This window comes from Emys orbicularis, chromosome 13 (assembly GCF_028017835.1).
Source record: "Emys orbicularis isolate rEmyOrb1 chromosome 13, rEmyOrb1.hap1, whole genome shotgun sequence".
In the NCBI taxonomy this organism is placed as follows: domain Eukaryota; kingdom Metazoa; phylum Chordata; order Testudines; family Emydidae; genus Emys; species Emys orbicularis.
The window spans coordinates 22547685-22618939 of record NC_088695.1 but is presented as its reverse complement, the minus strand read 5'-3'; the positions used below and the strand labels follow the sequence as shown (position 1 = coordinate 22618939).

The 71255-nt window shown below is 50.7% G+C and overlaps 1 protein-coding gene and 1 pseudogene across 1 annotated transcript; one reads left to right on the top strand and one right to left on the bottom strand.

Moving 5' to 3' along the window:
* Positions 1–23965: 23965 nt before the first annotated feature.
* On the top strand, positions 23966–26366 carry LOC135887587 (zinc finger protein 501-like; annotated as a pseudogene).
* Positions 26367–44195: 17829 nt separating this feature from the next.
* LOC135887691 (E3 ubiquitin-protein ligase TRIM39-like) lies at positions 44196–61933 on the bottom strand. Its single transcript, XM_065415417.1, has 6 exons — positions 61508–61933; positions 59106–59201; positions 56195–56425; positions 54988–55010; positions 54799–54902; positions 44196–44737 (listed from the first exon to the last, which is right to left on the bottom strand). The coding sequence occupies exons 1-6, from the start codon at positions 61931–61933 to the stop codon at positions 44196–44198; spliced, it is 1422 nt and encodes a 473-aa protein (XP_065271489.1).
* Between the last annotated feature and the right edge of the window lie 9322 nt (positions 61934–71255).

Here is a 71255-nt window from a genome sequence, read left to right as displayed (position 1 = left end):
GTAGAGGGCGGGCCCGGGTCCCTCCCTCTCCACTCCCCTTTTCTGGGACACTAGTGGGACAGTTGATACCCCAGTTCAGGGGTGAGAAATGGCACCCTGAACCCCCTCAAGAGGAGAAAGCGTGGGACTCCTCATAATAGTGCCGGCAATTTGCCACAGGCTGTACATTTAAAGCAGGTTTTCAACTTCCGATACGTGTGTGGAAAAAAGAAACTAGATTTTTTCTTCCCCCAAATTACAGCACTTACACTTAGAGTACAGAATACATAGCCACCGGGAATGAAAAAAATGGGCTTCCCTAACTTAAGTTATCTGTGTATCAGAGAGCTTGGAGGACTCCCCTCTACACAGTCTCTTGTTTCATCTCTATGATCCTGGAGGGCACACATCTACAGACTCCTGCAGAGACGACTAGTACCTGCTGATGGGGGGGAGGCACAATGTTAAGGTGGGACACATGACCACCCCACATGTTGCCTCTGGGAGAAACATTCCAGCCCCACATCCCAGGGCTGGGACAGCCAATCCCGCTGGCTCCTGGGTGCTGGGAACCACGTGCCTGTGGGCTGGTAGCTCACAACAACACAGTTTTTCCCTGGAGCTCCTAGACCCTCATGGACACCTCAGAAGACTTGAAAGATTTCTAATGTGGGAAACTTTTACATGAGAAGCTGAATCCTTTTCAAACCCAGTCCCCTCTGGTGAATTAAGGGAACAATCTATGGAACAGAGGCTGTTAAATGATCAGTGAGGCTTAAATCACAGTGCCTGCAGGCCGGTCAATGTCAGAGTGTCATCTTCAGGCTGGAGAATGTCAAGTTAAAAAGCTGGTGTTGTCTAGGGTTACCATATTTTAAAATAACAAAAGGAGGACACTCCAAGGGTCCCCACCCCCGCCCCAACTCCAACTCCGCCCCTTTCCCAAAGTCCCCGCCCCAACTCCGCCCCCTCCCCTGAACACTTCGCCCCCTGCTCCTCCCCCTCCCCTGCTTCCCACGAATCAAATGTTCGCAGGAAGCCTGAAACAGGCAGGCAGCAGGTAAGCTGGGGCTGGTGCGGGCGCGAGGACGCGCGGCCCAGTCCGGCCCCCGGCCAAGCGGCTCCGGCCCCAGCGGCTCGGGCTCTGGGGCGCCGGCCCCGGCCCCGGGGCACCGGCCCTGGTTCCGGCTGAGCGCGCTGGCCCCGGCCGAGCGGCTCTTGCCCGCCCCGGCGGCTCCAGCTTGGCTCGGGCCCCGGGGCATGGGCACCAGCCCCAGCCGAACGGTTCCGGACCCGGGGCACCGGCCGAGCGGCTCCGGCCCCGGCGACTCCAGCTTGGATCGGGCCCCAGGCCCCCGGCCCGTCCGGCCCCGTCCAAGCACCGCCGGCCCCAGCGGCTCCGGCGCAGGCCCCAGCGGCTCCAGCCCGGATCTAAGCCCCACAACCCCTCCCTATTTTCCCGGACATGTCCGGCTTTTTGGGGATTTTCCCCCGGATGGGGATTTGAGGACCAAAAAGCCTGACATGTCCAGGAAAATCCAGACGTATGGTAACCCTAGTGCTGTCATTGCTGATTTGTATCTGAGCATTTATCATCATTGTTATTTGCATCCCAGTAGCCGCTACAGACCCAGGATGAGATCTGACCTTGATTCTGCTGGAACTTGCACGAAACAGTGTGAGGGACAATCCCTGTTTTGAACAGATTACAGGCTAATCTGAGAAGAAAAATGCGGAGTGGGAGGGGAAACTGAGGCCCAGAGTGGGGAAGTTAATTGCCTAAGGTCACCCAGCAGGACAGCAGCAGGGTGGGAAATAGTACCCAAGTTTCTCAAGGCCCACACCAGTGCCCAGACCATGAGACCATGCTGTTGTGGCTCTAGCAGCACCTAGCAGCGATGCAGTCTGTTAGAAGGGAAAGACTCCTTGAGAAAGGCTCCAAGACCAGCAAGGAGATGAAATTTTTCCTTGGGATTCTGAATTCCCATGTTGCGCCATGAGGGGTTAAACTGAGGTGCTGGTCTGCACTAGAGGAGCTCACTGTGTTAAACACGGTGTGGCCCCTGAGCATCTTGAGCTCAGGCACAAGAGGGCTCCAGGCTGCACAGGCCCATGTCAGATCTCATTGGGATTGAGCTTGATTTCAGCAAAACTAACCCCCGGGTGGTGCTGCCCTGTGTCTGTCTGAAGGACCAGCTACAACGGTTCCATTAGCCCTTACGCTGCTCTCCCACAGTGTGGCATTTTGAAATCTCCAGAATCCGCTGCTTAGGGTTACCATATTTCCACAAGCAAAAAAGAGGACACTGGGGGGGCGGGGGGGAGGAGCCCCGCTCTAGCCCCGCCCCTGCCCCACCCCCATCCACTCCCTCCCACTTCCCACCCCCTGATTGCCCCCCTCAGAACCCCCAACCCCCCCCCCCGCTCCTTGTCCCCTGACTGCCCCCTCCTGGGACCCCTGCCACTAACTGCCCCCTAGGACCCCACCGCTTATCTAAGCCGCCCTGCTTCTTGTCCCCTGACTGCCCCCTCCTGAGAACGCCCTACGACCCTACCTGTCCCCTGACTGCCCCGACCCTTATCCACACCCCCACCCCATATTCACACCCCTGCCCCCAGACAGACCCCTGGGGACTCCCATGCCCTATCCAACTGCTCCCCGCCCCCGACAGGACCCCCAGAACTCCTGATCCATCCAACCCCCTCTGCTACCTGCCTGCCTCGACCCCTCTCCACACCCCTGCCCCCTGACAGCCCCCTCAGAACCCCAGACCCATCTAACCCCCCCTGCTCCCTGTCCCTGACTGTCCCAACCCCTCTCCACACCCTTGCCCCCTGACAGCCCCCCCCCAAACTCCCGACCCATCCAACCCCCCCTCCCTGTCCCCTGACCAGGGCTGGCTTTAAAGAGCCCAGGAATCGGGCTGCGCTCCGGCCGGGGTTGCGGGGCTTGGGGCCGGGCCGGAGGTGCTCAGCCGGCGCTGCTGGGGCCCGGGCCGGGCCGGGTCCGGGCCGGCGCTGCTGGGGTCCGGGTTGGCGCTGCTGGGGCCCGAGCCGGGCCGGGGGTGCTGGGGCCCGAGCCAGGCCGGCGCTGCTGGGGCCCGAGCCGGGCCGGGTCCGGGCTGGGGGTGCTGGGGCCCGAGCTGGGCCGGAGCCGCTGGGGCAGCCGGGCGCCGCTCGGCCCGGGCCGGAGGGAACCACTCGGCCAGGGTGGAGACCTCCCCGGAGCTCTCCTCATCGCGCCCCCCCGCCCCAGCTTACCTGCTGCTGCCTCCCCGCTTGCCCCTGCTTCTTTTCAGACTTCCCGCGAAGATCTGATTCGCGGGAAGCAGGGGAGGGGGCGGAGCAGGGGGGCGGAGCATTCAGGGGAGGGGAGGAGGGGGAAGACAGCTGCGGGGCCGGACAGCATGGTAAGGCTGCAGGGGATGGGGGGAGCCGGGAAGGGGCTTTGGGTGCCCAGTGGCGCTTGGCCGCCGCTTTTCTATCTATAAATAGCCGACCGGGGGAAAATCCCGGACATTTTTAGATTTTTAAAAATCCCCCCCGGACGGCTATTTATAGACCGAAAAAGCCGGACATGTCCGGGGAAATCCGGACATATGGTAGCCCTACCGCTGCTACTGGGAGCTTTGCTAGGAGCTGTGAAATAGCTGCCCAGGCGGCATTGCCACTGGAAGAGTTCAGGACAGCACTAGAGCAAACCTCAACCATTCTAAACAAAAATCACATGTTTAATGGGGGTGTCCTAGTGCTAAGACCAGTTCTGTCCAGACAGTACCATCCCCAGGGCTTCAGGGCTGAAATTCAATGGGAATTGGGCTCCACTGAGACTCTCCCTAACCCTGGGGGCTTCTGGGATTTGTCACTTTCTTAGTTAAACCTTCTCAAAAATAGGTTGTTTCACACAGTGAAAGAAAATCCAAGGCTGTGACCCCAGTTTCATGTTGGTGTAAATCAATGGAGACATGAGGTCAAATAATTTCAGAGTCTGAATATAAAACTCTCCCAATCTCCATTAATATGACTCCACTTCCTTAGGATCTCTGATATCATAAACCTTCTCCAGTCAGCAGTGGAGTCTGATTTTTGTTGGGGTTTGTTTGTTTTTTTTGGTTCACCAATAAAAATAAAATTAAAGTCAGCCAAATCATGTCTGTTGATTCAGGAAAAATCCAGATCTATTTGATGATTCTGAGGTGTAAGGGTCTGGACTCACCCCTGCGGTGCCTCCTGCTGGTTATCCTGGGAATTAGCTCAGTCCAGCCCAGAGCACCCTCTGCAGGCCGGTGATCCGCCTTACTTCTACTGGCCCCCATGTCCCTCCCGGTACCCCAGTGCCCCTTTAACTGGGTCTCTCCCTCCCAGGGGAACTCCCACCTTGCCTCAGTATCAGGCTACTGCCAGTCTCCAACTAGCCCCACGCCCAGGGGCAGACTGCAGTATCAGCCTACTCATCACTGGCAAGGTTGGGTTTGGACCTGCTGCCTTGGCCTACCCCTGGGTTGCCCTCTGCAACCCCCAGTACCCCTTAGCCTTTTACTAGGCTGCAGCCTGGGGCTTTCCAGGCTGGAGCTCCCCAGCTCCTCTGCCTTTCCCCAGCCCTGCTCCACTCAGGTACTCTGTCTCAGCTCCCTACAGCCAGACCCTTCTCTCTCTGAGTGTAGAGAGAAACTCCTTGCACCTGGCTCAAGTCTTTATAGGGCCAGCTGGGCTCTGATTGGGGCATGGCCCAGCTGCAGCTGCTTCCCCCAATCAGCCCAGGTCTTTCCTTCTACAGCCCCAGCCCTCTGCAGGGCTGGCTTTAACCCTTCCCAGGCAGGAGCGGGTGACTACCCCGCTACATGAGGGAAGAGAGAGAAAAGCTCCTGGGATTTAAATTGAGTAGAGAGAAGAGAAACCAGGAGTATTTGGTAGGTTTGTGTTATTAACCTGCATTGACACGGGGTGTGAGGTCTGTTTGTAGGCAGACTCCTTTGGGTCTTCGGGAATGTTGGCTTTTGTCTGTTACTCCATGATCATGGATACTTTGTGTGTACATGTGCATGCACCTCCATAGGTGGCGACTCCATGGGTTCTCCAGCCCTGGAGCACCTATCGAAAAAAAATAGTGGGTGCTTTGCACCCACTGGCAGCCAGGTTTCCTCCATCCCCCGAGCGTCTCCTGTTCGCCAGCGGCCCTACTGATCAACTCCTCCCCCTCCCTCCCAGCCATGGCAATCAGCTGTTCTGCAGTGTACAGCAGGCTCAGCCAGGGGGAGGAGTGGGAATGGGGTGTGCTCCAGTGAGGGGGCAGGAAGAGGCGGAGCAGGCGTGGGGATTTGGGGGAAGGGGTTGGGTGGGGGCGGACTGGGGGGTTGAGCACTGCCGGCACCCAGAAGAAGCTGGTGCCTGTGCACACCTCCACACAGATGGCCTAAAAAATCCTCTTCTTCTCCATCTTTAGATTCTAAGTTTTTATTCTGGTTAATGAAATAATGTCCAGCTTTTGTCATGGGCAGTGGGTATAATTGTCCAGGGGATGCTAAGCCTCCCCAAAGCCAAGGCCTGGCCCTGCCCATGCTGCACCATCTTCTCCAAGCCAGTGGCAGCTCAGCTCCCATTGGAGGCCAGCAGGTGGCTGAGGCCAGCCTGTGACTCGGGGCTGGTGCTGGGGCTGGCTGGCGACCTAGCGCTGGGGTCAGTGGGCAGTCCGGTGCTGGGGCCGGCGGGTGACCTGATGCTGGGGATGGCGGGCAGGCTCTGAGGCTGGTCGGTGGCCCAGGGCTGTTCAGCTGGGGCTTCTCCAGCCATGGGGGGGAGGGCTCGGGGCTCCAGCATCCGGCAGAGGCTAGTGGGGGCAGGGGGGGGAGGGCATTGGGAGGGCTTGGGGCTCCGGCAGGTGTAGGGGGGCTCAAGCGGAATGGGTAGGGCTGCATGGCTAGCCTCCCCAAAGGGGAGGCTCACACACCAACCCATTGGAAGGTCTAAACTGAGGTGGGGTTGGGTAGGGACAGAACTGATGAGGGACTGGTGGACAGGCTTAATTGCTGGGTAGGAGGTGGGCAGATGTGGGGCTGAGAGCTCCTGTAGCAGGGGCCAAAATCACCCGACCCAGTACGCAGGAGAGTGAGCAACACCAGTGATGGGTAGGGGAAGTTCAAAAAACAAAAGACTGACCTAAAAACACAATATAATCTTTTATTAAAATGTCATGATTTTGGGGCCAATCTCATGATTTTTTGGGATTGGACTCATGATATTTGCTCTCCTGAAGTTGACAATACTGTATTGATGGGCAAAGGTAGAGGTAGCAAATTGTGACAGGCATACCTTGTAACCATCACAACTTTCTGCCCCTGGACTAGGAGATACGGAAAGGTAGAGAGGATGGGAAAGATGAGAGGCAGCAAATTTGTGATGAGAATGTCCCATCAATCAGAATTTACCAGCCCGGGACCAAAGGATGGAGAAAGGTGGTAAAACTATGATAGATGAACCCCATCCATCACAGTTTGTTACCCCGGACCAGAAAGTGGGGAAAGGTGAGAGGTACCAAATTGTGGTGGGAATGCCTCCATCCATCACAACTTACTGCCCTTGGACTGTAGGATGGGGAAAGGCAAAAGCAGCAAATTGTGACATGGCAGCAAAGGAGAGGATACACAGATGTTAATAACTGGTACTAGAGGCAAGTTGTGCAGGGAAAGTTACACTGGCAGGGTGAGGAGCAGCAGGTAGCCATGCGGGGAATGGGGGGTGGGGGTTGAACCAGAGGGTTTTTTCCTACAGCCCAGTGGTGGGTTAATTTGACCTGGTGGCATAGGACTGACAACTACATGATCTGAACAAGGACAGCAGACCTTGCAGCTCAGCCCTGCGCTAGCAGACAGTGAACAGGCTGTGGAGAAAAGACACCACATCTTAAAAACTGCTCCCTGGATCAGTCTCTTACCAGAGTGAATCCCACCACAGTCAGTGTCACCGGGAAACACGTCCCCCGCAGCCTCTGTGGACCAGGACCCGTCTCCCCCATGTCTTGGTTAATACTGGAAACTCTCGGGAAAACCCCCAAGTCTCTATAGATGTGCAATCTGGATGTCTCCCATTGACAGGATGCCTTCTATGCCTGATGCCTCCTTAATGCCGAGAGGAGCTGCCTGGTCCTAGGGAATGTGGATCCTTGGAGATGGAGGGTCTGGGGCAGGGCAGCTGCTGTGAAATCCTTTTTATTTGATTTTCATAAAGAAAGAAACAATAAACACACAAAAAGAGAAATGTCTGAGAGCTTGACGGTGTTACCCAACACTGCACCTATCCAGAGGCGTAGCGAGCGCCCTCCGTACCCTCCGACCGGAGGGGGCCCCGCAAGGAAGGGGGCCCCTAAAAGTGGCAAAATAAATACCGCATTCCAGTTTCTGCATTGTAAGGGGCCCCGCGCAAGGAAGGGGGCCCCTAAAAGTGGCAAAATAAATACCGCATTCCAGTTTCTGCATTGTAAGGGGCCCCGCCCAGACATATGTTCGGAGGGGGCCACGTTCTTTGTTGCTACGGCCCTGCACCTATCACAGAATAGCCAGTAACATTATTCACCCACACAACTTTGCAAAGCTGCCAAACGAAAGCATGCAAATTCAGACACTATCACGCAGACAGAACAGTGTGTGTGTGTGTGTGACGATACAATAAATAATAACAATAATAACGGACAGACACACAGATGTCAGATCAGTGCATCCGGTCTCGCTAGGACCCAGGAGGCGCCGGGCGGAGCGATTCCCGGGGTCACTCAGCCTGGCAGCAGGAAGTGAATTGCAGGCGCTGCAGTGACTGTGTTGCAAGACCCCCGGGCCTCGGCTGCTGCCGCTGGGGACCCCAGAGCCCTGGCTGCAGGCGGGGGGGAACATTCCAGCTGCTCCCCGAGAGACTCTCCCACTGCAGAGACCCCAGCCTGTCTCGCTCCCCCTTACTGGGACCCAGAGCCCTGCTCCCAGGCAGTGCCCCACGTGGAGAGAAGGTGAGACCTGCCCACCATCCCCGTCCCCACGGAGCGCTGCTCCCGGTTGCAGCCTGTCTGCAGGGGCAGGGGGATGCCCCAGGCTGCTCCCAGCTGGGCGGGCTGCGATTCCCTGCATTGGGCAGAGGAAAGCTGGCTGCCAGCTCCCACGATCTGCAGTGAGTGTGAGGGGATTGGGGGTGGGGCAGCGATTTGTGGGGAGCCAGAGGGGTGTGGGAGCCGGTGTAGTGTATTAAATTGCTCTCCATAGGAATGTGTATGGTGTACTGAGCATGCTCAGTACATCTGCTGACGCCACTGCCCTTCACCTTGCCCTTATTAGCCGTAAGATTCTGCAGACTGCTTTTGACAGGGGTTAAAAAGGGGCAAAGAGGGCGAATCGGAGCAGGGGGGTGGCCAGGGTCTGAGCAGGGGGCGGAAATTGAGTGGTCAGGGGGGTCAAGCAGCTGGAGGCAGGATTAGGAGAGGGGCTAAAGGGCAAAATCAGGGCTGGGGGGGAGTAGGCGGAGTTAAAACCAGGAGTGAAGCGCTGGCAGAGGGTGACAGAGGGCCAAACCCAGCACAGGCAGGGCACAGGGGGTAACAGTTACCCCACTGGGACTGAGACCCCAGTGTTTGCAAAAGTGGTGGGGGACAAAGGGGCTTTTTTATTTCCCCTCTCACAGACAGCACCTCTCAGCATCCTCTTCTCAGGGCTGGGTTCTTAAAGGCACAGGCACAGGGCTGGGTTCTTAAAGGCACAGGCATCCCAATGCCTAGTCAATGCAGCTCCTCTTTGTCTGATCTAACCTACTGAGGCTATGTCTACACTACAAAGTTCAAAGTGCTGTCGTGGGTGCCAGTGCTCCTGGTAATCCACCTCGATGAGGGGATTAGCTGCGAGCACTGGGAGCCGAGCCTGTCCAAACTAGCGCTTTGCTGCGCTCTGGGGTGTGTGTGTGATTTTTCACATCCCCGAGCCAGCAAATTAGAGCGCTTTAACTTGCCAGTGTAGATAATCCCTGAGATTTAATTCAGTGAAACATTTTACACATATCCCCTCAGAAACAAAGAATCCCTTATCACTGTATCTGATTGCATAGAGTCTCCAAGCAGTTTCCCAAGTTGTCTTATCTGCTCCTGGGATTCCCTGAATTCCCTGAATTTTTAAATTTAATTTTTTCTTTTCATTTTAGAGCTGACTGAATTTCTGGCCTAGTGTCAAAACTTTGTTTTGAGCCAATCCACCAATGGGGATTGCATTTTTGCAACTGTTATTTTGCCTCTTAGTCTAGCCCTTAGTGTTTTTCTGCGTGCCGTTGTGTACAGCTTGATTCTGAAATATTCAGTAAAGGCAGTATACTATCTCCTATAATGTTGAGGATGGATTCAGGCAAAGAGATCATAGAATATCAGGGTTGGAAGGGACCTCAGGAGATCATCTAGTCCAGCCCCCTAAATATATGGAGATATACCTATCTCATAGAACTGGAAGGAACCCTGAAAGGTCATCAAGTCCAGCCCCCTGCCTTCACTAGCAGGACCAAGTACTGATTTTGCCCCAGATCTATAAGTGGCCCCCTCAAGGACTGAACTCACAACCCTGGGTTTAGCAGGCCAATGCTCAAACCACTGAGCTATTCCTCCCCCTTACTGAGCTTAATGTCTTTCTCCCTGGAAAAAAATCTATTGTAATTTTTGCAGAAAATTAGAACTGCCATCATGGGTCAGACCAATAGTCTGCCTAATCTAGTATCCTGTTTTGTGAAAGTGGCCAATGTCAGGTGCTTCTAAGGGAATGATCAAACCAGGCAATGACTCAGTGAACCATCCCATTGTCCACTCCCAGCATCTGGCAGTTAAGGGACAGTTTAGGGACATGCAGAGCATGGGCCTGCATCCCTGATTATCTTGGCTAATAGCCAATGTACTTATCCTGAGGGACTGGTCTAATTCTTTGTTCAACCCATTCATAGTTTTGCCTTTCAAAATATAATGAACACACACCTACAACCACAAGATACCTTTACAACCACAAGAATTCTAAAATCATGAGTTAAACACCCTCGAGTCAAGAAATTTTAATAAATAAATTATATCTTTTTTTTATGTGCCTCTTTGTTCGTGAGCCTGTAGGGTGCAGTAAGGCCAGTTCCAATGCCTTGAGCCTAAACACCTGAATGAATCTTAGTCTACCCTCATACTGTTCCTGTTACCCCTCCCAAACACTTAATAGACCTAAGGCCATATCTACACTTTAAGTGTGGGTTAACTCAAGTTATGTCAGCATAGAGTCACTACAGTTACTATGTCAAGTATCGGGGGTAGCCGTGTTAGTCTGTATCCACAAAAACAACAAGGAGTCCGGTGGCACCTTATCTGTTAGTCTTTAAGGTGCCACCGGACTCCTTGTTGTTTTTACGATTATTATGTCACTTGTGTGCATGCCTCCTGGACTCCTTGTCTCAGCAGTCAGGGTACTCACCAGAAGCACTTGTATAGATTCAGAGTGAGGTGCACCATGAATAGATATCCCACTGTATTTTGGGAAGCTTTGTTTTGGCAGTGTATGCTGGGTACCAAACAGGTCAGACGGGGTGGTTGTGACCATGGGATCCAACTTCTTACAATGCATTGTTAACTGTCCACTAATTTCATATGTATCCCATACATAAACGTATACATAATGTTTACACTTTTTTTTCTAAACCCACTAACCTGCCTGGCCCTCCTCACTGTCTGCCATCTCACACAGACTCATGGAGCTTGCATGGCTCTGCACTATTGTCATGAGCGTTTGCACCCAAAGGTGCATGCTCCTTTACTATTTGCAGAGCAGCAAACATACATGTGGGGTGTGACATTATACTCTACATTATTTATGAAAATATGCTTATGATATGGATATGACATAGCTAATATATACTTTATGCAAGATGGCTGATGTGGGGTATCACTGCAAAACTTAAGATCTATTGACTGTGTTTATCCAACCTGTATGCATGTAACATTTGTATCTGAGGCTAGAAATATTGACCATGTCTCTGTATTTCAAATGTGCTCTGTGGGATGAGGCCAGACAATGTTAGTGGCTTATTGAAGGAATGCACAAACACATAAAGACTACCCCAGGAACTGTGTGCAATAGGAACCTCTGAACGATAGTGCTATACAATGGGGACTACTTGACCAAGATCAAATACCTGTACACAGTGGGTGCTGTTTGACACAGGTCACAGCACAAGAGCTTTCCAGAAATTGGGGGGAAGAAAGAAAAGGTGGACAATGACAGTCTACAAGAACAACCGGAAACACCTGAGGTACAAAGACTGAACAGTGAGAAGTGCTTGTCCCAGCAATCTGGATGATGGGAAGACAGACACTTCAGCTCAGCTCAGTATACTGAGAACGAGAAGGATCTGACATTACACTGGTCTACAATTTTTGAGAAGTCGTCTGCTTCAGAGATAAAATGTGCTATTTATTATGTATTTTGATGTGCTGAATTCAAATATGACAATTAAAACAACTGACTGGCTACTGTTTCTAAGATATTTAAGTTTTTACATTTTATGTCTATGTATATTGTGTAGATAGTAGAGTTTTAATCATAAATTGTAAACCTAGGTCTTTTCATGTGTTTATGGTTGCTTTACATGACAATATTTCACCTGTCCTGTTTATGTAACACTTTAAAAATCAGCAAAAGGGTTATATAACTAAAATTTATTATGAAACAAAAGGCAAAAAACTATTCTGTACATAGTTTAGTCCTATTCAGTGTCTACTCGGCGCTTCTTGGCTTGTCTCTTGTATTCATTAAATGGAGCATCTCTTGTCACTGTCCAGCAATAGTCTGCAAACATTGATGGGCTCCATTTGCCCTGATAGCGTTTCTCTATTGTTGCAATGTCCTGGTGAAATCGCTCGCCGTGCTCGTCGCTCACTGCTCCGCAGTTCGGTGGGAAAAAAATCTAGATGAGTGCGCAAAAAATGTATCTTTAGTGACATGTTGCAACCAAGGCTTTTGTATGCCTTGAGGAGGTTTTCCACCAACAACCTGTAGTTGTCTGCCTTGTTGTTTCCGAGAAAATTTATTGCCACTAACTGGAAGGCTTTCCATGCCGTCTTTTCCTTGCCACGCAGTGCATGGTCAAATGCATCATCTCGAAGAAGTTCACGAATCTGAGGACCAACAAAGACACCTTCCTTTATCTTAGCTTCACTTAACCTTGGAAATTTTCCACGGAGGTACTTGAAAGCTGCTTGTGTTTTGTCAATGGCCTTGACAAAGTTCTTCATCAGACCCAGCTTGATGTGTAAGGGTGGTAACAAAATCTTCCTTGATTCAACAAGTGGTGGATGCTGAACACTTTTCCTCCCAGGCTCCAATGACTGTCGGAGTGGCCAATCTTTCTTGATGTAGTGTGAATCTCTTGCACGGCTATCCCATTCGCAGAGAAAACAGCAGTACTTTGTGTATCCAGTCTGCAGACCAAGCAAGAGAGCAACAACCTTCAAATCGCCACAAAGCTGCCACTGATGTTGGTCATAGTTTATGCACCTCAAAAGTTGTTTCATGTTGTCATAGGTTTCCTTCAGATGGACTGCATGACCAACTGGAATTGATGGTAAAACATTGCCATTATGCAGTAAAACAGCTTTAAGACTCGTCTTCGATGAATCAATGAACAGTCTCCACTCATCTGGATCGTGAACGATGTTGAGGGCTGCCATCACACCATCGATGTTGTTGCAGGCTACAAGATCACCTTCCATGAAGAAGAATGGGACAAGATCGTTTTGACGGTCACGGAACATGGAAACCCTAACATCACCTGCCAGGAGATTCCACTGCTGTAGTCTGGAGCCCAACAGCTCTGCCTTCCTCTTGGGTAGTTCCAAATCCCTGACAAGGTCATTCAGTTCACCTTGTGTTATGAGGTGTGGTTCAGAGGAGGAGGATGGGAGAAAATGTGGGTCCTGTGACATTGATGGTTCAGGACCAGAAGTTTCATCCTCTTCCTCTTCCTCGTCTGACTCAAGTGAGAATGATTCTGGTGCATCAGGAACTGGCAGTCCTTCTCCGTGGGGTACTGGGCGTATAGCTGATGGAATGTTTGGATAATGCACAGTCCACTTTTTCTTCTTTGACACACCTTTCCCAACTGGAGGCACCATGCAGAAGTAACAATTGCTGGTATGATCTGTTGGCTCTCTCCAAATCATTGGCACTGCAAAAGGCACAGATTTCCTTTTCCTGTTCAACCACTGGCGAAGATTTGTTGCACAAGTGTTGCAGCATATGTGTGGGGCCCACCTCTTGTCCTGATCTCCAATTTTGCAGCCAAAATAAAGGTGATAGGCTTTCTTAACCATAGTGGTTATACTGCGCTTTTGTGATGCAAAAGTCACTTCACCACAAACATAGCAGAAGTTATCTGCACTGTTCACACAAGTACGAGGCATCTCTGCTCACTTTGGCTAAACAGAAATGTGTCCCTTTGCAAAATCAAACACTGACAAATAAGAGAGCATGACACTGTATGATTTCTAGAGCTGATATAGGGCAATTTGTTCAGCAGAGTGATGTAAGCTTCGTTATGATTGCATCATCCACGACTTCTAAGACCTGGTCCACACTACCCCCCTACTTCGGACTAAGGTACGCAAATTCAGCTACGTTAATAACGTAGCTGAATTCGAAGTACCTTAGTCCGAACTTACCGTGGGTCCAGACGCTGCAGGCAGGCTCCCCCGTCGATGCCGCGTACTCCTCTCGCCGAGCTGGAGTACCGGCGTCGACGGCGAGCACTTCCGGGATCGATCCGGGATCGATTTATCGCGTCTAGACAAGATGCGATAAATCGATCCCAGAACATCGATTGCCTGCCGTCGGACCCGGAGGTAAGTGTAGACGTACCCTAGGAATAACATGATGCAATTCATATCATGTATGACGCAATACCAGCTTCAGATTGCATCATTCATTGTTTTGCCTAAAAAGCAAGTACTGTCCAAACCCAGTCATAGATTTATTCATAGATCCAGTCAAAGATGTATTTTAGTCATTTCTGGTTTAAATTGAGATCCCTTCCCTTTATAACTCACTTATCCTCCGTCATTCCCAAGTCAAGGGTTGTATATACTGACCCAATAGCATATCTTGAAAACTAGAGCCAATCAACAATTTTAAGCATCATTTTCATTCTCAGTGACCCAGAATTAGTAAAGTTTGACTACATTTATTTCAGAAGCATTTTGGCTGTAGAGCAGTGTTATCAACCACTGAAGAATAATCCAGGTGTGTATAATATATCTTGTGTCCCCATTATACAGGCATAGACCTTTTTCTCACTGCTAATAACACTAATGAAAACAACACAAGACAAGTTAAGTTTTAACAGTGAAGACAAAGGCTAAAGAAAATGTCTCAAAAATTAAATGAGCGCGCAATGAGGTGACGTGAGTACCACAGTTCTGAGTGTAATTTTTGTGGTGATACCTCTTTGCTCCTTATGTGTGTGAAACAGTGACAGAAGTGGAAGTCTGTATAAAGCACAATGGTAGATTTTCTGCCTATGAGCTTGCTTTCCAAAGGAATTAAGTATTTCATATACTATTTATAATGTTTTTCACTATTCTCAATGTTTTGTGTGCGTTCAATATTTTTTTTTATTAATAGACTGTATGACCTACTATGCAGTGGAAAGGGACTAATAAAGATTTCTTTTTAAATGTTCAGACTTTCATTAAGGTTTTTCATGCAATAGCCATGAAATTCCACTTGCAAAATCTTTTTTAAACAGTCCTGAAAATATAGGAATGTGGGGTTGGGTCTCTCTTCTCCAAAAATGTGTTTGGTATCAAGTGTTTGTCTAATGGGTATTTTGAGGATGGCGACTAAGCATCTTGTCATACAGCAAAAGTGTCGCTTAAGATTTCTTGAGTAATAAACATGTACATAAGGCTTTGACACTGGCCCTAAACCATGGTGGATTTGATTTAAAGTTAAATAATAATTTTAATCATTAGTCAGGAAGACTCAATTTAATCATGGTTTTCTAGATAAAAGTGCATTCTTGTTGGTTGTTATAGCCTTAATACATATTAACAGGAGTACTTGTGGCACCTTAGAGACTAACAAATTTATTAGAGCATAAGCTTTCGTGGGCTACAACCCACTTCTTCGGATGCATATAGAGTGAACCATATATTGAGGAGATATATATACACACACATACAGAGAGCATGAACAGGTGGGAGTTGTCTTACCAACTCTGAGAGGCCAATTAAGTAAGAGGAAAAAAACTTTTGAAGTGATAATCAAGATGGCTCAGTACAGACAGTTTGATAAGAAGCAAGTGTGAAAATACTTACAAGGGGAGATAGATTCAATGTTTGTAATGGCTCAGCCATTCCCAATCCCTATTTAGCCCTGAGTTGATTGTGTCTAGTTTGCATATCAATTCCAGCTCAGCAGTCTCTCCTTGGAGTTTTCTTTGAGAACAAAACCAAACACGACAACCAAATTGTCACCCTATCGACTACTTTGAGGCAAGATTCCCAGACCAAATCTCAGACAACTACACGGTAAGTGTCCTTCAGCTTTCAGGTGCATATGTTATTCTGTGATTGTTCTTTTTACAAACACAACTCCTTCTCCATTTGTTTCCAAAGCCAACAGATTTTGAGGAACTTGATGAAGAATACTACAAAGAGTACATCATGAAAATTGAAGCTAGACGTGATGCTGAAACTAAACTGGCTATTAGTAATATTTCAAAAGCACAAGAAAAGCAACAAATACAGTATGCCAAAACGAAGACTCGTAAATATGGGGAAATAACATTCAAGATTGGTGACAATGTCATGTTATTGAATGCGAGAAGGAAAACAAGAAAGGGAGGGCAGCTACAACCGACCTACGTGGGACCATACAAAACTGCTGCTGTAGAGGGCAAAAGAGTTAAATTAGGAAACAAGTTAGGGAAAGGTTTAGCAAAGTTGTACAGGTTTCAGAGTAGCAGCCGTGTTAGTCTGTATCCGCAAAAAGAACAGGAGTACTTGTGACACCTTAGAGACTAACAAATTTATTAGAGCATAAGCTTTTGTGGGCTACAACCCACTTCTTCGGATGCATATAGCTTGTACAGCATAAAGTTGTACAGTATCTCCCAACTAAAAGTATTTAAAGAGCCTTCAAAATTAGGTGAGGAAAACATATCACAGAGAAACATGGAAAAGGAAACTGCTGTGGATGACACTGTGAAAACCTCAGAGGTAGGAGAAATGGGAGGCAATGTATCTAACAAGCCTCACAACAGCCAAGTGGCGGTCACACACACGGAAAAGGAGGAGTGTGTAGTGTCAAGAGTTTCAAGCAGTCATCCAGGTGATTTTGATGACATGGTTATGGAGGATGATGAAGATAGAGAATGGTTTCTCAAAGGTGTTGCTTACCACACAGTTGTTTTTAAAGAATTCATTGACACACTTCCATTTATCAAGCATGTCAATAGTTTCCATGTAGGAATGGAATGTTTGTTTGCAAAAATCATTTCTCTATCTCTTTTGTACACTACACCACACAAGAGAGGTGGGAGGCACACCAACTTCTATCTAACACCTGGTGATAGATCCAGAGGGGTGAAAAGATCTGCTGCCGAAATCAGAATTGTAGCTGGCCTATTTACTCTTGAGTTAACAGGGCAGGGGAAAGTTGAGAGGACAAACTGGAGGCACACAAGGTGATGTAACTTGCCAAAGCTTACACAGCAAGTCAGTGGAAATCCTGGCTCTCATTTCCCTGTACTTTTCTTCAGAATCCCGAGTTATAAAAATTCTGGATTTTCCCTGGTAAATTCTCAAAAGGCCTGATCAGTGTAATCTCTCTGGTATATTCCCCCCGCTATATTTCCAGCAGCAGCAGCTATTATCTGGCAGGTTAATTAGCTGAAACTCTCATCTTTCCAAATGTCATCTTGTGTGTATTTCATTTTGTGCAGAGTGAGAGAAGCCAGATGAAGGTAGGGAGTGTGCTTGGGCTGGGCATGTGCAGAGTTTAGCAGAAAGCTCTTCTAACAAGAGAGAGATCTGTGTGATACTTGTTTACATAGCATTCTGTCAGCTGCAGTATTCAGCATTAGTTTCTTTTGTTCTTAATGAAAATAGCAGGGTAGGTTTGATTATTGTGCTAGGCCAGGGGTTTTCAAACTATGCGTTGCGGCTTGTAAGGGAAAGCCACTAGCTGGTCACAAGACACTGTTTACCTGAGCGTCCACAGGTACGGCCCTTCACAGCTCTCAGGAACTGCTAATGGTAAGAATTCACTATCTCTCTGCTACAGGTTGCAAATTGCTACAGATAGCAGTCTCACATACCTATGGTGTGCGAAACTGCTATCTGTAGGAATTAGCTTCATCACATATATAGATAGCAGTGTTACAGGTAGCACATCCCTACAGATTGCAGTTTCTAACCATGTGTGTGTCAGAAACTGCAACCTGTAGGACCGCGCTACCCGCAGCAGCAACAGGTCCTACTTTGCCAAAAAAGGCCATCTGATGTAGCTAATTCAAGCAGATAGCAGTCTCACATATCTACGGTGTGAGAAACTGCTATCTGTAGGGATTAGCTTCATCAGATTGCAGTGTTACAGGTAGCACATCCCTACAGATTGCAATTTCGTGTGTGTGTGTGTGTGTGTGTGTGTGTGTGTGTGTGTGTGTGTGTGTGTGTGTGTGTGTGTGTGTGTGTGTGTGAAAATGCTATCTGTAGGACCGGTCTATCTTGCATTTAGGAAGGCTTTTAGGCTTTTGATACTGTCTCCCATGACCTTCTCATAAACAAACTATGGAAATGCAACCTAGATGGAGCTAAAATAAGATGGGTGCAAAACTAGTTGGAAAACAGTACCGACAGTAGTTAGCAGTGATTCACAGGCTGAAAGGGCTGAGTCAGGCTGAAAGGGCATAACGAGTGGGGTTCTCCAGGGATCAGTTCTGCATAAGTTTCTATTCCAAATCTTAATCAATGACTGAGATATTGGCATACAGAGTATAATTATAAAGTTTGTGAATGATAACAAGCTGCACGCATACAAAATGGGAAACGACTTCCTAGGAAGGAGTACTGCGGAAAGGGATCTGGACCACAAGCTGAATACGAATACTCTGGAAAGGGATCTATGCAAATAAACAGAACATCACCTTGGGATATCTGCTCTACTCTGCGCTGATTAGGCCTCAACTTGAGTATTGTGTCCAGTTCTGGGCACCACATTTCAGGAAAGATGTGAACAAATTGGAGAGAGTCCAGGAAAGAGAAAAAAAAAATTAAGGTCTAGAAAACATGACCTATAAGGGAAGTAGCATCTTTTTACAAAAGCTGTTTCTTACAATCTATACCTATAAATAACTGCTACAGATAGCAAATTTCTACACGTAGCAATTTTACATATATTATAGTGCAAGAAACTGCTACCTGTAGGCATTTGCTACATCAGGTAACAGTTTACTACAATAGCAGTTTCTTACAATCCATTATGTATCGGTAACTGCTACCAGTAGCACATTCTTATGCAGAGCAGTTTAATACACTACACCAGCAGGGGGCTGAAGAGGGACAGTGGGCTCTGAGGGGCAGGGGGCATTGAGGGGTGAATGGGTATGTGCGAGCGGGGAGAACTGGGATGTGTGAGGTGACAGGAGAGGAAGGTGAACAGGGATGCAGGGGGCGGGATGGGGATGTGGGGCCAGTCGGGCCACTGAAGGGAAGCTGAGGGAATACCCAGGAATCAGGGGGAGAATTCAGGGGCTCAGGGGAGCAGAGCTGGAATAGAGGGAAACTGAGTGGGGGGGATAAAGGGAAGATGTGGAGAGAGGGGTTGTGGGGAGGCTGGAGGGAGAATATGAGAGCAAGCGGAGATTGGCTGGGGAAGGGAGAGGGATGGTGAAGATACAATGGCAGCTCCCCCAGCCCGTGGGGTAGGAGAGGGGGATGCCCCACCCCACAGCCAGTGGGGAATCTTTTTCCCTAGACGAGGTCAAACAAGTGGGGGGGAAATGGGCAGGGGGCTCAGAATTTACAAGGCAAATATTCCCCCCCACACACCTCCTCCCAATTTAATCTTTGGTTTTTTGAGACAGTCTCATTATTTTGGGGGTCTGACTACTGCATGTTAAATGTTTGGGGCTGACAGGACTGAACAGAGTCCTGCTCTGATTTCTGTGCAGAATTCTGTGTGAAACCAGAGTCACTGTTAGGAACAGCAGGCAAGGAGTCCAACTGGCATTTGTTTTGTTTTGATTCAGGTTCAGTTAAATTCAGTTTCATTTCTGGTTCAAGCCACCCAAAGAAACAACAATAAAAGTCAGTTGCTGGTTTAAATCCTATTTCAATCTTAGTGGAGGTAAATCCAAGAAAGAGAGCTGGAATTTAAAATGCAAACAGTTTTGATTTTTGATTATTTATTTTGTAACTTTAACTTTACATGAGTTTTCCTAGTGTTTTTCTGTTGTCAAATATACACAATTATTTTTTTCCTAAACAGTCTGTTTGAAGAACCTAAAATAACATACTTAAACATTTGCTTTGTCATATTGGACCTATACATTTGAGGCCTGGAAATTTTCTTTTGACGCTCACTTGTTTTGCTTGGAACTGCCAGTAGAATTTTCACTAGTTTATTTAGCTTGGGCATGGCATTTTTCAGATGTTTCCAGTAGTTTGGTATGTTTTCTTTCTTGTTGAGATATGGCTCATCTGCAAATGAATCAGAAATTGGTCCAATCCATTTTTGTGGTTTCCTTCATCCAGATATTGCTTCCTTTTTAGAGATTTCACAAGCGTTCAGAAGAAGTTCCAATTCATCTTTCAATTTCAGACGCATCTGACATTGATTCTATGACATCATTATTTCTGACTCAAGCATATCCAACTTCATCCACGTGTTGGTGTAATGAAATTTTGCCTTGACTTTGTCCTCTGCTGACATTGGGGGTTGATATCTAGGATCAAGGTATATGTGTGACATTCTATACCTTGGGGGAACAGCCTGTGGCCCCCATATTCCTCATCTGTATATAATTGTGATATTACATATAAAACATGCCATGTGAGGTATCGGGGGAAAGTGATGATCGACTGAAAGTCACTGTTCTATCTAAATATGTGTATCTTTAGTGCGTATGAAGTTATGAGCTTGTGTTATATGGTTGTCACTAAAATATGCTGTGGGTTCGGGAGGCGTCCAGATACTGGCTCTACAGAGACAATGACAATGGAGGTAACCAACACCTGGGTGGGTGCTGTCTAATAGAAATCACCAGCCATTGTCCAGCAAGGGAGTTACAATTCAATGACTCACCTGCATGAGGCACACTAGGGGAATTGCTCAACCTTGCTTAGGGACTCAGCATGCCTGGACTTGTATTCTCCAAGCACATGGACTGAGGGTATAAAACAGACACAGTGGCCACATGCTGGGCCTTCACCCACCTATGCTGCAAGCAACAAGGACACTCTGAAAACTCCAACAGTGGGGACTGGCCCAGATTTCAAGGGTGAAATCTGTATATTAAGGACTGCAATATCCAGTGGGAGTGAGGAAAAACTGCTTAGTCTAGTTGTTGCCCAGTCTAATAGGGTTGAGAGTTTAGACTGTGTGCTAATATTTTATTTCTTTTGGTAACTAACTGACTTTGCCTATCACTTAATATCACTTAAAATCTATCTTTTATAGTCAATACATTTGTTTTACTGTTTATCTTTACCAGTGAATTTGTCTGAAGTGTATGGGAAATCTGCTCAGGTTTTGCATAGGCTGGTGTATATCCACTTTCCACTGATGAAGTGGTGAACCAATTAATAAATCTGCATTGCTCATCATGAGCAGTGCAAGACAGTATATGCCTGAGGTACAGTGCTGGGAGCTGGGGGGATTTGGCTCTGATGCCTTTCTCTGTGTGATTCATGAGTGGCTCTGCAATCTAGCTGGGTGTTGTGTCTCCACATGCGGTTGTGCTGAGTGATAACAGCACCTGGAGGAGTTTGCTGCTGGTCACTAGCATGGCATTGTGAGAGACAGCGCAGGCTGGAGAGAGTTCAGGCTGCACCCTGTGGATCCCGTCACAATATGTATGAGATAAACATATCTATCTGGGGTAGGGGTGGGGGGTTGGAGGTGAGTATCCGACAGTCGGAGGGGGCTGGGAGCTGGCCCTGCAGGTGGCTTCAGTGGGGAAGGGAGTTTGGAGCATGAACCCTGCCTCAAGTGGGGCAACAGGAGGGAGGAGCTGCCCCAAGGGTTGGGAGGGTGGGAGGAGGCCTGTCTAAGGGGAGAAGGTTGGGGAGCCATTACCTTTGCCCTTGGACTTGAAGAGTTATGAACTTCAGGGCCCAGGGAGCCTCACACCTCTTCTCTCCCCAGGGGGGCATCTCAGAGGTGGCTCATCTACTTCTGGCCCCTCTTCTGCCTCCCATGGTGTGCAGGCAGCTGCCAAGTTTTCCCCTCTCCCTCCCTGCTCCTGTGGACTGTCCCCCTTCTATTCTCACTCTCTTCTCATTATCCTGGGGCAGGCTGTTCTGGGACAAGCACCAGCCTGCTGGCTAGTGTGATGTCTTCTCTTAAATGAAAATAAGATCTCTGTAGTGTTTTTTTTTTTTTAAATCATGAGCTTAAAAATGCTGAATCTTTATTTTAACTGGTAACAGCACCCTTCCCCCCCTTTTTTGTTCAGTTCCATTGAGGTTCAGTCAGTAAAACAAATTTATGGTTGAGATTTGGTTCCAGTTCAGGTATGAAATACCAGTTTGATGATTCCAGTGTGAGTCCAGATGGGCAAATGGGAACAGCATGAGCCTGACTGTGCCTGGGGGCTACAGGAGCAGCACAGGGGGGCTCGGTCATTAGTTCCCCCCACCAGAGGGAGCTGGTAATTGCTAAGGCCAAGGAGGTTGGTATAAGTCTCTGTGCTCAGGATACTAGAGCCCTAGAGCTAGCTGGGCTTTGTTGGGCAGATGCTGCTGCCTCCATTGTGATCTGGGAGCCCAGGCTGTGCAGCTGCTGCTGCCCAGTGGGGTCTGTGCTGGGACAGATCTTCATTAAAATCCCCTCTGTGCCCAGCCGAGGGGGGGGGGGCTTCCTCCTGTAGCTGGAACCAGCCCCTGGGGCAGCCCAGGGCTTTGCTGGCATCAGCTCCTGAGCCAGAGAGTGTAGGTGATAAGACTCCTGGGGGTAAGTAGGAACGTGACCCTGCACAAACGGTCCCTCCACACCCCATCTCTGCTCTTGGGTGTCTGCGAGTCCCAGAGTTGCTGCCCCTGACACACCCAGGCTCACACTCCTGTTAGCAGTGTCAGTAGCTGTTGGAGAGGAAACACCCACAGGAATGGCAGGACAGTAACAAGTTCTTCCATGCAGAAGGGGGAGTGGAAAGACTGAAGGGGGCTGCAGGAGCAATAAGTTGGGAGGGAGGTTTCAAGTTTCCAACCCTGCCCAGCCCCATTCCCCTGCAGTGTCCCAGGGGCAGATTGAATTTTCTGGGGAGAAGGTGAGGAGCAGAGAGGGGAAAATCCAGTTCCTGCCTCTGCCTGGTCCCTGCGCTGCTGGAGGGAATGTGCTGCCTTGGGGACAGTGTCAGGGGGGATCCCCCAAAGCAGCTCCTTTGATTCTGCTCTTTTCTAGTGTTTGTCTCAGAGACTCTGTTCCTGGGAGGGTTTAAAAGTGTCTTGTGGGTTTAGTCCCACTGGGAGGGGTCAGGTCTGTGTTGTAATAACATAACTGATGAAGCTTTTCCCAGCATGGCAGAGTCTAGAGCAGGGGTCTGCAACGTTTGGCACGTGGCTCGCCGGGGTAAGCACCCTGGCGGGCCCGGCCAGTTTATTTACCTGCTGACGCGGCAGGTTCGGCTGATCGCGGCCCCCACTGGCCGCGGTTCCCCATCCCGGGCCAATGGGGGCGGCGGGAAGCGGCGCAGGCGAGGGATGTGCTGGCTGCAGCTTCCCGCCACCCCCATTGGCCCAGGACGGCGAACCGCGGCCAGTGGGGGCCGCGATCGGCCGAACCTGCCGCGTCAGCAGGTAAATAAACTGGCCCAGCCCGCCAGGGTGCTTACTCTGGCGAGCCGCGTGCCAAACGTTGCCGACCCCTGGTCTAGAGTATCTGTCTGCAGGGAAAGGCCTGGGGGGAATCGGGGTGTGAAACGGACTAACGCTAATTCACAAACCTCCCCAATTGCCCTTCTCACCCTGACAGGCTGCAGAATATTCACCAAGTTTTGCTGCAGATCATCCCATCGTCCTAGGGCACAGGGAAGGGAAATGGCTGTGGTGGATCCAGCTCAGATAGGGGATTTTTGGGGACAGCTGCTGGGGAGGGTTGTTGTGGAGGGGGAGGGGCAGGAAAGGGTGAGGCAGGGAGGTGACGGTGTGATAAACCTGCTGGGACATGCTTAGCGTAGGGCTTGATTTATGAATAGGCCCATGGGCAGGGGTGTGTGTGTGTGAACATTCTCCCATTTCTGAAAAAGGAAACAAACCCCTGGACGGGGGTGGGAAAAGAGACCAGAGTGCTGGAGCCTGAACCCACTAGGCACAGACGGGATGAAATAGAAAGGGAAGGTGCTGGGATTCCTGTCCCTGTTCCCTGCACTGATCTCTGCTTCGCACATCAGCCTGTGCCTAGTAGGTGGGTGGTAAATGGGAAGACCCTGCCCTCCTCCATCTGCTGGGAGGGACAAGGGACTCTCCCCTTCTCTCTATTCCCTGGAACCTCCTGGCCACTCTGAGCAGGGTCGGGGTGGGATTCTGCTCCTCTGGCCCTCCCAGAGCTGTCCTATTTTTGTGCTTCTTCCCCCATGAATAGTGGGGTTGTGGCTGGGGCAGCAGGAACTGAGTGGGGAGCACCTGTTGTTTCAGATGCCGGTGACCTTCGAGGAGGTGGCTGTGTATTTCACCGAGGGGCAGGGGGCTCTGCTGGACCCCAGTCAGAGAGCCCTCTACAGAGACGTCATGCAGGAGAATTATGAAACTGTGATCTCGCTGGGTAAGGATTTGTATCTCCTCAGACCCTCAGCTATTTGAAGCCACGGGACCTGCATTTCTGAATCTGGTCAGGTTCTTCCCTGGTCAGTTAGATTAGAGGGAAATGGGTCATATAGTCCACAGCTCCAGTGTGTGAGAGCAGTTCACGTCCATACTGCCTCCAATGGGATAGGGGAGTCATGAACCTAATGGACATGCTAATTCATCTCCAGCTCTCATGGAGGCAGAAGCAGTGTATCATCCTCTCTGCATTAATTCTCACTCACACTCAGAATCTCTGTGCACCTCCCTTCCTGGGACTAGCTCTTACTGCGGGGAGGGATCTGGACTCTGGAGGTTTAGACACAGGCAGGGGTTTAACACCAGAACTGTGTGTGCCTCAGGAAGTCTCCCAGAGCGCACACATCCTGAAAACTTCTGGTGATGGTGTGACAACTCCCCCCTCCCCAGACATCTGCCTCTCCCAAGGGGACTCAGTGATCACGTGCCCATCTGTTCACATCCCACTACGCCCCAGCAAATCATGGGGTCAGTTTAAGCTCAAGATGTGTCCATTGCAACAAATACTGCCCCAATCCTCATTGCACTCTGACCATGTCTGATTTCACTCCCTCAGCAGGACTCTCCGTTCCCAAACCTGCCCTGATTGCCCGGCTCGAAAGAGGGGAAGAGCCGTGGGTCCTGGATCTCCAGGACTCCAAGGAAAGTAAGAACCCAAGAGGCACATGCACAGGTGAGAAGTCAGTGACACTGACACAGGAGGTATATGGCAAATGAAGGAAAAAGCAGAAAAGCCCCCAAATGTGGTCTGAGCCTCCTCAGTTCTGCCTCATCTCACCCTGGTCTGCTGTGGTCAGCAGGTGTCATATCATCGTGGCAGATATCGCTCATGGCTTCCCACCCACCCCTGTTAGCTGCCAGGAGTTTTCTCCCTGTCTTCACACCCCTGTCAGTGTTTGGATGGGATGTGGAGGCAGAATCCAATTTCTCAGTCTTCCAACAGTTACTGCATTGTGTTTTCTCTCTTTGCTTTTCACTTTGTCCTTTCTGCTAGCCCAGGCAATGAATCCTGTCTTGATTCTTTCTCTCCCCCAGCAGATGATGGGAGAATGAGTGAGAACGAGGAGGGGAATCCACAGCAGGAAGGTCCTGAGCAAGTGGAACTGCAGGGGAACTTTTTGAGAAGAGTTGAAGAGAACTTTTCCCAGTGCTTGGAACAGAGAAAAGCCTGGAGTAATTGGCACAGGTCAGAGAGGAAGCTGGGAAACCACCCAAGAAAGAAAGTGCATGAATCCTTTGAATGTGGGGGAGGAGACAAGGATTCCAAAGAAACCACAACCCAGCAGACAAATCCCAAAGAAAAGGAACCCTATAAATGCTTGGAATGTGGAAAAAGCTTCAATTGGAGCTCAAATCTTACTGCCCATCGGAGACTGCACACGGGAGAGAAACCGTATAAATGCCTTGAGTGTGGGAAAAGCTTCAGTCAGTGCTCAGGCCTTACTAGCCATAGGAGAATCCACACAGGAGACAAACCCTATCAATGCCTTGATTGTGGGAAATGTTTCAATGTATCATCAGCCCTTATTGTACATCAGAGAACCCACACAGGAGAGAAACCCTATAACTGCTTGGACTGTGGGAAAAGCTTCAGTCTGCACTCAAGACTTATAAACCATAGGAGAGTCCACACAGGAGAGAGACCCTATAAATGCCTGGATTGTGGGAAAAGATTCAGTCAGCGCTCACATCTTAATAGCCATGGGAGAATCCACACTGGAGAGGGACCATATAAATGCCTTGAGTGTGGGAAAAGTTTCATTAGACCATCAGCCCTTATTACACATCAGAGAACCCACACGGGAGAGAGACCATATAAATGCCTTGAGTGTGGGAAAAGTTGCAGTGCACCATCAGCCCTTATTGTACATCAGAGAACCTACACAAGAGAAAAACCTTATAAATGCTTGGACTGTGATAAAAGCTTCAGTCAGAGCTCAAATCTTACTGCCCATCGGAGACTGCACATGGGAGAGAAACCCTGTAAATGCTTGGACTGTGGGGGAAAAATTCAGTGGACCATGAGCCCTTATTGTATATCAGAGAACCCACACGGGAGAGAAAACGTATAAATGCCCCCACTGTGAGGAAAGTTTCAGTCAGTGCTCACACCTTATTAGACATCAGACAATCCACACAGGAGAGAAACCCCATAAATGCTTGGATAATTGGAAAAGTTTCAGTCCCAGCTCATACCGTCATAAAAATTGGAGAATTCCCATGGGACAGAATCTATAAATGCCTCAACTGTGGGAAAAGTTTTATTTGAAGATCAAACCTTGCTTCACATCAGATAATGCACACATGAGAGAGAACCCATAAATATTTGGATTGTGGGAAAAGCTTCAATAACTGCAGGAAAAGATTCCTTCTGAGCTCACACATTATTTCTCATCACATAATTCACAGAAGAAAGAGCTTGAATATGGAGGAAGCTTTATTTGGTGCTCACATGGCATCAAGCATCAGCAATTCCACACAGAGAAGATGTTTTTAGCATGGAAAATGCTTCAGTTGGCGCTAACACCACATTGGACATCAGAGGCTCCTCCACACAGGAGAGAAATTCCCTAAGTGCCCGGATGAGGGCTGGCCATAGTAAAAACTCCATTTCCTTATTCCCACACACAGGTATCTAGCTGCCCATCTCTGCGGGCAGGTTCCAGCAGCTGCTGACCCTTAGCTGATCAGTGACCCTCTGGCTTTGCCTGGTCTAAGCTAACCGTAGGCAGAGGAGGAGAAGTCCCAATCAACCCCGTGACAGGTTGTGCGCCGTCCTCCCACCCGATCCAGGGATACCACATGACGTACTGGGGTTCCACTGAACCGGCCCGTTCCACCAGCCAGGGCTCCCTCACCCTGTCTTGCCAAGCCAGGCTCTCCAGCTTATTCTGGCAAACACACAGGTAGGGCCACATCCTGCTGCAGAAAGACACAGACACTGAGATTAGGCCTGCACAGGAAGACCCAGCTCGGGAAGTACCCAGCACTCGTGTGCACACTATCATAGGAGTACAAACCCAAGGAGTGAATTGCCTTGTGCTGCACAGAGAACTGTGCAATGTAAGCTCGTTGGTTGCCCCCTCCCTCAATGTGGAGGAAGATATGCACAGATTCTTGCCCCCCCAAGTTATGGATTCCACAAACTGGGTTTAAGGTAAACAAAATGAGTTTATTAACTGTAAAGATAGATTTTAAGTGATAATCAGGGATAGCAAACAGATCAAAGCAGATTACTTAGCAAATAAAACAAACACGCAAACTAAGCTTAATACACTACAGAAACTGGCTACAGATAATAATTTCCTCAACCTAATGTTGCTTCAAGCATTTTATTTGCAGGCCAGACCCCTTTCCAGCCTGGGCTCAATCCTTTCACTTGAGCCTAGTTTCAGGTGTTCACAGCAGTCATCTCGGGTGGGGATCTCCTCCTGAGAAGCAGGTATGGACTGACTTTGATTACTTCACTCCCCAGCCATAAATAGGATTTAAATAAGGTGGGAAAGCTTTGTTTCCCAGTCTTATCCCCACTCCCTTTTTGTGGAAAAATACAAGCAGTCCAAGATGGGGTTTAGTACCAGGTGACATGACCACATGACCCTGCAGTGTTAAAGCAGACTTGAACCAAAGTTATCCCAGGAAACTTCTCAGGAAGGTAAGAGATTAGCACTTTCAAAGTTCTGTTGTTCCCCCTAATGGCCCATTGATTAGTCAGCCAGGCTGGTTGCATTTTGTTTGATAGGCATTTCCCAGGGGCAAACACTTCTGTAATTGATACATAGTCAATATTCCTAACTTCACATACAGAAACGATACATACATACAAATCGGATAATCCTAGCCAGTACATCATAACATTTCTAATGATACCTTACATAATCCATCTTGCATAAAACATATTTTAGTTATGCCATATTCATATCATAACTATCTTTATAAAGATTATTGGGCCTACTGCCACAAGCCCTTACTCCGTGCTGCAGCCCTGGCTGCTGAACTGATGTGCCTTCCTGCCGCCTGCTAACCTGCTGGAAGAAGAAAGAGAAACTTCTCTAGAAGTTTCCTCTGCCTGGATGAATTCCCACCCTCTCCCTTCCATTCTCAGATGTGATGCCCCTTCCATGGAGACTAGGAGAGGGATACTTGGGCCAGGCCCCACAGTCGCTCTGGACACCTGTTCCCATCTTCCAGCAGCCATTGGGCTGGGCTCCCCCACTTAACTGGAGTTGGTCCCTGCAGGGAAGTGTCCCTGGGACTGACAAGTCTTCCCTTCCCTAAATCACCTGAGGTGGTTGTGACTTTCTGTACCTCGGGGGGACACCCAACGCCCCCATGTTCATCGTTATAATATGATTGTGTGGTATCCAATGCAAAGTTTGTCATGTCGGGTGTCTTCGGAAGGCTCATGATGCACTGAGCATTATTGTTATAGTAATGTTATAGGTTGTAATTTCATGTATATAGTTATGAGGCTGAAAATGTGTCCTCATGGCTTAAAACAAGCCCAGGCAAAACTCTCCAGGAACAGAGGGGCAGTTCACACCTCATCAGGGCATGTATGGGACAAACCCAGCCCAGTCTCACAGGAACAAAGGACACTGGCCTAGGCAACAACAAGGGATCTGTTGGACTCTCGAGTGAGTCACCCTCGTTCCCTTGGTCAGTCAGGGACTACAATGAGGTGATGCTCACCTGACCCTGAAGGGGTAGGGTGGGGCAAAACCATGAGGGAAGAAAGAATATCATAAAAGGGAGAGACGTTTGCCATGCTCTTCCTCTCTCTTCCACCTCCATCTACAGACATCACCACCAAGCGACTGAAGCGCTGATCGAAGGGGAGAGCCTGGCTGAAGGGCAACCAGCCAGCCTCTGGTGAGATGCATCTAAGTTTTTAAGGGCACTGAAAGTATTAAGATATTCTTAGAATGCATTTTGCTTTTATTTCATTTGACCAAATCTGACTTGTTATGCTTTGATTTATAATCACTTAAAATTTATCTTTGTAGTTAATAAATCTGTTTTGTTTATTCTACTTGAAGCAGTGCATTTGGTTTGAAGCATGTCAGAGACTCCCCTTGGAATAACAAGCCTGGTATATATCAATTTCTTTGTTAAATTGACAAATTCATATAAGCTTGCAGCGTCCAGCGGGCATAACTGGACACTGCAAGACGTAGGTTCCTAGGATTGTGTCTGGGACCGGAGATGTTGGCTAGTGTCATTCGGTTGCAAGATCCAAGCAGCTTACATGCTGGAGGCTGTGCGTGAACAGCCCAGGAGAGGGGGTTCTCACAGCAGATCAGGGTAAAGCTGTCTCCCACAGTCGAGGATTGGCGTGACCCAGCAGATAACCGGTTCAGATAACAGCAGGGGAACGTCACAGTGGCACAGCGAGCAGGGTGTATGTGCGGCTTGTTACGCCAAGTGGAATTCACACTTTATGCACTGATATTTGTGATTTTAAGTGAGTTGTAAATGCAGTGGCTAAGAACAGTCAAGAGGAGGTCACAGTTTTATTATTTTCTGTTTGTTTATTTAGGGTGAGGGAAATAAGCACAAGAAAGCAGAAAAATGACTACCAGTGAGGCAGCTACAAAACTAGAGCTGGCCAGACTGGAAGTGACAGAGAAGGAAAAGGACAGTGAGCTTTAAATGTGGCAGGCAGAAATGAAGCTCAGAGAAGCAGCTGCGGCCAGGGAAACTATGGAGGCAGAGACAGCCAGAGAGGAGGCTGCACACAGAAGGGCCATGGAAGAAAAAGAGAGAGAGAGCAGGAAGAAAAAGAGCGAAAACACCAACTGGACCTGCTAGAGAAGCAGAACGAGAACCCCCTGACCCCAATGACTCCCATCACTTCAAAAATCCACAAATGGGAACACTTATGTCCTGCATACAGTGAGGAGGAGGATATTGCTGAATATGTGACTACCTTTGAAAGGCTGTGTGTAATACAGGAAATCCCTGATAAGAGAGTTCCTACCCTGATTGTGAAATTAACTGGTAAAGCTCAAAATATATTCAATGGACTGGCTATTGAAGATGCTTTAGACTATTGTAAATTTAAAGATACTGTTTTGCGAAGTTTTCAGATTATCCCCAAAACATATAGAATTAAATTTAGGAATCTCTTAAAAGGGATATTGGGATGAGTAATGGGGAATACGTAAACAAATGAAAGATTTGTTGGGAAAATGGGTGAGGGGTAAAGAGGTGGCAAGTTTTGAGGGAATGTTGGATCTTGTTGCTCAAGAGCATTTCCTAGGCATACGTAAGGCTGATGTAAAGCAGTGTCTGTGGGACAAAGATGTAAAGACTGTGCATGAGATGGCTTTTTTAGCTGATGCCTTTGAACCGACCCAGACGTCTATTGAGCGCAGGCCAGAGAAAGGGGGGTTTAAAACTGGTGGGAAGATATCATCGCATTTTGCCCCTGGGAAGAGAGAAAGGGGCTGGGAGCCTAAACATTCTCTTGACCAAATCTGACATGTTTTGATTTATAATCACTTAAAATTTATCTTTGTAGTTAATAAATCTGTTTTGTTTATTCTACCTGAAGCAGTGCGTTTGGTTTGAAGTGTGTCAGAGACTCCCCTTGGGATAACAAGCCTGGTATATATCAATTTCTTTGTTAAATTGACGAACTCATATAAGCTTGCAGCGTCCAGCAGGCATAACTGGACACTGCAAGATGGAGGTTCCTAGGGTTGTGTCTGGGACCGGAGATATTGGCTAGTGTCATTCAGTTGCACAATCCAAGGAGCAGCTTACATGCTGGAGGCTGTGCGTGAACAGCCCAGGAGTGGGGGTTCTCACAGCAGAGCAGGGTAAGGCTGGCTCCCAGAGTCGAGGATTGGAGTGACTTAGCAGATCACCGGTCCAGATAACACCAGAGGGGAATGTCACAGTGGTGCGTTCCAGGGAATCAAATGTGAAGGGATGGGTTTTGGGGAGGAAACCGGGATTCAATGCTTGGGTCTGGTGGATGTAGAGGATGCTGTGTGCTGGTGAAATCAAATGTTAGGGATTGTGGGAGAAGAAAGGAAAGTATGGGGGAAAGAATCATAGAATATCAGGGTTGGAAGGGACCTTAGGAGGTTATCTAGTCCACCCCCCTGCTCAAAGCAGGACCAATCCCCAGACAGATTTTTGCCCCAGATCCCTAAATGTCCCCCTCAAGGATTGAACTCACAGCCCTGGGTTTAGCAGGCCAATGCTCAAACCACTGAGCTATCCCTCCCTCCTGTTATCATTTACCCCCTCGTCCCCTTTTCCCTGCCAACTCTGCATTCAGAAAGCACCACTGAAAGGGACTGATTTCCACAGACTCTTTTTTCATGAACGTAAGGGCCTCAGATTCCACCTCTGCCTCTGCAGCATCAGCCTCTGTGGGCCTGCCTGTGGTGGGAAAAGTGGTTTGGATTAGCTAGCAAATCTCCCCTGACCCTCCCCCCACTTTTTCTAGTTTAAACTGAGCCCAACCATCTTATATGTTCTGATCTCCCCCCCCCCCCCCATTAGCAGAGGGATTGTTAGAGTCACGGGTTCCCCCTTTGGGGAGAGATTGTCTCATTCCCACACAGTCTCACATTGCTCCATGTTATGCCAAAAACATTTATTTTTTGGACACTGACTCCCTTAGAGACCAGAATTAAATGGATTCTAAAAGTGCTGGAGCCAGGATAGGAAAATGTGGAGTTTGGGTTCTGTGTTATTTGAGGGTGATGGGGTGAGTTGGAGGGATTCCCTCCTTCCCCCTTTGCTGTCACATTCCACGCTGACACAGCAGCCCCTGTCTGAGCCATGGAGAGTTTATCCTCTCCCCATTCTACCCCCACCTCCCAGCATGGCACTTCCAACAGTGTTCTTTACTCTCCATGCTTAGGAATCACACTTTGATTTCTTTGATCCTGACTCAGACTCCTGAGGGCTGGAGATGAAAGTGTCCCAGACCTGGAGTGGGAATTCAAATGAACCCCGAAGCTCTGACTGACCTTTCTCAGCTAAAATCCCTGTTTTTTATCTGCTAGTAAAGTTGCTTCTGGGCTTTGTAGATGTCACTTTTTGAGGGGGGTGGGGCACTGCCTCTTGGGAAGCCCTTACTTAGATAACTTTAAATTTGAACCATGAACACTACCCCAGACCTGCAGGAGGCACAGCAGTTTTCAAGGCAACCACAGCTGCATTTGGATTATATAGCACTTAAAAGATCAGTTGTTAAACATAAGCTCGTCTCAGCCTTCTCTGTAGTGGTGCTGTCACCCAGCAAATCGTAACCTTTCCATAGATACCTTACTTGACATACTTTGTACAAGGTTTGTTGCAATTATATAACAGTGGTATCGAGAATGATCTACATGCTCATATATTAATCAGATAATGTCACACCCCCAATGAAAAAATGATGCAGGAAGGGGTGTCACAGACATTGCTGAATGCATCCTAGGAACTTCCCATTCTTGGTTCTGTATTACTACAGTTTCTAATTCAATATTAGAAGTATCAGTGTATAACAGAAATGGTTTATCAAAATCATGTTTGACTAAAACAGGCTTTTTCTTTGTAAGGTTTGTTTTGGAAGTAACAAAACTATGGAAACCCTTCACAAACCCAAGGTAAAACTTGGTTAGACCAATAGTGGATTGGATCTGTTCTTGCAGCATGATTTCTGCATGTGATCTTTCCAAGAGCTAATGAAAATAGCTAATTTATTTATACAAGCCCTGGCAAATGTTTGGAGTCCAGTTAACATCAAATCTATGTAGATATTAATGTTCTCAACAGTGTAGGTATTTTGGCATTTAGCCATGAAAGCAATATGGTGGCATGCCTCAGTTTCCCTTTTCATAGAGCACATTAGGTGTGTAATGTATTTTCTCCAGCATACAGTTTCAAGATTGGTTACAGACACTAGCTGTGAAATATCAGTATCACAAGGCCTTTTAGCATACAGTGTGTTGTCATGTAATGAAACAGCATAACCATAAAAGCTTTTAGCACACACCGAGTTCTTATGTATCACTCTTCAAGGTTTTTTCCAAAAGGTCACGCACATTGTATATTTTTTACAGTTTTTGGTATCAGCAACACATTAGTCACAAGAGTTAACATTAGCATTAATATCAACATCCAGTCTATCACGAGTGTTCATTTACAAGCATTTTTGTCATGCCCTGCCTTTGGCTCAATACCATTGAGGTTTTGGCATTTTAGGGTTAACCTGTGGCTTCCATTTGCACGATAAAGTTTTTCCCTTCCTCCCTGTCCTGGAGGGTCAAAATCTGAGCTCTCTTGTGTAACAGAATCCATTGGCTGGCTAGGTATGTCCTCTCTGCTAATAGCTATGGGCAAGTCTTTCTCCCCCCTGTCAGTCAGATAATTTGCATCAACACAGACACTAGCCTGTTTACCAGTTTTCAGATTCTTAACCATTACCACTTTGAAGGCTGGACACTGTTTTAAAGAGATATCATTCATTTTCACTAGCATGTTATACTCAAGGTTCTTTTGTCCTTCCATTACCAACCTCTGCTTCCACATGGAATCAGAAGTTAAGTCACTAAGAGACTACAAAATATATCCAAAGTATCAAAGGGTGAGAGTTTGCCTGCCATCCCCTGTTTTCTTGAGAAATTAACTGCATAGCTGTCATGCTCTGCAGACTCAGCTACCCAGTCTTCCTTCTGAACCTGAGACAGACTGTTCACTTAAAGAATCAACATGGAGACATTCCTGTCCCAACAACATTGTCTCCCCAACAAACTGGTCAAGCACAGCCACTTGGTCGTCATAGGGCTGCTCAAATTCCCTGACAATTTTCATTCCATCCTGACACCTTCTCTAAGTTATTCATACTGGATCTTTCTAAAGTGAAGTCAGTGGATCCACTTTCAACAGAAAAATTCTTGCTGTTAGGAACTGAAACAAATCTCTCAATAGATAAATTGTTGCCTTCTACAGACAGAAATTCATCCTGATCTACCTCAATTAATTCACTTCCACAACTCTCAGCTACAGCAAACTGTTTGCAAAAACTACCATGAGGATTCTGCTCCTTAGGAGCTTCTTTAAGCAACAATTCACCTTTATCCTGCTCCACAGAAGCATTGCTCTGCTGAGCCACCACCAACTCCTTCTGAGTTTCAATTACACCCAGAATAATCTCTGGCCCATTAGGAGGATTTTTACACAACCCCCTTTCAGGCAAGCTGCTAGACTCATAGGTGCCGAGTTTCTAATCTGCCAAGGGGTGCCCCCCCTCCCCGGCTCTGCCAAGATCCTGCCCCCATGCCACCCCTTCCCCCAAGGTCCCACCTCACCCTGCTTCTTCCCACCCCCACCCCGCTGCTTCCTGCCTCCACTCTTCCCTGTCCCACCCTGTTCGACCCCCTCCCCCAAGCACGCTGCCCCCTCGCTCTTCCCCCTTCCCCCCAGCAACTCCAGATGCTGCAAAAGAGCTGATCCATGGCAGGCGGTAGGAGCTAGGAGGGAGGGGAAGTGCTGAACAGTGGGACCCGCCGGCGGGCAGGAGGCACTGTGGGGAGGGAGAGGCATTGATAAGGGGGCTACTCAGCACCCACAGTTTTTTCCCGTGGGCATCCACGGAGTTGGTACCTATGGCTAGACTCCATAGTTAAAAGGTTAGAGGCATTCTCCTTCCCTTTGCCACCCTTCCTGTTGGAAATATACAGGTTACCAGGCTCAACACACACAAGCTTAGGTAGCATTCCCTCCTTGTTACAAGTTTCCACACTGTCAGTGGGTAACACAGTCAAATCATCTTCTTGCTGTCCTTGTGCCCTGGCCATGATATCAGCTTGGTTGAGTTGTCATACCTTTACCCAGCAACACACTAGCAACAGGCAAAATAGAAGTATTAGAATTGCCTGGTCCCTGGGACTTCGTTATGACACTAACTGGATGCGACTTACAATGCGACTTACAATGTCATTCTCCCTAGCAGACACAAACTTAGGAACATTTCCTTCCTGGGCTTTAGTTAAATCCGGAACCAACTCTGAGACAACTGATAAATTTTCAACCATCATAGTCTGACAGGCTTCTGTCTGCTTCACAGACAAAGAGCTAGAGACACTCTCTTGTGCAGCAAACACATTGCTGTTCTTAACAGACAAACAATTAGAGACATCCTTTCCTTTGTCCCAGCACCCATGACTGATTTCAGACATATACTTGGGAAGTGGGATAGCTTCCTTAACAGGCAAATTGCCACTCCCAACAGATAACTGCTATTCTCCACAGATAGTGGTTCATTATACTGAGCTACTTTAAGCAAATCATTTCTATCTTGTTCAGGCTTAGTTTCACTAGCTTTACTTGCCAACAATCTATCAACCACAAAAAAATCTACCCTTTTCTTCCTCAATTAGGGCTTTATCCTGACCATCAAATTTAATCAGCTCTAGAGAAACATTTTCCTGATCAATGAGTTCTTTCTGTGCTTCATCTAATTCTAGATTCATTTCTGAGATATTAGACAGACATTCAGAAACTTAATTCACACATAAACTGCTTTTCTGCTCAGACACAGCTATTTTCCACCTTCCCAAGGTTAGAGACAACCTCTCCCTGGTCATAGAATAATTGGTTAAACACTGACAACGTCTTAGAGTCATACACCCTCCCCCCCTTCACAAATCTCCCTGTTAGTTACAGATAACACAGAAGAGTCACATTCATACTCACTTTGGGACTGGGTTGTGACATCAACCTGATTAAACATATCTGTCATGTCATGATCAAATATACCAACATTGTTATAAACAATGTATCATCTTTCAAGATGATACAGTTTCTGCTATTCTTCCATTGTTTTTTGATTTGGAGCTTAAGTCTGGCAACTTCTGTCTTAGCTTGCAGCAGTTCCGTTTGTCTTTGGTGAGCTTGTTTGGCTCTCTCCTCAGCTTGCTTGGCAGTCTCTTCAGCTTCTTTTTCCAGCTGGGCCAAGACTTAAAATAATAGAATCATAGAAGATTAAGGTTAGAAGAGACCTCAGGAGGTTATCCAGTCCAACCCCCTGCTCAAAGCAGGGCCAACCCCATCCAAATCATCTCAGGGATTTGTCAAGCCGGTTGTGACATTCCCCTCTGGTGTTGTCTGGACCAGTGATCTGCTTGGTCACTCCAATCCTTGACTCTGGGAGCCAGCCTTACCCTGCTCTGCTGTGAGAACCCCCACTCCTGGGCTGTTCACACACAGCCTCTGGCATGTAAGCTGCTCCTTGGATTGTGCAACCAAATGACACTAGCCAATATCTCCGGTCCCAAACACAACCCTAGGAACCTCTGTCTTGCAGTGTCCAGTTATGACCGCTGTATGCTGCAAGCTCATATGAGTTCATCAATTTAACAAAGAAATTGATTTGTACCAGGCTTGTTATCCCAAGGGGAGTCTCTGACATGCTTCAAACCAAACACACTGCTTCAGGTAGAATAAACAAACAGATTTATTAACTACAAAGATAAATTTTAAGTGATTATAAATCAAAGCATAACAAGTCAGATTTGGTCAAATGAAATAAAAGCAAAACACATTCTAAAATGATCTTAACACTTTCAGTGCCCTTACAAACTTAGATGCTTCTCACCACAGGCTGGAGGGTTACCCTTCAGCCAGGCTCTCCCCTTTGATCAGCGCTTCAGTCGCTTGGTGGTGATGTCTGTAGATGGAGGTGGAAGAGAGAGGAAGAGCATGGCAAACGTCTCTCCCTTTTATGATGTCCTTTCTTCCCTCTTGGCTTTCCCCACCCTCACTTCAGAGTCAGGTGAGCATTATCTCATTGTAGACCCAAACTGACCAAGGGAAGGGGGGTGACTCACTCGAAAGACCAACAGATCCTTTGTTGTTGCCTAGGCCAGTGTCCTTTGTTCCTGTGAGGCTGGGCTGGGTTTGTCCCATACATGCCCTGATGAGCTGTGAACTGCCCCTCTGCTTCCGGAGAGTATTTGCCTGGGCTTGCTTTAAGCCATGAGGACACATTTTTAGCCTCATAACTATATATATGAAATTACAATTTATAACATTACTATAACAACGATTACTATAACATTACCATAACAACAATGCTCAATATATCATGAACCTTCCGAAGACACCCAACATCACAAACTTTGCATTAGAAACCACACAATCATATTATAAGGATAAACATGGGGGTTCTGGGGGTTCCCCCGAGGTACCGAACGTCACACCGGGCCTTAAAAACCTCTAAGGATGGAGATTCCACCACCTCCCTAGGTAACCCATTCCAGTGCTTCACCACCCTCCTAGTGAAATAGTTATTCCTAATATCTAACGTACACCTCCCACACTGCAACTTGAGACCATTGCGCCTTGTTCTGTCATCTGCCACCATTGAGAACAGCCTAGCTCCATCCTCTTTGAAACCCCCCTTCAGGTAGTGAAGGCTGCTATCAAATCCCCCCTCACTCTTCTCTTCTGCAGACTAAATAAGCCCAGTTTCCTCAACCTCTCCTCGTAAGTCATGTGCACCAGCCTCCCACTGAGTGCAGCTCACCTCCTCCCCATACTGTGCTGCCCAGTGCAGCAGTCTGGGAGCTGACCTCGTCTGTGAAGACCGAGGCAAAAAAAGCATTGAGTACTTCAGCTTTTTCTACATCATCTGTCACTAGGTTGCCTCCTGCATTCAGTAAGGGTCCCACACTTTCCCTGACCTTCTTCTTGTTGCTAACATACCTATAGAAACCCTTCTTGTTACTCTTCACATCCCTTGCTAGCTGCAACTCCAATTGTGCTGTGGTCTTCCTGATTACACCCCTGCATACTCGAGCAATATTTTTATACCCCCGGCCTCCCCTAGTCATCTGTCCAAGTTTCCACTTCTTGTAAGCTTCCTTTTTGTGTTTAAGCTCACCGAAGATTTCTCTGTTAAGCCAAGCTAGTCGACTGCCATATTTGCTATTCTTTCTGCACATTTGGGATAGTTTGTTCCTGCACCCTCAAAAAGGCTTCTTTAAAATACAGCCAGCTCCCCTGGACTCCTTTACCCCTCATATTAGCCCCCCAGGGGATCCTGCCCATCAGTTCTCTGTGGGAGTCAAAGTCTGCTTTTCTGAAGTCCAGGGTCTGTATTCTGCTGCTCTCCTTTCTTCCTTTTGTCAGGATCCTGAACTCAACCATCTCAGGGTCACTGCTGCCCAGGTTGCCACTCACTTCTACTTCCCCTACCATTTCTTCCCTGTTTGTGAGCAGCAGGTCAAGAGGAGTGTGGCCCCCAGTTGGTTCCTTCAGCACTTGCACCAGGAACTTGTTCCCAACACTCTCTAAAAACGTCCTGGATTGTCTGTGCACTGCTGTATTGCTTTCCCAGCAGATGTCAGGGTGATTGAAGTCCCCCATTAGAACCAAGGCCTGTGATCTGGAAACTTCCATTAGTTGTCTGAAGAAAGCCTCATCTACCTCATCCTCCTGGTCTGATGGTCTATAGCAGATGCCCACCACAACATCACCTTTGTTGCTCTCACCTCTAAACTTAACCCAAAGACTCTCAACAGGCATTTCTACAATTTCATACTGGAGCTCTCAGCAATCATGCTGCTCTCTTACATACAGTGCAACTCCTCCATCTTTTCTCCCCCACATATCCTTCCTGAACAGTTTATACCCATCCAGTCATGTGAGTTACCCTACCAAGTCTCTGTTATTCCAATCACATCATAATTTCTTGATTGTGCCAGGAATTTCAATTCTTCCTGCTTGTTTCCCAGGCATGTACAGTCACCTAAGATAACTAGCCAATTGCCCTACTTTCTCAGTATGAATCAGGAGAGCTCCCCTGTTGCACCCTCCTCTTTGTGTTTCCTCCCAGTATTCCACTTCCCCACTTACCTCTGGACTTGGGTCACCGTCCCCTGGCAAACCTAGTTTAAAGCCCTCCTCACTAGGTTAGAAAGTCTGCCTGCGAAGATGCTCTTCCCTCTCTTCGTTAAGTGGAGCCCATCTCTTCCTAGCAATCCTTCTTCCTGGAACAACATCCCATAGTCAAAGAATCCAAAGCCCTCTCTCTGACACCACCTGCGTAAACACGCATTTACCGCCACAATTTGATGGTCCCTACCTGGGCCTTTTCCTTCAACAGGGAGGATGGATGAGAATATGACTTGCGCCTCAAACTCCTTTGGATGAGAATATGACTTGCGCCTCAAACTCCTTTATCCTTCTTTCCAGAGCCACGTAGTCTGCAGTGACCCGCTCAAGATCATTCTTGGCAGTATTATTGGTGTCCATGTGGAGAAGTAGGAAGGGGTTGCAGTCTGAGGACTTGATCAGTCTCAGCAGACACTCCGTCACATCCTGAATTTTAGCTCCAGGCAAGCAGCACACTTCTCGAGTCTCCCAGTCTGAACGGCAGATGTATGATCCATCCCCCTTAGCAGGGAATCCCCGACCATCAGCACCAGTGTCCTCCTCTTGGGAGTGGTGGTCGTGGAAACCCCATCCCTAGGACAATGCATCCCATGCTTTCTGGTCGATGGGGTCTCCTTCTGATGCCTTCCCTCAGATAACTCTTCCAAACCATTCTCCACCATAGTACCTGTGCAGAGAGCCTGAAAATGGTTTCTTACCTCTATCTGCATTGTGGGTACATGGATTCTCCTCTTTCTTCTTCTGGAGGTCACATGCTGCCAATTTTCTTCCCTATTCTGCACTGCCCTCTCTGATTCTTCAGCATGCTGTGTCTGCAGTACCAAACGCTGACTTCTATCCAGAAAGTCTTCATTTTCTTTGATACAATGCAGGGTTGATACTTGGGTCTCTAGTCCTTTAACCTTCTCTTCCAATATGGAGACCAGCTTACAGTTTGTATGGACGAAGTCACTTCTATCCTCTGGGGGAAAGACAAACATGGCACATCCTGTGCAGGTCACAACAGCTGATCGCTCACTATCCATAATATCTTCCTTCTAAGAGCCTCTTCAGAAGTTTTATTTATTGCTCATAGAAGCCTGAAAGGCAAAAACATTCTGTGGTAACGCCCCCCAGGCAAACTCCCTCTGTTTGCCTGTCCTCTGTTCACCACATAAGAAAATCTGCCAATCTTTGTTCAGGTTCAAAACCCAGGTTCTCTCTCAGGGCTGGCAGTTTGATTGCTTCTGCTGATGCCTTGCAGCGCCCATGGTCACTGATCTTTATCCTTTAAAACTCTCAATATGAAATTTCAAATGTTAATAGCGTGGGGTTCTGATCCAAAGTTTAATTTACCTGGTTTTGTTGATTCTAGCAAGACTATGCCACTGTCACCGTGACTCTGTGGGTCACAACTGATAATACCAAATTCAGGACTAGCTTCTGGGGAAAAGGGCAGACACACCTCAGAACTATTGGTTATTCTTCCACAAGATATACCAAACGAGCAACAAAAGTAAATTTCTGTCTCACTACACTGGCTGACAGAAAAGCAGTCTCCTTAGTTACTCCAGTCCTGGATTCAACACCCAGACACTAGATTTAATGATGAGTGGTTATTTAAAACCAATTTAATCAAACAAAAGGGTTCTTCTGATCCCAAAAGACCAGCTACATATCCAGGTCAATATAAAACTCAGATCTTACCAATAATCATGCTGTTGCCAGTCCTTTAGTATCTAATATCTAAAGATTTATTATAAAAAGAAAGAAAGGTGAGAGTTAAAATTGGTTAAAAGAATCAAATACATACAATAAGTGCAAAGTTCTTGGATCAGGCTTGTAGCAGTGATGGAATAAACTGCTGGCTTGTTAAGTCTCTGGTTGCTTCCAAATCATTGGAAGGTCCTTAGTCCTTTGGTTAGAATGCTCCCATTAGTACAAGTCCATGGTCCAGCAGTTTGAGCAGGAAAGAGGCAAAATGGAGATGTTTCCAGCACCTTTTATAGCTTCTGCCAAGTGAAGAGAAACCCATTGTTCTCACTGTGGAAAATTACAGGTAACAAGATGGTGTTTGGAGTCATATGGGCAAGTCACATGTCCATGCATGCTTCGCTTAGTCATAGTAGAAGCCATCACTCATACTCTAGTTAGAACATTCACAGGAAAGTCCATTAAGTGTAGATAGGCATCTTCCAAGGTCCACTGTGAGCTAGGTGTTCTTCTTTGATGGGCGGTTTAACTTGAATAGTCCCTTCAAGGTGTGCAGGCTAAATAGCTTGTGGGTGTTACCATATGAGCAAACATTTAAAATACAGGTACACAGTTAATATTCATAACTTTAGATACAAAAATGATACATGTATACAACTAGCAGGATCATATTCAGCAAATCATAACTTTTCTATTGACACCTTACTTGACATACTTTGTACAAGATTTGTTGCAATTATATAACAATGGTAGCAACAATCATCTACATGGTCATATTTAAATCAGATAATATCATACCACCCGGTGCTGGGGTTGGGGGCATGGCAGACATGCCGCCCACCCTGCACTTTGAGGTTGGGGTCGGGGGCTCTGAGACTGCACCACCCGCCCTGCACTCTGGGGCTGGAGTCGTGGGGTCGGAGACTGCTCAGGACAGGGGCGGGGGAGGGGGTGGCAGCCATGGGGTGTGTGTGTGTGTGCTCTGGGCTTCACTGGCGGGGGAGGAGGTGGAGGGGAGGGGCATTGGGCGGAAAGAGAGGCGCCGGGGCTAGCCTCCCCCAACAGTGGGTTCACCTGCCACCCATGTCTACACTATTTTGTGTCCTTCTCTCTTCCCCTCTCTGTGCTTCTGGCTCTTCCTGCCCTTTACTCCCCCTTTGCTGTGCTTAGGACTCACCAGTCACTAATATTCCCGTGGCTCCCCCCATGTGCAGAGCAGGTACAGACCAACCAGGAGACACAGACACATCGCTAGGTACTCAAGAGCTAAACAGACCCTTTGCACGCCTGCAGGGTTATTGTGTTTAGTCACTAATATCCCTATAGCCCCTCAGCACAGGGCATGTCACAGACAGATGCAGACATGACTCCTGCTCAGGGAGCTCACAGACCGGGGGCACTGACCCATGTTTAAATGTTCCTTGGCACAGAGGGAGGGTTCAGGGCTCCCTGGGAAGAGGGTTTTGAGGAAGGGCATGAAGGTGAAGAGGAGGGTGGAGGTTATGGGACCAGGTTCCAGGCAGACGAGAAGGGTGTGGCAGGGGAAACATGTGGCTGGGGTGAAGTGAACATGTTGGGAGAGGAAGAGAAAAGGTGCCTGGGTTCTTTCCCATAAGCTGGTCCCATTCACCCAGCCTGGGTCCATTGCTCACACAGACCTGGGGCTGGGCTCTCACTCCCCTTCCCCTGGCCCAGCTACCGAATCCCTTCCCCAGCTCTCCCCACTCCCCACCCCACCCTCCATCACATTGGAACCAGGTTCCAGGCAAAGACAATAAGGACATGGGGGTGGGGAGAGCCTTGTGGCCATGGTGGAACAAACACATGGGCAGAGACTCCCCCAGGGCTGGAAATGCCGGGACATTCCCCTCACTCACTGTCCCCATCACATTCACTGAGCTCCCGGGCTTTGCTTTTCTCTGGGAGTTGCATAACTCAGTAAATGGCCCTGAGCAGACCTGGGAATCCCCCGAGCCCCCGCCCCCTGCTGCACAGACACAGCCCCCACCCTGGACAGGTAATACTCAGTGGGGCCCTGTCTCTCTGGTCACTGTGTGTAACAGGGAGTGAATTCAGTTCAATGGGCCTCAAGCACACGCTGATGGGCTGTAGGGAATTGGGGGCTGAGTTGCCAAGTGCTCCCCAGAGAAACGCTGTCCAATCAGGGGCAGCAACTTCATCCCGTAAACCAGCCAACCCCCTCCCAATGTCCCATGTATCGACATGTCCTCACAGCTCAGCAGTGTTCTGGGCTATGGCTGAATCAGGTCAGTGCCTTTCCAAGAGATGTGGAACCCCTCAGCTCATGGCTCACTGCATTCAGACGGGGCCGGGTGGGAGCATTTCTCTGACTGTCCTTCACACTCGTTTTATAAACAATTGTACTGGGAACATTTGCAGTGTGAGAGGCATGTTCCTCACTTCTTAAAGTCCAGCACCTTGTACCCCTCTGCCCCTGCACCCCTAAAGCCAGCAGCCTGCACTCCCCTCTGCCCCTTCACCCCCCACAGCCTGGCAGCCTCCACCCGCTCTGCCCCTGCACCCCCATCTGCCCTTCCAGCCTGCTCCCCGACCCCTCCTCTGTCCCTCTCTTCTTCTCCAGCTCACAGGCCTAGTGCTGGGAAATGAGAGGGGAAGCTGCTGGGGGAAGGCAGGTGATGCCCTTTAGATCATCCCCACGGGAACAGTTTGTGCAAGATTATAATTTAGCCAGGCTCCCTCACAGGGCCGTCCCTAGCTATTCTGGGGCCCTACACAGCCCCCCCCCCCGGGGGGGGGCAGGCCTCCACGGGCATGGAGGGGGCTGGCCCCAGGCCTCTATGGGTGGGAGTTTGGGGGGCAGGGGGAACCACCCCCCAGCACTCACTGGCGGCACGGCTGGGTTCGCGTCCCTGCACTTCCCGCCGTCAGTGAGAGCAGGTCCGACCCTGCTGCATTCCTCAGGGGCGGGTCTGGGGCGGAGCAGGGCAGGGGCTTTGGGGAAGGGGTGGAGTGGGGGTGGGGCGGGGCTGGGGCAGAGCAGGGGTGGGAAGAGGCGGGGCAGGGGCGGGGAGCCTGGGGAAGAGGTGGAACAGGAGCTGGAGCAGCACACAGCTGCGCAGGGCACCAGGAAATTTGGTGCCCCAAGTTTCCTGGTGCCATATGCAGCTGCGTACTTTGCATAAGGGTAAGGACGGCCCTGCTCCCTCGGAAGGGTTAGTATGATGAGGACAGGAATTTGGAGAGGTGCCGGGATGCAACCCCCAACGCGTTGGTATGTATTGCAATAAACGGGCCTAAGGCTTGAGTCTGTGAACTAAAATCAATGCGTGGGTGACTTTTTCCATGACAATGGAGAACACAGGGTAGCTGGGCACAGCAGCTCACCACAGGCGCTCGCTGGTTTATATTATTAAAAGTTTTATTCCTGCCTCATTCATCGGTTTGTGTTTTAAAGAACCCCAAGGTCATTACATATCTCATGGGAACAGCCCCAGAGGCTGGTCAGCACTGGGAGGGGACAGTCTCTGCCCTGGATGTCACTGTCAGGGACAGAGATTCCCTACGGTGTAGCTGGGACTGGGCAGATTATCAGGGGAGCCGCATTTTTACCCCCAGCATTGAGACCAGGACAGAAATAAGGATGCAGCTTCCCAGAGAAGGTGCCAGTGAAAGTGAAGAGATGGGACCTGTCAGTCACATTGTAAAATGAGACCTCACCCGCCTCATAGTCGAGGAAAATCCCCACTCGTCTGGGCCTGACACTCATAGGGAGGGAAGTTCGGGGGGAGGTGAGGACCTTGTATTCCCCAACCCACAGCCACATGGCCCAGTATCCATTCTCAGTTGTGAGTATGACCCACCCCTTCCTGCTCACAGATTCTCTACAAACCCCCAGCATCCAATCAGTCATGTCTCCCACTTCCACCTCCCAGTAACGCCTCCCACCCGTGAACCCCTCAGCACCCAGAACACAGTGACAACAATCAAATCTCTCAGGATTGTCTGGTAGATCCTGTCGTGTGTCTCCGTGTCTCACACGTTTCCGATCCTCAGACAGGACAAGGTTGGGATGAGCTGTGTCTGGATCCAGAATCACATCCACTGGGGAGAGAGTCACAGAGTCAGTGCTGGGGGCAGGGGCTGGTCACTGGCATCAAAGGGAAATTAATCTGTGACCCCATTAATCGCTGTGCCTGGGGGTTGTTGCCCATTGAGGGTCATGAGGGCTCTGTCTGCCCATGAGAGTACTTGAGGGGAATGACAGGAGGGACAAGGGTGAGGGTGGGAAGTTGTCAGTGGAGGAGTGGGAGGGGAGGGGTCAGGCAGATGCTGGGAGAAGAAAGGGCCAAGGGGAGGAGCAGAGGGGAGAGAGGGGGGCAGGCACAAGGGCATTGGGGGTCAAGAAAAGGAGTGGGCACCAGGAGGACAGAGGAGGGGGGTGAAAGGAAGGGCAGGTTCCAGGGGGCTGTGGGGAGTGAGGGGAGGGGTGGGCACCAGGGAGAAGAAGGGGACAGTCCCTAGAGTCACAGAGAAGCAAGGGAAGGGGTGGGCACTAGGGGGCAGAGGTGTGTGAAGGAATGGGGGGGCTCTAACAGGCAGGGGAAATGAGGAGAGAGGTGGGCTCCAGGGGGGCAGAGGGGAGTCAAGGAGAGAGACAGGTGCCAGGGGGTGGGGAATGAGGAGTGAAGTAGGTGCCAGGAACATGAGGGAGAAGGGAATGGGCAAGCACCAGAGGGACAGAGTGAGGCAGGAGCCCAGGGCATAGGGGGTGGCTAGGGCACGGTTGGTCACTGGAGGGCAAAGCAGGGTGAGGAGAGGGGCAGGTATCAAGGGGACAGAGTGGGGTGATGGGAGGAACTGGTGCCGGGTGGCTAAGGGGAAAGAGGAGGGGCAGACACTAGGGGATAGAGGGTGGGTGAGGGGATGGGGCTGGTGCCTAGGGGGAGAGAGGGGAGGGGTGGGCACCAGGGGACACAAGGCGTGAACAGAGGGGCATGCGCCAGGGGACTAGAGGGGCACAAGGGAAGGGGGACAGATGACCAGAGGACAAAGGGGGTGAGGCATGCACCAGAGGGGCATGGGGGAGAGTGGGCAGGGGTGGGCACCAAGAGGGAGATGTGGGAGAGAAGGGGCAGACCCCAGGGGGCAACAAGTGAGTGAGAGAATTGGCAGCCATTAAGAGAAGGATGGTAGTGGTGGATGCCACGGGCACATAGTGGGGGCTGGCAAGGGAAGGAGTAAGCAATTCCTCCCAGAGCCCGCACCCTAACCCCTCTGCCCCAGGTCAGAATCCCCTCCCATACCCAAACTCCCTCCCAGAGCCCACACCCTTAGCCCCCACCAACACCCCAACACCCTGCCCCAGCCATGAGCCCCCTCCTGCACCCAAACTCCTTCCTGGAGTCCGCACCCCGAACCCCCTCCTGCACATCAACCCTCTGCCCCAGCCCTGAGCCCCCTCCCACACCCAAACTCCCTCCTGGAGCCCACACCCCAAACCCTCTCCCATGCTCCAACCCCCTACCTCAGGCTCAGCTCGGAGTCCCCACCCACACTCCCAACCCCTCAGTTCCAACCCCCAGCCCAGAGCCTGTACCCCAACCCTCTGCCTCAGCCTGGTGAAAGTGAATGAGGGTGGGGGAGAGAGAGCAACAGAGGGAGGGGGGCTGGAGCGAGCGGGGGGGGGCAGGACCTTGGGGTAGGGGTGGGGCAGAGAGTGGGGTCTGGGTGTTTGGGTTTGAGCGATGAGACAGTTGGCAACCCTAACCTAGTATATTAGGCTTAGAATGTGTTTTTGTTCATTTGCTAGGCAATCTATTTTGATCTGTTTGCTACCACTTATAATGACTTAAAATCTATCTTTCTGTACTTTATAAACCTGCTTTATGTTTTATCTTAACCAGTGCATTTTGAGTGTTGGGAACAGGTCGGCGTCATCCCCACACACACTGGCCGGGCAGCCCTGCCCCAGGGGGCGCAGCTGGGAGTCTCCATGCCGGCTGGCTCCACAGGCGCCACCTTCCAGCCAAGAAAAGCCCACAGCCAGCTCCTCCCATCACCCGGCCCAGCCCCTCCCCCAGGGCATAGCCAAGGTGTCTGGGCTGAGCTCACTTGGCAGGGGGCAGGGCAGTGGGGGGATGGGCAGTAGGGAATGATGGGAGGTGTAACTGGTTACTGAGGGGAACTGGGGTTGTTGCTAATGAGGCAGTGGGGAGGGGAGCGGCGGGGAGGGGCTGTTTCCCCACTTACTGCCCCCTCCATCTGGGATAAGCTGCATAGGGTGCCAGTCCCAGTTCACAGCTTCACAGAGCATCTGTACTAGGGGTTTGCATTGGGGCATCTACATGGCTGAGACACTGCTGTGCCAGGAGCTGTAACCCCTCCCATCACTGGGGTTATGGATCAATAATTACAGGGGCATTGGAGCTGGGGAGCTGGAGTTTGGGACTCCCAGGCAGGGCCCGATCCATTGGACTGGAGAGTCATTTTCATTCCCGCGGTCTGGCCCAGTGCCTAAGGCAGTATTTACACACAGGGGACATCTTCAGCGGGAGAGATTGAGGGAGCCCCACATCAGACATCCCAGCTCAGTGGTTTGAGCCCTCACCTGCGGGGGGAGACCCACATTCCAATTCCTTCCCCACATCACATGGGACGGATTAAACCGGGGGCTCCCAGCTGAGGGCCCAGCCACTGGGCTAAAGGCTAGAAGGGAAGCATTCACACCTTTTTCTGTTCATTTAAACTATTCAGCAAACTCAACATGGATTTGGGAATAGTTTCAATCAATCAGAAATATAATTTTTCAGCCACTAAACTCTTTGGGTTTGTCTACATAGCCCCTGGTAACGAGTCTCTGAGCCAGGTCAACAGATTGAGTGGCTCCTGCTACAGCACTAAAAATAGCCATGTAGATCTTTGGGTTCAGGATGGATTTTGGGCTCTGAAGCCCAGGGAGCAGGGGGTCCTTCAAATCCCAAGCTACAGCCTGAGATACAGCATCTACACAGCTGTTTTTAATGAAGAAGTGCAAACCCCACGAGCCCATGTCTGTCATCCCGGCTCTGAGACTCGCTGCCGTGGGCTGTGTAGATGAACCCTTTGTGTTTAAACATGATACTTTTCCCAAAGCCAAACACTCAATTTTCTCCCTGGACCCAGCCAGATTGGCCTGAAAAGTCCAGAGTTTTCTCCCCAGGGTGGAGAGCGCTAAGGAGACATTGCAGGAGGGAAGTAGTTTAATGTCACAGGCAGAGGGGGGACGATCAGGGTTAACATGGGAAGCATCTCCCAGCCTTAGCCCTGGAGTCACAACCAGACTCCATAATAACAACCCCCCTTGTCCTCCCCTGGGATCTAGACACACCGGCTTTGTCAGCAGTGTGTGTGAGTCCCCTCCATGGAGATCTCTGGCCCATGGCACTGATATGCTGCCCAGTTACTCTTCAGGGCTCGTGCGTTCCTCAAACAGCTGCTCCAGGCTGGGGCTGCCCAGACGCTCCCCACGGAGTTTACAGGCTCTGCAAGCCCTGATGGGAAGAGGTTTTTCTGGGACTCTGAGCTCTGACAGCATTTCTGCTCCTGGCCCTGCTCTCTCTGCCCCTGCCATGGTGACAGGCTGCACCTGCTGTGAGAGCCTGGCCTGCCCCTCACAGAGCATGTGGGGACATTGTCTGTGTCGAAGTCTCCTGCAACTCATTCCTGGGATGGGGAACAGCAGCCCCGGGGCCCCTCCCTTCACTCCCCCCAGGGCAGAGAAGCGAGAGCCTTCAGCCTCCTGAGCAGTGGGGCCTCCCAGCACAGATTCCTGGGTCAGCGTGAAAGTGTCCCCACCCGAAGAGCTCTGCACACCTGGCAAATACCCAGATGTGCCCCTGGGATGAGGGGCCAGGGCTGGTTCTCCACCTAGGAGGAGAGGGGGCCTTGGAGCTGCCCATGATGCTCTCAGCCTGGGTGCAGCCAGCTTGACTGGTGACAGAGCCAGTGCCCTGAGCTGTCAGAGCCATCAGATAGCACTGGGGGCTGTGTGCACTTCTGGGGCTGTTATGACAGCGACCTCGGTGCAGACTGGCTCAGTGCAAGGCCTGACAGCGATCAGCCTTGCTCCAGTCCAATCTGAGGCACACAGTGGCTGTGACGTCTGTCTCTGTGCTGCTGAGAGTGAGTGTGTGTGGGCTTGAGGGGTGGGACAGGCCGGATTTCCATGCTGCAGACAAACAGGGTGATGAGGCCAGAGTACCTGCAGAGCCTGCTCCACTTGTGAGCATGCCCCAGGGACTGGCCATATGAGAAATGTGCACTGAATTAATATAATCTCTTTGAAAACCAATGTAACAACCCTGGAGCAAACCCCCTGTGACTCTCCGAGCTCTATGTGGATGGGGCTGATCAGGTTTAACTGTATGTGGTTCAGGAACTGGCCTGAGCTGAGTGAAGCTCAGTTACTCCCAGAGCAAAATCCGAGTGTCATGAGGTCTGGCTCTTTGACAGGTGCCTGAGAGGGAGAACGAGTCAACCCAGACCCACCTGGGAGTAATTAAATCCCTGGTTGACTAGTTGGCAGCTCTCCTAGGGCTCCGCTGAAGGGGTTCCTCTTGAGAGGAAGCTGCTGGTGAAAGGGGTTCCCAGGAGAGCTCACCAGACCAAGGGGCCTGGGTGCTTCCAGACAGAGGGGCTCCCCTAAGGGAGAGGAGCTACCAGGGATCACAACAACAGCCACAGTAGCAGCAGCAGAACAGAAGCCTTGGGAGTTGCTCCTGGCTACAGACAGTAGCTGCAGGCAGGAGTGGTGGAAGCACCCTAAAAGTGGGGTGCCACAGATGCCTGAAATGCAGGCCTACCCCACTGCACATTGCCCCCTGAGGCACCGCCCCCACACTGCCCCTTCCCCCAAGACCCCACCCTCTGCTCCCTCCTCTCTGCTCCCTCCCCCCATCGCTCACCCTTATACGTGGTAAAAAGTGGGGGGATCACCCCTTGGCCCCCCCCGTTCCAGCACCCCTGGCTGCAAATGAGGCTGCAGGAAATAAAGATACAGTCTGACCTGACCTCAGTTCTGGGAAGAAGGGCTGAGGGCTCCTGAGTCCTATGGGCAGCCCATCCTGCTGTTCAAGGGCGTCGGCACCAAGTGCTGGGCACCCGAGGCAGACTATGGCCTGCACGCCCTCTACTGCTCCACTGCTCAGGAGGCTGAAGGCTCTCGCTTCTCTGCCCTGGGGGGAGTGAAGAGAGGGGCCCTGGGGCTGCTGTTCCCCATCCCAGGAACGAGGGAGTTGGAACCAAGCCCAGCTCCGGGAAGGAGGGCTGAGGACTCTTGACTTGAGGAGAGTGAGGCGTTTGAGTGATAGCCAGGGACTGGAGCACAGAGAAGGAAAATATTTTATTTGGGGGTTTACTTGGACTCAAAGTGGACCCCAGCAGGAGACTTTTGTCTCAGACCTTTTAGGCTAAAAAGAGTAAACTTAGGCAGGGTGCTTATAGGGACACCCTGAGCCAGCTGATGGGGGTGCTCAAAGGCACTGCCTTATAAGTACATGGTATCAGGAGTGGAATCCAAGACCCCATCCCACCAAGGAGGGATGGTAGAGCAGCCTGGTGCAGACCCCTTCCATGATGGTGGTGGAATATTCATTCTCTGAAGCTGGTGTTTGGAGGCCCAGCAACAACTCTGGGAGTTCCAACTCCTAGTTTTGGAAGTGCCCCAACAGACAGTGATGCATCGAGGAGATCCAGTGACTTGAAAGAGTCGGCCACCACAGACAATGACAGAGAAGAAGGCGTAGGGCTGGTCTAATGCTGTGACCATGGGCAAGATGGGAATACAAGATGGGGCTAACCCCCAAGAACAAGGACGGTGAGACTAGCCTGGTTTCTAGAACACTCAGAGTACAGGGAAGTTCCAGGTTATTAAAGATACTATTCCGTGGGGATGTCAGGCCCAGGCTACAGTTGAAACAGAGGACTGTGGGAACCCCATTTTGGGCCAGGAAGAGTGACCCTCCAGTGTTAATTTCTTTCAAGTGTGGGGAAAAGGGGCACATAAAAAGGTGCTGCCCTACAAGAATGTTGGATTTTGGACAGAGGGATGTCATTACAGGGCAGTAAGAGTTTCTTTCTAGTAGTGGGCAAAATGGACAGCAAAGAAAGCAAGCCCTGGGGTATAAGATTCAGGGGGTCAGGCCAGCCATGGATTTCAGACGTCCCTCTGCTTACTGGGGATGCCTTAATCTCGCACTCAGAGTCAAAACATCGGAGTTTGTGGAGTTTGAGTAGGTTCCTCCAGTAGCCTGAAAGGACTCCATTAGGAAACAACGAGGAGTCCTTGTGGCACCTGTAGCGGGGTGATCACCCCGCTCCGGCCCTGGAAGGGTACAAGCAACCCTGGGGAGGGCTGCAGTGGTAAAAGCAGCCCTGGAGAAGGCTGCAGATCTGAAAGCTGGGCTGATTGAGAAAGCAGCCACAGTTGTAGCTGGCTTAATAAGGGCCCAGCTGGCCCTTATAAGAGGGCAGTGGGCCAGAAGGATAGAGAGACTCTCTCTAGCTTTGAGAGGGAGGGACCTGGCTGCAGGGAGCTAAGAGAAGGTACCTGGAGTAGAGCAGGGCTGGGGGAAGGCCAAGAGAGCTGGGGAGCTCCAGCCTGGAAACCCCCCAGGCTGCGGCCTAGTAAAAGGCCAATTAGGTACTGGGGTTGCAGGGGCAGCCCATGGGTAGGCAGAGGCAGCAGGTCCAAACCCCCATTGCCTATGATGAGTGGCTTTTACACTGCAGTCTGCCCCAGTGAGTGGGGGCTAGATGGTGACTGGCAGTAGCCCACGACTGAGGCAAGGTGGGGATAGAGGGTGGGGGTTCCCCTGGGTGGGAAGACCCTGAGACTGCAGGGGTATTGCCAGGGGGCAGCACCCCAACGACAAGGGGCACCGGGTCCTGGGAGGGACATGGGGGCCAGCGGCAGTGGGACACCGGCCTGCAGAGGGCGCTCCGGAGGCTGGAAACGCTAATTCCCCGAGACGACCAGCAGGAGGTGCCACAACAGTGAGTTGCGCACAGTGACAGCACCTTAGAGACTAACAAATTTATTTGGGTATAAGCTTTCGTGGGCTAGAACCCACTTCCCAAATAAATTAGTTAGTCTCTAAGGTGCCACAAGGACTCCTTGTTGTTTTTGCTGATACAGACTAACACGGCTACCCCCTGAAACCTGTCACCGTTAGAAAACAGTCCAACCAGCAGCTTGAGTGCACAGCAGGATCTCTGAGACACAGGAGCTGTGAGAAAAGCTAAATGTGATTTAAACATTCTGGTTGTCCTAAGAGATGTGTGCAAAAAGAGCTCTGAAAGGGTTATTGAACGGGTCTGTAATTTGCAGGCCCAGGTGTGTCTTTTTTACTGAAACTGGTCAAGCAACAGGCGCAAGTCTAGTGATCAGAAGACAGACAGAAGGAGCTATTCACAGATCAGGAGAGAAGCCACCTGGTTGTGACTAAGGATAGCAAACAAGTCAAGGTATTCAGAAAGGAGTTTGGCAGAAGAAATTCTGCTTTAGCTTCCAAGAAGCTCAGCAATTGAAGCCCAAAGGCTGAGGCCTTGCAGGAGCTAGAGGAGATGCACTCCCCAAGGGACTGGATTTCAGTCCAAGCCATACAGCAGAGCAGGAGCTGGCCTGTCTCAGCACTGGAAGGCAACTGGGAAACAGCAGTGTTTGTCGCAGAAGGAGCTGGCTAAGCCCCAGAACCAGCTTAAGATCAAGTGTGGAATGAAGCCCAACTCTGAAATGAATACGAAGTAGGAGAGCGCAGAGGCTGAGGTGACGGCCTTGTGGAAAGAGCTGAAATTATGCCAGAGAGAGAAGGCGTGGCTTCTCCAGAAAATGGATCTGCTGGGCAGTGAAGTATACCAGACAGCCGGAGACAAGAACAATGTTGCGGTGGATGTAGAGCAGTGGTTCCCAAACTGGGGTTCATGAAATGTTACAGGGGGTTCTTGGGGAAAAAATTCCCTAATGGTGGACAGAGCCATTCCTAGGGCAGCCCAGAGTCCTGGGGACTTCCAAGAGCTATGCAGATCAAAGCAAGCGCATCCATCACACTGAGATTTAAACTTCAAGACTCCTTATAAGAAATGGAAATGGAGGTGGATATTTTTTTCTGTTTTTAAAATTAAATAAGCTGCTAGTGTTGTTTTAAAAATTATTATGAAGAACAAGTTTAAGCTTTGTTGTAACATACGTTGTTTGCCTGGACTTCTCAAGACCTGAATGCTTGTGTAGGAGGAACTCTTTATTTGAGTTGGTTACATCCTTCATGCTCTTTCATATCTGATACTCCTTGATGAAACGTAGGAGCCTTGTCTTATAACAGGCTTAATCAATGTGATACAAGCTACAAAAGTGACATCTTGGAAGAGTGTTGCCGTTTTCATAATTTAATAAAATACTGTAATTATGAATAATAATAAACCATGTGTAGTAAGCATGTCATAAAAAATAAATTCTATATTTCCAAGATCACTGCTTTTATAATTTATGCTCAGGTAAGAGAGAAAATCCCTGGAAATATTCATTTTTAGGAAGGGGTTTGTGAGATTTTACATTTTAGTGAAAGGGGTTCGTGGGTTGTTAAAGTTTGGGAACCACTGGTGTAGAGGTACAGGACTGTCTGAGGTGGGGATTCCACCTGCTGAAGGGAAAAGCCACCATGTCAATGCCAGAAAAACAAGAGGAATCTGAAATAAGAAGGGAAGAGACAGGGACCTCTCCCTTCGAGGGGCCTGAACAAGCAACACAAAGCCCCAACCAGAGCTGGGCTAAAAAGAAATCCATCCTAAAGGAAATGCTGTCCCCCCAGGAGAGGAGCAGAAGGGTGATTTTTCCAGCTGATAAAATTGCACACAGTCATGTGGGTGGAAGAGGATCTGAAATGGGCTCCCAGAGCTCCTTTGCTGCAGGCTGCAATAAAAAAAAGATGTGTCCAGCAGTAATTAGAGACACTAACAAGGAGCTAGTTTGAATGAAAGATGACCTTGACTCCAAAGGGCGCATGTGTGAGTGTATCTTGGGGGCTGCTGTTGGAGAGACTGTGAGGCCACCTGATACTGGCTACCAATTGTAATGGAATGCTAAATTGTATTATATTGTTCAGCTGCTAAGTGGCACTGTGTGTAACATTTATCAGCGATACCTGGTAGTGCATTAAAGGATCTTACACTCCAGATGTCTTCAGTATATCTGAATCAGAAGAAAGTTCTGTAGCCAGCCCATATTTGGTACAGAAGCATGACATGGTGTCAAAAATAAACTAGTACAAGAGGACAGCAGAAACAGAAGGAACAAAGCAATAGGGGTGGCAGAAAGATTGAAAAAAGCAACAAAGGTTGCAGGATCTCATCAACATGCCACTTTTCAATGCTCCAGAGAACCTGAGCTTTGACAAATCTTCACAATGGACAGACTAGAAGTGTATTTTTCAAGGTTTCTCATTGCAAACAAGGTCCACAAGGGAACTGGAGAGATACAGGTATCTTCTTTAATTTATACTATGGGGAAGTAGGCAAAGCATATTTTTAAATACTTTACCAAAGACAGTCACAAAGAGAAATATGCTTTAAGAAAGAGCTTGTTTCAAGAACTAGGGGGAAATGTTGAATGTTTTATTAGAGTTCTGCATGCATTGGCTGAAAACTGTGATTTTGAAACTGCAAAACATGAAAATGTCAGAGACAGGCTGGTTATTGGGTTAAGAGATATAAAACTTTCACAGCAGCTACAATTGAAGAGAGATTTAACTCTAGCCACAGCTATACAGAAAGCAAAACTGTCTGAACAGCAGAACAAAGGAAGGAGCAACTTGAAAAACCTGAAACTAGCTGAGAAGGTGTAAACAGATAATGACTTTTAGCACTCAAGTATCATAGAACCCCTGAGGCAAGGAGAGAGAACTTTCAGTTAAGGGGGACCTAACAGCCTAGCAGCGGGGCAGAGCAGAGCAGGGAGACCTCCTGCTCCTCCTCCAGCTCAGAGAGCTCGGCTGGCCTTGGCTTCAGTGCTGCTGCCATGCCAGGCTGCCAGTCACAATATGGTCCTCTCCATTTGTCCCCTTGCACAACACTAATCAATTCTCCTCCCAAACCACATGTAAAGGAAACCCATCCCAGTAGGTCTCACTCACCAGTGAATCTCTCCAGCACTTCCCTCATGTCAAGGCAGACTTTATACATATTCTTCAGGGTAGGAGACACAACTCCTGGTTGCTGGAGTGTCACATTCTCACTCCTGTGAAGACAACGTCTCATCACTCAGCTGCTCTGAACCCACATCACTCAAGTGAATAGAAGGAGAAATGGAAATGGGAACAGACCTGATCAATGCGCTTTTCATATCCTGAGAGGAAACAGAGAGAGAGGGAGCTGAGTTAACACCACGTGCAAAAATACTGAGTGACTTTCCATTCTCTATCAGATTTAATCCACAACATTTAACAAATCAGGGCCAGCCCCTTCTGTGCAGGACATTCAACAGTGATCACTGATTTCAGATGCCCCATCTCCCTGGCTCTGACTCTCCGGAGGAGCTGAGTGTCATGGGACAATGGCACAGACTGGGAGAACGCAATGCTCTGAACAAGGAGCGTTGTTAGAATAAAGAAAACAGGGTCATCCCTAACACTCCTCTGTCTGGCTTCCTGCTGCAGATCTAAGGAGACAGTACACAGATCCTCACTCTGAGCAGCTGCAGTTCCCATTGCTTCAGCCAGGGCTGGCTCCAGGTTTTCTGCCGCCCCAAGCGACGGGAAAAAAAAAAAAAAAAAAAAAAGGCCATCGGCGGAACTTCATTGGCAGCTCGATCGCGCCGCTCCATTCTTTGGCAGCAGTTTGGCAGCGAGTCCTCCGCTCCCTCTCTTCCTCTTCGGCGGCACTTCAGCGGCAGCTCAAAGAGGAAGAGAAGGACTCGCCGCTGAATTCCCACTGAAGACCCGGTTGTGCCACCCCAATAGCAGACAGACTGCCGCCCCTTTGTATTCGCTGCCCCAAGCACCTGCTTCCTTAGCTGGTGCCTGGAGCCAGCCCTGGCTTCAGCTGGTGTGTGGGTGCTCAGCACTTCCCAATATCAGGCCCCAGATGTCTCAGGCTGGCACCCACAGATGGAGGCCCCCAGCATCAATGGTCAGTGATGAGAGTCTCGGCCCTTTCATTTCATTAATTTGAGAGTTCACTTTGGCTCGTGGTTCCCCCTCTGGGCCCCCCCTCGCCACCCCATGGGTCAGAGTCCCTACTCAACACCCACATGGGGCCAGGTTTCAGCAGTCAAAGCAGGAACCATGACAGTCTCTTGCTCCTTCTGTTCCACCCATTAGACAGGCAAAGGCCCTGCTGTGTCTGCATTTCCCTGTAACACAGACTGCATGTGTCGGCGCTAATAGGGCCTCATACCTGGGCTTCTGTTCGTGTTGGTAAACTGTCAGACCAGGCACTGGAAATAGGATTTGTCACTAATTCCTGGGATCTAGTCACTGACAAGAGAATTGAATGCTGCGGGAAGGGATGGGGGGTTGTTAACAGTCTCACCTTCAGCAGCTCCACGGCTGGTTGCTGACACTTCTCCTCCATCTCCGTGATGAGATTGATCAGAGCAGCACTTTGCTCTGAGAGTTTTGTTATATTGTCCTGCAGTCTCTGCAGAATCTCCCTCTCCTCCGCTGCCAGTCTCCGCAGAAGCAGCTGCTCCTCCTCACTCAGAAACTGGTGCAGTTTCTTAAATTCACGTGTGATCGACCTTCTCTGATTCTCCACATTGTCCTTTAGTAAAAAATGGAGAAGGAACAAACCCCAGGAGCCAGAGATGGGCACACACGGTGCTGAGTGTGCCTCATGGATCAGGGAGCAGGGCTGCTAGTCATGGGTGGCAGGGATCACAAACTGCATGAATATTTTCAGTAATGGATAATGGGAAGGAACTAAGAAATGTCCTTCTGAGCCTGAGAAAACAACCTGGTTACACCCCAACTACTGCCCCTGTATCACCACCCCCATCCCTCCCCTTCTCTGTGGGGGGTCTGAGGGGCAGGATGAGAGGACTGTGTCCCTCTCCTGAAGATCATGGTGCTCTCAATAGATTGAAGGCAGGCAGGGGCAGTCTCTTGGTGACCACCTGACCACTGAACCTGGGGTGGGAGCATCTGCCCACTCCCTTAAACCAGTGACCTCCCAGAAGACCCCTGTGGTAAGGGGCAGCTTGTACCTGGGAGTTCAGTGTGGAGCCAGACCAGTGGAGGGGATTGACTGGCACACAGAGTCAGTGGTACGGGGGGGGGGGGGGGGGGCAGCACATGGAGGCTGTGGTACATGTGTGGGGGGGATGGGTTCAGAAAATGGAGGCAGTGGTACATGGATGGGGTAGGGAGCAGCACATGGAGTGGGTGGCACATGGAGGCAGTCGTGCATGGGTAATGGGAGGCACCAAATGGGGCAGCCCTTTACACAGCTAAGAAGCAGACGCTCTATCTGCTACACAGGCTGAGGGACCAGGCTGTCAATCAGTACATGTTGTAGCTTTGATTGGCTGCTCTTCACTATTAGGCAGCCAATCAGATGGGATTTTCCCACAAACTACAGATGTTCCCTGCCCACCTGTTAGAAGATCTGCAAACCCACAGAGCTGGCAGCTATAGGTGCATGGCTGGGTGCATGAGGAGTGTGTGCAGGGCCTGGGCTGATGGGGGAGAGAAGGTGCCACAATTGTACCTTGGCCCCAGCTCAGGCAGGTCCCCAAACTGCCAGTAACTAGGATGAAATGGGGGTGAAATAGAAAGGGTGTGGCCCCAGCAAACATGCTGTACCTGGGCCCCAAATTTTTCTAGACAGGCCTGATCATGTGTGTGTGTGTTTACAAAACAGTCGGTGGGTGGGTGCAGGATGAATTGGGGTGGGTGCAGTGTGGGCTGTGTCTGGGCGCAGTGTGTGCACTAACTGTAGGTAGGTGCAGAAGTCAGGGTGCAGTGACAGTGAGTGTGGAATGAGTGCAGGTTGGATGTATGGAACCAATGCAGAAGTGAGTGTGAGTGGGATAAATGGGCAATATGTGTATGAAAATTAATGCAAATATGTGCAAATGAAACCTACTGGTGTCTGGTGCGGCGCTCCAGGCCCTTTAAATCACCCCGGGGTGGCAGGGTTCCGGTGGTGATTTAAAGGGCCAGGGGCTCTGGCTGCTTCAGGGAGCCCTGGGCCCTTTAAAGTGCCGCCGGAGCTCCGGCAGCGGGGTTCAGGTGGCGCTTTAAAGGGCCCGGGGCTCCCTGCAGTGGCCGGAGGCCCTGGTCCTTTAAATCCCTGCCGGAGCCCGGCTGCCGGAGCCCCGGGGCTGCGGGGAGCCCAGGGCCCTTTAAAGCGCCACCAGAGCCCTGCCACCGGTGATTTAAAGGGCTGGGGCTCCGGCCGCTGCAGGGAGCCCTGGGCCCTTTAAAGCGCCGCTGGAGCTCTGGCAGCAGGGTTCAGCAATCAGGGCCAGAGTGGCTGGAGCTACGGGCCCTTTAAATCCCCGCCTCTATAGCTGGTAGGTCTTGGGTAATTTAAAGGCCCTGGGGCTCCCAGCCACAGCCGGCGCCCCAGGGCCTTTACATTTTGAAAGGCCCCACCTCTTCCAGTTGAGACCACGCCTCTTCCAGTTGAGGCCACGCCCCACTCAGGACTCCGGCGTATGGGTAAGTCCTTTAAGTTACTTTCACCCCTGCTCACCTCTGAACTCTGGGTCTTCACTGACCAAAGACAGCAGCTGTGAGTGGGGTGCAATGGAGGGAGGGGCAGTGATGTGTTAAAGGAACGTTTGTTTGTCAGACTTTCACACCACAAGGTGAGAAACTGAGGCAAAGGACACTGCCCAATGCACTCTGGGATGGGTATTTTGCTCTTGGTCACATGCTTTTGAATTGTAGTTGTGGTGTTTTTCCAAATTAATGTTGGATTCCTCTGCTCTTTTTATTAAAGGTTTTCTTTGCCATACCCAGACTCAGTGCTTGTGAGATGGGAAGGTTTGCCTTCAAGGAGCGCCTGGGGGTGGTGTTTAATTTTCCCAGATTACTGGGAGGGGGTGTCAATACAGTTCTGTTTTGTATTCTTAAGAGGAACCTCTACATATTGAACCTGATCCTTGTTGCTGCCAACTCCAATTGGCTTCACATGGGTGCGATGGGACAATGGGATCACATGTAAACCCTGCACCCACTACTGTAAATGTGACCCATCTCCCTCCTGCCTCCAGAGAGTCCTGGGGTGAGTCTGTGCCACTGCCCACACACCAGGAACTGCCCTTCTGCCCAGGGCTGCTGCACTGGGATCCCCACCAGAGATGTTTCCTGTTCCTGGCACGATGGCACCACCCTGGGGCAAACAATCAGAACTGCAGCCTGCAGCTTTACAGCCCTGCATTCCTGGGAATGCTGCAGGGGGAAAGGCTCTGGGAAGGATAAACCCAGACACCCACCTGCCACTCTGTGGTTTTCTTCTCCTCTTTGGACACCAATGCCAGGCACTCCTCTAACTGCTTCCTCAGAGGACCCAGGGCTCTCCGGAGTTTCACCTGCAGGGGCATCATGTGTGATAAACAGCCATTAATCTGCATATCCAATGAGTGGAGACTGCAGAAGGCAGGGCTGGATGAAGCAGAAGTCCTATAGGCCCATGTCTAGGCCGTAGCTCCTGGAGTCATGTGATTACATCAGGCTCTTGGTTTCCATTAAAAACAGGATATTTCAAATCCTCAGCATTGCAAAGAAAATATTGAAAACATGCCCCGAGTGTGACAGATTCAGCGATACCTGCCTGAGTCTGCAGAGAGCCTGAACCAAGCACCCTGAGAGGGGACTGCCCCATTCATCTGTGTGGGGAATTGACGCAAAGCCTCACTGATCTGGGGGCCCTGCAAATCCCCGCACCCAGCAGGGGGCTCTGTGCGTGGCAGGAGAGAAGCAGCTCAGATGTCCTTCCCCGTTTCCCATCAGAGATATCCTGGTTGATGGAATGGGGGGAACTCTGACCCTTTTCCTGTCTCTCTCTCTCTCTCTTTTCAGGGGGGGAAGGAATCTCTGCTGTTGGTCCTGCGGGGAGAAGGGATCTTCTGACCCTTGTCTTCCCATTGGGAGGGAGCCCCCAGCCATTCAACCTGTCTGTCCAAAGAGGTTTGCAGGTCTCACCCCCAGCAGACAGCCCTTGGGTGGGTGGCCCCTTCCACAGCCCCTGCCAATGGGGCAGGGTCACAGCTGGGCCTGGTGCCAGCGTGTGGAGCCTGGGCCCTGGGTGACCTCAGTCCTGCCCTGTGTGACATTCACATTTCACTAACAAAGCCCTGGGCAGAGGCAGCAGGGTCAGCACTGCAGGGCCTGGGCCATTATCTGGCTGAGATGCTGATCCTGGGAGAGACTCTTCCCCACTCAGCTGCCACACTCAGAGCTGTCTCAGGAATGCAGGAGTTTAGCTGAAGTTTCTGGACCCCGAGCCCAGCCCCAGCCCAGAAGCTCCTAGCACTCACCAGGGCAGGAAAGGACTTGAGAGGGGGTGGATCTTTGTGTTTGTGGAGCAACACGAAGGAGACATCTGGGGTCCAGGATCTGGCCCCTTCTCTATGCCCCTTCTCCCTGCCTCATTTCTCAGGTGTCCCTTGTTTGGGGGATGTCACTCATCTCAAGGCAACTCCCCACATCCCACACTGAATCCCCATCCCTCACCTGCTCCCAAAAGCTCCATGTCCCTTCCTTTGGGCCCCTCCCAGAGGTGAAAGTAAGCCGGTACGGTACGGTGTACCGGCAAGAACCAGTACGCCGTGCCGGACCGCACCGGCTTCTGCGATGGGGATTTAAAGGGCTCAGAGCTCCCCGCCGCTGCGGGGAGCCCAGAGCCCTTTGAATCCCGCCCGCAGCTCTGGCGGCTGGGCTGGGGCCGGGATTTAAAGGGCTCGGGGCTCCCCGCAGCGGCGGAAGCCCCTAGCCCTTTAAATCCTGGCCCCAGCCCGGCAGCCGGGCTCGGGCGGGAATTCAAAAGGCCCGGAGCTCCCGCGGCTGCGGGGAACCCCGAGCCCTTTAAATCCCCCCCGCAGCTCCGGCTGCCGGAGCTGTGGTGGGGATTTAAAGGGCCAGGAGCTCTGCGGTGGCCGGAGCCCTGGGCCCTTTAATTTACCCCTGAGCCCCGGGGGCTCCCAGCCACCTCTGCAGCTGGGAGCCCCGGGTTGATTTAAAGGCCCTGGAGCTCCCAGCCACAGCCAGTGCCCCAGGGCCTTTAAATATTGAGAGGTCCCGCCTCTTCCGGTTGAGGCCACGCCTCTTCCGGTTGAGGCCACGCCCCCCCAGGACTACGGCAGTACCTGTAAGTCCTGTAAATTACTTTCACCCCTGGCCCCTCCTCAAAGAACCCTTTTCACAGAGACCTACAACACACACACTCCACCTGTGCTGCGTAAAGCCACAGTGGGCTGTGCCTGAGCATCCACAGGAAACACCTGTGAAATGGAGAATCCAAGGTGCCTCCTTCCTGATACTGCAAAGGGGCAAACAAGTCCCAACCTAACAGTCTGAGCCAACCTCTTGGGCCTCACCTGCACACTGAAGTGGGAAGGGCAGAAGCCCTGATATCCTCCACTCAGGTGCCCAGGTAGCTGTGGTCACCTCCCACTAGACACCCTGCCTGGCAGATAGACAGAGGTGGCTGGCTACACTCTTCTCTGCCCAGCTGGCAGCTGGATCCTTCACTACCCAACCTGGCCATGCCTGGATCCCTGGATCCACCTCCCTTAAGCCATGTGAGTTTCCACTCAGACCCCACCAGCTGGCTCTGGGGAGAAATATAATGGGGCCTTTATGGGGTTCCTTCCACAAGAGCAGCAGTGATTCCTACCTTGTAATCCAGAGCAGCCTCCTGTATGGGGAGCACAGCATGAGCTCGGTGAGCCCGGGACTCTCTGCAAACCAAATAGATGGCTTCTCTGTCCTCCTCACAGAAGAGTTGGAGCTTCTCCTGGTGTCTCTCACACAGACTTTTCTTCTGCTCTTTCCCTGGCTGTAACCTCAGTTTTTTGATGTTCTCTACAATATCAGCCAGCTGCGTGTTGGGCCGGAGTTTCCCTTTCTGGAAGGGAGCTCGGCACTGGGGACAGGGGACCTTTGTGCCTGATTCAGGCTCACTTTGCTCACTGTACAGGGTGATGCAGGCTCGGCAGAAGTTGTGCCCACAGTCTATGGTCACCGGCTGTGTCAGATACTCCAGGCAGATGGAGCAAGTGGCTTCTTCTAACACTTTCCCTAGGGGAGCTGCTGAGGCCATGGCTGTCTGTGTCTTGTTGACAGACCATCCCCTTGCTATCTGGATCAGCTCTTCACATGCCCAAAATGAGATAAGAGGAGGAGGACGGGAGAGGTGGGGAGGGGGGATGTCACGGAGAAGGGAAAAGTGAAATGGGGTGAGATGGAGGGAAGAGAACAGGTGAGAAAATATTATAGATCTTCCATAGATTACTGGAATAATATGGACATGGCTATCCCTACCAATTATGGTAGGGATGGCCAGCCTCCCCGCGGAGGGTCTGGGCTGCACTCAAGGCCTGTGGGGCTGGGGAGGCAGGAGATGTGGGGGGCCACTTTGGGGGGCCCCAGAGACCCAGAGCGACCCGGGGGATTAGCAGGGAGTCCCATGCCGGCAGCAGGAAGCGGAATGACCCGGCTCGAGCCTGCTCCACTCCCCCCACCCCAGCCATGTTGCTCAGGTCGGGGGGGGAAGGACCGCCCCCTGCACTCACCAGTAGCGGGAAGTGGAGCGACCCGGCCCCAGCCCACTCCGCTTCCCTGGCCCCAGCCGTGTCACTTGGGGGAGGGGGAAGGGCTGTCCCCCGCACTCACTGGCAACGGGAAGCGGAGCGATGCGGCTGGGAGCTGGTGGAGTGGAGCCGGCTGGGGCCGGGTTGCTTGCTTCCTGCTGCTGCTGGTGAGTGCGGGGTCGACCCCTGCTGTTTGGCGCCAATCCCTCTATTGTTTGGCGCGCAGACTCTAGACCCCATCAGCTGTTTCCCAGCATGTGCGGTTGCTGCAGCTCTCAGCCAGGCTCCCACTGCAGGCAGCAGGCTGGTGAGTCCCTTCAGTTTTCAGGGCAGAGGGAGTTGGGTTAGGCCGGGGGACAAGCAGGGGCACAGGCAGCTTCTGGGCTGGCTTCAGGGGGGAGTACGGGCCAGGGGGCTTCTCAAGGACCAAGCCAGCCATTCTCAGCCCACCCTGGGTTCTCCCCCAGAACCCCTGCCCGCCTCCAGCCAGAAAGAGCTGGCTGCGGACCCCCTTAGTGCTGGGCTCCTTTAAGAAAAGTTTGCCCTTGCGTCTCATGAATGAACTTGGGCTTGGCCAGCGGTGGGCCCCCTTACCGCGCTCCAGGCAGCCGGGTGCCCGGGGCTTCACTGTAGACTGACAGACAGACACACACACACCTCAGACCTGGAGGCTTCCTGCCCGGTCCCCTCTTACGCGGGCTCTGAGAGCTCCCGATCCCATTCCCCACAGTTCTGACCTAGCCCTTCCCCGAGCGTGGTGGGACAGGAGTGGGCTACATGCCGTGGGTACTTGTAGCCGCATCCTCCCTGCGGGCTCTCCCCCCATGGCTGGTCTCATGTCTGGGAAAGTTTCTACCCCACTTGGCTAAGGAGCAACGCTTGCCCGGCTCAGAAATGCCCCTCCAATCAAGTCTGCTCCAGGTGCTTTCTCTCCCCCCAGCGAGGAAGTTTAACTCCCCCACCACACACACACACACTCTCAGATCAGTGCCCCCTCCTCCCCGCATCAGGATTTGATTGTGTGTGTAGGTGTGTGTATGTGTATATATATATATATATATATATATATATATATATATATATATATATATATATATATATATATATATATATATATATACACATACACACACCTATGTGTGCCTGCATATATATATATATATATATACCTACACACACACTGCGCAGACGGTCATGCATGCTCCCAATGAATTCCTTCCGCTGCCTCCACGCACCTCTCCCCGGGATCACTCTTCAAGCCCGGGGAAGCTGCCTTGCTTCACCTTGGGATGCCTGATGCTTGTCTTCCTTTATGCTGGGCTCCAGCCGCCCTGTGGAGGAATCGATTCCTCTGCCCCCTCCGTCTCCCGTCTTTGTCCATGGTCCTGGGGACTGGGAGGAGCTGGAGCGACACAGCAGCCAGCAGCATGAATGAGTGGGCCGTTTCTATGCTGGGTTGTTTAATTTAATGTCTCTGTCTGTGTCGGGCCTGGCAGCTTCTGGGCTGGGGCAAGGGGGAAACAGCTGCTTTGAGTGCGTGGGTGGGTGTGGGCGCTAGACAGAGCCACGGGGGGACGGGGGACGGGACAGAGAGAGAGCTGGGAAAAGGGACACAGGTGAGGAGCAAGAAGGGGGAAACACCAGGAAGGGGAACAAAGGCTTAAAGAAGAAACAGAGGGAAAGGAACAGGGAGAGGGGAAAGACTCCCTACTGCTTGTCCCTATTTGCCTGCTTCCCACAGCCATCAGTGGCCCTCAGCTTCCAAACAGACCCTAAGCGCAGGTGTGAGGCACAAGAGTGAACTAAAGACCTGGGGCTCCCTACCCCCTATACCCAATCAGAGCCAATGCGCCCCCTCCCCACCGTGGTACACCTGGGTCTCCCCCACCCCCACCTGAGTGGCACCAGCCCACTGACTGAGTGGGGCTGTGACCCATGTCACAAGGCTACTCACTCAATTTTGGCCCCAGCACCCCCCATCTTCATGATGGGGGGGGTGGGACACTGGGGCGACTCCTGAGTGGGCAGAGCACTGGTACCTGAACCAGACCAGCAGGAGCTTCAATGCCCACATCCAGGCACCCAGCAGGGAGCTGCAGTGAGGGCCTGCATAGAGGATGTAGCCCAGAGAGGGCAGAGGGGGGAACCCTGGGGCGGGAGTGACATGAGGGGCTTTGCCTAGAGCCCAGTGATGGGTTAATCTGGCGCTGCCCAGCACCAAACAAACCTGGTGGCAAAGCACTGATCAGTGACAACTCCATGACCCAAGTTAGGGGAGCAGAGCTTGTAGCTCTGGCCCAGGGCTAGTAGCCAGTGAGCATGGTGTGGAGACAAGAGACCATATCTGACAATCTGCTCCTTGTACTAGTCTGTTACCAGAGCAACTCACATACAGAGTCAGTGTTAGGGTTGCCAACTTTCGAAGAGCAGAAAACCGAACACCCCTGCCCTGCCCCTTCCCCGAGGCTCTGCCCCCCCCCCCGCTCACTCCATTCCCCCCCCCCTCGCTCTCCCCAGTCTCACTCACTAATTTTCACTGGGCACAGGGTTGGGGTGCGGGAGGATGTGAGGGCTCTGGCTGGGGGTGCAGGCTCTGGGATGGGGCTGGGGATGAGGGGTTTGGGATGCGGGAGGGCGCTCTGGGCTGGAGGGGTGGGGCTGAGGTGTTCGGAGTGTGTGAGGGAGCTCCGGGCTGGGGCAGAGGGTTGGGGTGTGGGCAGGGCCAGATTAATGCAGGGGCTTTAGGGGCTGCAGGCCAGGGCCCCAGGCTAAGGGGGGCCATGGCACAGCATGGGTCAGGCAGGCTGCCTTCCTGCATGCCGTAGCCCCATGCTGCTCCTGGAAGCGGCCGGTTGCTGGCATGTCTCTGCGGCCCCTGGTGGGGGGGGGGCTCCACTCACAGCCCCTGTTCCCAACACCATCCCTGCAGCCCAGCCAATGGGAGCTGCGGGGGTGGTGCTTGCGGGCGCAGGCAGCGCACAGAGGCCTGGTCTACACTAGGCTTTTATGTCGAATTTAGCGCCGTTACATCGAATTAACCCTGCACCCGTCCACACCACGAAGCTATTTAGTTCGACATAGAGCTCTCTTAAATTCGACTTCTGTACTCCTCCAAAACGAGAGGAGTAGCGCTAAATTCGAAATGGCCATATCGAATTAGGCTAGGTGTGGATGGAAATCGACGTTAATAGCTCCGGGAACTATCCCACAGTGCACCACTCTGTTGACGCTCTGGACAGCAGTCCGAGCTCGGATGCTCTGATCAGCCACACAGGAAAAGCCCCGGGAAAATTTGAATTCCTTTTCCTGTCTGAGCAGTTTGAATCTCATTCCCTGTTTGGACAGCGTGGCGAGCTCAGCAGCACTGGCAACGATGCAGAGCTCTCCAGCAGAGATGGCCGTGCAATCTAATAGAAGGAGGGCCCCAGCATGGACTGATCGGGAAGTCTTGGATCTCATCGCTGTGTGGGGCGATGAGTCCGTGCTTTCAGAGCTGCGCTCCAAAAGACGGAATGCAAAGATCTACGAGAAGATCTCTAAAGCCATGGCAGAGAGAGGATACAGCCGGGATGCAACGCAGTGCCGCGTGAAAATCAAGGAGCTGAGACAAGGCTACCAAAAAACCAAAGAGGCAAACGGACGCTCCGGATCCCATCCCCACACATCCCGTTTCTACGAGGCACTGCATTCCATCCTAGGTGCGGCCGCCACCACTACCCCACCACTGACCGTGGACTCTGAGGATGGGATATTGTCCGCGGCAGGTTCCTCGTCGGACATGTTAGCGGACGGGGAAGATGAAGAAGGAGATGAGGAGGACGAGGCAGTCGACAGCGCTGGCACCGCTGATTTCCCCGACAGCCAGGAGCTCTTCATCACCCTTACCGAGATCCCCTACCAACCGTCCCCATCCCTTACCCCGGAGACAGAATCAGGGGAAGGATCAAGCAGTGAGTGCTTTAAATATCTAAACATTTATTTTTACAAGAACTGGAATATTTATAATATTAACAATGGCTGTTTATTAAAGTGCTTAAACATGTAAACAATTATCTGCAAAAAAACTGGAATATTTACAATAGTAACAAAGGGTTTTTCATGATTTGTCTGCCTTAGGCTCTTCACAATTTAGTCCCAAGTATTTAAAATTTTTTTTACAATGTCCGGTAAGTCATGATTATGCTGCCCAAGACGCTCCACTCTTTAGTCCCAGTGCACCTACACGAAAATCCGGTCAATATGGCCGGGGATGGAGGCGAAATCCTCATAGGAGAACTCCTCGTAGGTCTCATGAAGGTACATTTCCAGCCTGTTCATCAGGTTCCTGGGTAGGGCGATCTTAGTGGGCCCTCCGTGGTAGGACACGTTACCGCGCCACGACACCATCAGATACTCTGGTATCATCGCCCTGCAGAGCATAGCGGCAAACGGCCCTGGTTTCTGAAGGCTTTCTCGAAACATCCTTTCCCTCTGGGACTCCGAGATCCTCAGCAGGGTGATGTCGCTCATTACGCCCTGCTTTGAATTAGGGAGGGGAATGTTAGTATTGGGACTGCTTTACAGCCACGCGGTGGAGGGAGAGGGGCAGCATACAGGGATCTTTCCCTGGAACAGCCGCGAGGGGGTGGGACAGGGGCATAGTTCATGCTGTCCTGATTGCTGGCAGCAGAGACTGGCATTGCTTTCAATGTGAAAGGAGGCCAGTGCTACTAGTACAGTTTTAAGCAGCCAGAAGTCTACGGCTTACCATGATTGCACGCTACAGAAGTTCAGGTGTCCTGCCACGCTTCTCAGATAACTGCAAGACCACTGCAGGACCCCAGGCACTGAAGGCGATGGCCGAAAATTCGACCTTGTCCTGAGTGCGCATGTGAGAGGTGCAGTGCATGGTCTTGTTCACAGAGAAAGACTAGGTTCTTTGTACACAACTTCATTTATCTGTCTCAGGAATTCACTCCATTTTTCCCATTCACACAGACACATCTGCGACTGTCTCCCAACCCAGCCTGTCAGCACACTCCCAGAGGCTAGCGCAGATTAGAAGGAGGAAGAAGAAGACGCGGGAGGACATGTTCTCAGAACTAATGAGCTGTTCCCGAGCCCAGGCAGCCCAGCAGACACAGTGGAGGGAGAACTTGTCCCAAATGCACCGAGCAGTCATGGAACGGGAGGAGAGGTGGCGTCAGGAGGACCAGCAGGCTACTGAAAAGCTGCTTGGACTTCTGAGGGAGCAAACGGACACGCTCCGGCGCCTTGTGGATGTTCTGCAAGACCGGAGGCAGGAGGACAGAGCCCCGCTGCAGTCTATCTCTAACCGCCCTCCCCCGCCACCAAGTCCCACACCCCCCTCACCCAAAGTACAAAGAAGGAGGGGCGGCAAGGGCCGTTAAAACTTTCAGTCAACCCCTGCAGACTGCTCTAGCACTATAAGGCTCTCATTCCCCAAAATTTTAAAAGTCCTTTCCTACACACCTCACAGAAGCCCCCGTGCAAGTTTCAACCCCCACGTTTCATGTCTGGTTCATAATAAAATATTCGTTTCTGTTAATTACTGTTTCCATGATTTTATTTTGGAGGAGAGTCTGTCTGAACGAGGGGAAGGGGCATGGTAATTGGACAGGACAGTCACCTTTACCAGGGTACAGAGGCGGGGTCAGGTCCAGGATCAGGACACATACCCAGTGCAGTGACTAGTGACCCTGTTCAATCTGGGAGGTGGTTTTCATGTTCTGTGGGGGGGGGGGTTGCTCTGTGACTTTGTGGCGGGGGAGGGCAGTTACAGATCTAATGCATCACAGAGCCCCGCAGCAGGGGAGCTGTAACCCTCCTCCCCCTGCCAGACAGTCACATAGCCGACACATACACGCTGTCCCGCCCAGGAGGGCTGGCAGGCTCTGTTGAAACAACCAGTCCACCACTGCGGAACCCGTCATTCCTGGAGTTTAGAAGCATCATTTGCATCACAACAGTAAACCCGCACCCCGCCACAGTCTGCGTCCCAGGTTTAAAACATTCCCGCGAAAACAGTAATAAAGACAACGGTGTTCATTAACAAAACAGAACAGATTTTATTTTTTGGGAAGGGGGTGAAGGGGGTATGTAACTGGAGAGGATAGTCAACGGTAACTGGGTAAAGAAACGGTGGCAAGTTCAGGTTCTGAGTCCACAAACTTAAAATTCACTGGTGACCCTGCTCAGTCTGGAAACTGTCTTTCAAAGCCTCCCGGATGCACAGTGCGTCCCGCTGGGCTCTTCTAATCTCCCGGCTGTCTGGCTGGGAGTAATCAGCAGCCAGGCGATTTGCCTCAACCTCCCACCCCACCATAAAGGTCTCCCCCTTGCTCTCACAGAGATTGTGGAGCACACAGCAAGCTGCAATAACAATGGGGATATTGGTTTCACTGAGATCACAGCGAGTCAGTAAGCTTCTCCATCTCCCCTTGAGACGGCCAAAAGCACACTCCACCACCATTCTGCACTTGCTGAGCCGGTAGTTGAACAGTTCTTTTTCTGTGTCCAGGGCGCCAGTATAGGGCTTCATGAGCCAGGGCATTAGCGGGTATGCTGGGTCCCCGAGGATCACTGTAGGCATCTCCACATCCCCAAGAGTTATTTTGTGGTCCGGGAAGTAAATACCTTCCTGCAGCCTTCTAAACAGACCAGAGTTCCTGAACACGCGAGCGTCATGAACCTTGCCCGGCCATCCAACGTTGATGTTAGTAAAACGTCCCTTATGGTCCACCAGTGCTTGCAGCACCATTGAAAAGTAGCCCTTTCGGTTGATGTACTGGCTGGCCTGGTGGTCCGGTCCCAGGATAGGGATGTGAGTCCCATCTATAGCCCCACCGCAGTTTGGGAATCCCATCGCGGCGAAGCCATCTATGATGGCCTGCGCGTTTCCCAGGGTCACTACCTTTGACAGCAGTACCTTCACGATTGCCTTGGCTACTTGCATGACAACAACCCCCACGGTAGACTTGCCCACGCCAAACTGGTTCACGACTGACCGGTAGCTGTCCGGCGTTGCAAGCTTCCAGAGGGCTATGGCCACTCGCTTCTGGACAGTCAGGGCTGCTCGCATCCGGGTGTCCTTGCGCTTCAGGGCAGGGGACAGCAACTCACAAAGTTCGAGGAAAGTCCCCTTCCGCATGCGAAAGTTTCGCAGCCACTGGGATTCATCCCAGACCTGAAGCACTATGCGGTCCCACCAGTCCGTGCTTGTTTCACGGGCCCAGAATCGCCGTTCCACAGTATCCACAAGACCCATTGCCACCGTGATGTCCTCGGCACTGGGTGTCGTGGTTTCAGACAGGCGTGTGCTACTCTCGGAGTTCAGGTCCTGACCCCGGTGCCGTAGCCTCCTCGCCTGATTTCTCTCTATCTGCCTCAGTGAAAGGTCGATGATGAGCTGCGATGCGTTGACAACGGCCACAACTGCAGCGATGGTCACAGCGGGATCCATGCTCACAGTGCTGTGGCATCCGCGCTGTCACTGACCAGAAAAGTGCGCGAACTGATTTCCCGCCGGCGCTTTCAGGGAGGGAGGGCGGGAGTGACGGTTGGATGACGACAGTTACCCAAAAGCACCCTCGACACATTTCTTTACCCAGAAGGCAATGGCGGCTCGACCCAGAATTCCAATGGGCAGCGGGGACTGCGGGAACTGTGGGATAGCTGCCCACAGTGCACCGCTTCCAATGTCGACGCTTGCCCCGTTAGTGTGGACTGACAAAGTCGAATTACTGTCCTTAGTGTGGACACACACGTTCGACTTTGTAATATCGATTCCACATATTCGATTTAACTAAAATCGAACTACTCTCGTAGTGTAGACATACCCAGAGACATGCTGTCCTCTTCCCCCCCAGGAGCATGCAGAGATGTGCCAGCAGCTGGCCGCTTCCCTGAGTGACATGGGGCCATGGCATACAGGCAGGCAGCCTGCCTGAGCCCTGCTGTGCTACCTCCCGGGAGCCGCCTATTGTAAGCGCCTCACAGCCGGAGCCTGCACCTCGCATACCCTCCTGCACCAGGTCAGAATCCCCTCCTGCACCAAACTCCCTCCCAGAAAGAAACTAATATAACAACTGTTCTAAGGTAAGAAGTAGGCTGTTTTGAATTAACTATATTCTACATGTTTTAAGACTGAAATGTTACCACAGAACGGCTTTATGTTAATTAAAAGGCAAGTTTAGTATAGCGTTAATAGTCTCGATGCCATAATTGTGATAATTTGTTTTAAATTAGGAAAAAGACTTGTATACAGGGGCCCCACAAAATCTAATAGCCTCAGACCCTTGGGAGAGTTAATCCGGCCCTGGGTGTGGGAGGGGGTGAGGGCTCTGGCTGGAGGTGTGGGCTCTGGAGTGGGGCTGGGGATTAGAGGTTTGGGGTGCAGGATGGGGCTCTGGGCTGGGGCTGAGGGATTTGGGAGTATGGGAGGGAGTGAGGGGTGTGGGCTCTGGGTGGCACTTGGAGTGGCCAAGGGGCTCCGTGGGCTGCCCCTGCCCGCAGGCGCTGCCCACGCAGCTCCCATTGGCTACGGTTCCCGGCCAATGGGAGGTGCGGAGCTGGCGCTCGGGGGAGGGGTGGTGCATAGAGCCCTTGTGACCATCCCCAAGCAGGAGCCCAGGAGGGATATGCCGGCTGCTTCCCAGAAGCCATGCAGAGCTGGGCACGGAGCCTGCCACCCCACCCCACACCACCTGGACTTTTAAAGGCCCAGTCAACGGTGCTGACTGGAGCTTCCAGGGTCCCTTTTCGGCCAGGTGTTTCGTTCGAAAACTGGACACTTGGCAACCCTGTCACTGAGAAACTTGTCATCTGCAGCTC

Coding starts and splice junctions, on each gene's coding strand:
- LOC135887691 (XM_065415417.1), bottom strand. CDS start 61,933: ATGGCCTCAGCAGCTCCCCTAGGGAAAGTGTTAGAAGAAGCCACTTGC. Junction 55,011..56,194: donor CAGCCGTGGAGCTGCTGAAG/GTGAGACTGTTA, acceptor GTTTCCTCTCAG/GATATGAAAAGCGCATTGAT. Junction 44,738..54,798: donor AGTGCTGGAGAGATTCACTG/GTGAGTGAGACC, acceptor CTCTCTCCCCAG/TGGATGTGATTCTGGATCCA.